This window comes from Spermophilus citellus (assembly GCF_964194105.1).
Source record: "Spermophilus citellus genome assembly, contig: SCAFFOLD_605, whole genome shotgun sequence".
NCBI classification, from domain to species: Eukaryota; Metazoa; Chordata; class Mammalia; order Rodentia; family Sciuridae; genus Spermophilus; species Spermophilus citellus.
Genome location: NW_027673138.1, coordinates 1 through 58,000, shown reverse-complemented (window position 1 = coordinate 58,000; position 58,000 = coordinate 1). Strand labels below are relative to the sequence as shown.

At 51.6% G+C, this 58,000-nt stretch overlaps 1 pseudogene across 1 annotated transcript; it reads left to right on the top strand.

Moving 5' to 3' along the window:
* The first annotated feature begins 5,020 nt into the window (after positions 1 to 5,020).
* Positions 5,021 to 39,400, top strand: LOC308640063 (kelch domain-containing protein 4-like; annotated as a pseudogene). The gene is made up of 11 exons: positions 5,021 to 5,072; positions 5,671 to 5,762; positions 9,799 to 9,897; positions 20,129 to 20,265; positions 27,729 to 27,821; positions 29,128 to 29,287; positions 34,784 to 34,859; positions 36,439 to 36,647; positions 37,861 to 38,260; positions 38,991 to 39,113; positions 39,249 to 39,400. The product of its transcript is annotated as a kelch domain-containing protein 4-like (transcript).
* Positions 39,401 to 58,000: the final 18,600 nt, after the last annotated feature.

The window sequence follows — 58,000 nt, the reverse complement described above, 5'->3', positions numbered from 1 at the left end:
CCTCGCTCTACGCCTCAGCGTCGGGGCCAGGGCCTCCCTCGGGATGCGTTGGGGCCGGGACTGGGGCCTGGCTCGGCTCGGCGGCGTCGGGGCTGAGGCCGGGGCCTCTCTGTGGCGGGTCAGGATCAGGGTCAGGGCCAGGGCCTTGCTTGGTGGCGCTTCAGAGTCGGGTCCGGGGCTGGGGCCTGGCTCCACTCGGCGGCGTCGGGGCTGAGGCCGGGGCCTCTCTCGGCGCGTCAGGGTCAGGGTCAGGGTCAGGGTTAGGGCCGGGGCCAGGGCCTGGCTTGGCGCCTCAGAGTCGGGGCTGGGGCTGGGGCTGGGGCCTGGGCCTCGCTCTGGCGCGTCAGGGTCAAGGTCAGGGCCGGGGCCTGGCTTGGCACCTCAGATTCGGGGCCGGGGCCGGGGCCGGGGCCGGGGCCTCGCTCTCGCTCTGGCGCGTCAGGGTCAGGGTCAAGGTCAGGGCCGGGGCCTGCCTTGGCTCCTCAGACTGGGGCCTGGGGCCTGGGCCTCGCTCGGCGCGTTGGGTCCGGTCCGGGGCTGAGGCCAGGGCCTCTCTCGGGTCAGGGTTAGGGCAGGGGCCTGGCTTGGCTGGGTCGGGTTCCGGGCCGGGGCCTGGCTGGGCGGGTCAGGGCGGGGGCTAGGGCCGGGGCCCAGGCCTGGCTTGGCGTGGGGGGCCGGGCTCATTTGCCGAGCCTGGCTTTGAACCCAGGATTCTCCTCCGTGTTCCACGCCGCTGGGGTACAGGCATGGGCCGGGGCCAGGCTCTTGTTTTCTGGTTTTGGGGTCCCTGTGTCTGGGGTCCCTTTGTAATTGACTTTTCTTGTCCCTTGCCATCGAGGCGGGGGTGCTGGACCACTGTGCAGCGGTCCCTGCTGCTTGGATGAATGAAAGGATTCGTTGGTCTGGGGCCATCCCACCATCCCACCGTTTCCTGTGTACCCATCATCCTGTTTCAAAACTTTTCTCCAGAGTACTGTGCATGGAAGGGTAATTCTTGAGCAGGACACCATGTGTTTACAATATAGATTAAAAGGTCTTTTATTTTTAAAAAATGCACAGAAACTTTTGAAGTTTCCTGAAAATGAGCCTTTTTTAGTGTGTACTTTATTATAGATAGAAGAGGTACAAAGAAAATGACAAGAACGGCTCACGGAAAACATGAGAGCTGTTAGCAGATCCTGGATGGGAAGCCCAAGGTAAATACAGATGACATTTAATCTCAATTCAGTAAGAATTACAAACTTCCTGCTTCATGTAAGCAGGGTTGCATTCCCAGGAAGCTGGACTGTGGTACCTGGACTCTTCTATACCGTCCTGGATGATGTCACCTGCCAGCCCAACCCCAGAAGCAGGTAGGGGAGGCTCCAGGGGACCAGCACAGTCTTGCTGAGGAAGGTTGGGGTGAGAAGGAGACAGGGGAGGGGAGACCATTGGACCCTGGTGCAGGGGTTCTCTGCCGAGCAGAGGAACTGAAGTCTGGGTGTGTGTTGAGGGCAGCAGCCTTGCAGAGGTGATAGCATGCCAATCTTCGGAATAGGGAGGGGTTGGGTGTCTTGGGGCTTTAGGATCTGGGGCTTGGAGTGGGCAGGGGAAGCATACTTGGAGTGGAACAGAGGAGAGATTTCTTTCATTAATAAGTGTCCTGAAGCGATGTCATTTGAAGTCAAGTTTCAGAATGTGAGCTGCTAGTGGTAGTGTTTCCTCTGAAGAAGAACCTGCAGGTTTCCAGTGCAGGTCTGTAGAACAGGTGAGCTGGTCTCAGGAGTGGGTATTTTCTTCTTCACTGGTCATTCATCCCAGTTCAATGAATGGTAGGTATCCACTCTTTTGTATGCTAAAGATTCCCACGTCCATGCACAACTTAATGTTACCAGAAACATTTTGTGTACTTCTTCTTGACTTTTCTTTTAGGTCTTTCCCAATAAGCAGAGTAGCTGTCCAGTGGTGTTCGTCAACACGGTCCCCAGTGTCTATATAGACACTGGGAAAGACCACAGGAGATTCTTTTTGAAGTGCATGATGAGATGACTTTGAGTCCAAATAGAATTCACAGGTGTACAATTAAGTGCTCAAAAGTATTTTGAGGATTTATCCTGGCACCACTATTCTGAGCCTGAGGGGGACCATGACATTCTCAAGTATGAAGGACAAAGGATTCTGCAGTATGATCCTTCAAAGTATCTCTGAACAGAAAAGTGTTATGTGGTGAGAAAAATTTAGCCATATATTGAGATTTGTGTGTATCTTTCCTAGATCGAAGAATCTGGAATTGTTTTAGGTTAGCCTTGATCTGTTAGTACTGTGATAATGGTGAGGACATTGCCGTGCCTTTCCTTATCTGTCTTGCTTCCAGTTTCCTTCTGTATGTAAACTTAAAAAAAAAAGTCATGTGGGAGTGAAGTTCTTATTTTCTCTCACATTCTGTTGTAAATGATGTTTATATTTTGACCAGTAGAAACTTAGATGTGTCAGAGTTGTACACATCCGTGGTAGTTAAATATTAACATGGCTTATTTTAGCTCATTCTGTTCGTGCTCAATGTTGATAAATGTATCCCTGTTATCTGAATGCTTAGTAAAACACTGTGGTTGGTATTAGAAGTGTATGGAAAGAGTAGCACCGTTGCCTATGATCCGTGGCCTGGTAGTTTTCAGGTCTTGATTGCTGAGTTGAAGGTTTCCGAACCTCAGGTCAGTTTCTGATGAAGAGCATTTCCTGATAACTTTGCACTCTCATTTCTTTTCTTTGTATGACAGGTTGTGTTGATGAGATGGGACGCCAAGTAGAATAGGAAGGATGATGCTCCAGTGCCAAGGGAATGACCCCTAGAAACATCAGGTCTCACACTCAAACCTAGTGTGATCTTGCAGGTGCTGGAGAGAGATTCTGAGGCTGGCCGTGAGTCAGTGGATGGAGAGCCTTGGAGGCCCTGCTGCAAGGTAGGAGGCACTGGTTTGCATTTGGGCAGCAAGGCAGTGTGGGCTCTGGTTCAACATCCACTTGGCAGATACCACCAATGCTTGAGGATGGAAGAGAGCCCCCCAGACCTGGGTAGTGCTTGACTCCAGGGGAATGGCACAAACTGGGGGTTAGTTGGGGCCTACATGTGGGGGTTAGAATGTGTGGGGAGGGGAAGTGGTGGGAGGCAGTTCAGGGGCTACTGGCTGAGGAGTAGCAGTTTGAGTCTGGGCATTGGCTGAGTGATTCTTGCAGAGGTTAGAGAATGCCAAGCTTGGGGACACACACCCACTAGGGATATGTGTCCTCGAGGATGTAGGGCCTGCACCTGAGGGTGAGGTAGGGTGGCTGCAGGGTAGGGGAGGTGTTTCATGGTAAATGTATGGGAGTGTTATTTAGAGGGGACCTTCCTTTGCTTATTAAGCATATTGAAACAGTGAGTGTGAAATCCAGGTTCTGAACACCATCTGGCACTGGTTTTTTTCTCCTTATAAGGAGTCTTGTGCAAATGCTCAGTGCAGGGCTTTGCCACACTTGATTCATCTTACTTGTGACTTTTCCCCTGTAGTTGATGGGTTCTTGGTTTCATTTCAAAATTCCCTACACTCCCTGTGTGTACTTCCCTGTGTGCTCTTCTAGTTACCACCCTCCCTGTCTCCACCATAGCCAGGCTCCCAAATAGTAGTGCACAGCGTCTTCCTGTCTTACCATCATTAATCAGCCAGCTCTTAATTGAACTCTTAATTGGTCACACTTTGACCTGCCTGCATCTCTCTAATAATTAGTCCTGGCAAAAAAAGTTTACCTCATCTCAAACCCAGAAGGGTGGCTTTGGTCCTCCTGTTACTTGATTCCTCTTAAATGGTGTGATCAGCTACCCACTTCTTGAAACTTTGGATTTCCTTGGTTTCTGTGACATCTGTTTCCTTTGTTTTACCTTATTCAGTAAACTTCCCTGCTTGGTATTGTGCTAGGTGTCTGGGTTGCAAAGATGTTATAGCCATAGATCGTTCAGGACTAAGAGGTTTAGGCAGATTTCTGAAATTTTCCTACCCTTTTCAGGTTGTTTTGCTGCCTTTTTGATTCTCAGCACTGTGTGGAAATGCTTTAAAGACACTGCTCAGAAAGGTGGAGGTTCAGTAAGACTAGCCTTGGAGGGGCTGGGGATGTGGCTCAAGCGGTAGCGCGCTCGCCTGGCATGCGTGCCGCCCGGGTTTGATCCTCAGCACCACATACCAACAAAGATGTTGTGTCCGCCGAGAACTAAAAAATAAATATTAAAAATTCTCTCTCTCTCTCCCTCCCTCCCTCTCTCTCCTCTCTCACTCTCTCTTTAAAAAAAAAAAAAAAAGACTAGCCTTGGAGACAACAGGGACTGCACAGAAAGGAGCTCCCAGGGAGAACAGAGCTGAGAGACTGAGTGGATTGACAGATGGAGGTGGCAGGAAAGACAGACCCTTGCATCAGAGCAGCCTCAGGGCCATAACTTGGAAAAATCTCTGTGCATTCCTTGACCTCAAGAACTGTCTCTAGTTTGCGCTCTGGGCAGGGCATACCTCTGAGCTACACTCCTGGTCTGAGACTGTTTCTGCTTTCAAAGATTGTGTTTTCCCTGAACAGAGAAAGCCTGCAGGTTAAGAAGGTTGAGTGAGATTGGCTTGGATTTTAAGGGATCTGTGTGACCTTCTTGGGTGCTGGAGATTGAAGACGCTCCCTAAAGTGTGCTGGGCAGGGTGGGCCTCGGCAGTGCTCACTTTCCTGGGCTGTCCCTTAGAAAGAATCTGAGCTGACGTGATCCAGAGAACAAGGCACACTTCGTTAACTAGGTCATTGATCGCTGTCCTGTGTCAGCTTCCTGTGTCCTCCTTGTGCTTAGTGGACTTTTTAAAAGTTGCTGTTTATCTGACCTGTGCTGAGGAAAGGGGTTTGGGTAACTTTTGAGGCCCATGGAGCTGTGTGCAGAGGCCAGCGTTGGGTTGGTAAGAGGGAGGTTGCTCTGAAAGTGTCTTAAGTGCTAGAAGGACATCTGAACTTCCAGCTCTGCAGAATGTGGGAACAAGGTGTGCGAGTGGGAGGAATGAAAGAGTCAGATCCCAGGTCTCAGTGCGAACAAGGTGAGGGAGTGCGTTTGAGAGGAGACTGCAGGCCGCTTTCCAGATGACTGGCCTTGCACCAGCTGTGGGGGTGGGGTGTACTTGGTGCCTACAGGGAGTGAGGGCTGGGCAGGGCGGAAGACTGGCCTCCAGAGCTGCCCAGCTATGCCAGTGCATCAGCACCTCAGCTTTAGGTCTGCGGCCACAGCTGTCAGTAGGGGTCTCTGAGCCTCTATGCAGGCCCTGTCCCAACCTGACTCTAATGCTTCTCTGTTGGAGCTCATATTTTATCATGGGGGTAGGTGGGGGTGTGAACAGGACAGACAAGATCAAGACAAAGACCAGGTACTGTTGTCAAACAGGGGGCAGGCGGGAGCACCCTGGGCCTGGGTGCTGAAGTTAAGGTGGGCAAGTGCTCCACCACTGGGCTGTGTCCCCAGCCCTGTGTTTTCTGAATGTGTTCGGCCCTGTGCATTTCAAACCCAGGGAGAGCAGGTTGTGATTCATAGATGTGACTGGACCAGTCTGATCCAAGTGACCTTGGAGGAAAGCTGGCCAGGCTTTTGGCTCCATGGCAGGTTCTAGAAAGAGTCTCATGTTGGCTGCTTGTGTGCCCTAGGAAGACCTGGAAGCCCTGATAGCCCATTTCCAGACACTGGATGCCAGGAAGACCCAGGTCACCGAGACACCGTGTTCCCCGCCCTCTCCACGGTAAGCGGGCAGGCTTCCCTGCCTTCTAGTTCTGTTTCCCTCTCTTCCCTAAGTTGAAAAGTGACTTGACATGGATACATGTTCTCAGGAATGATTGAACACTCTGAACATTTCCCATGAGCACTTGCTGTGGGTCACTTGCCTCTGCAAAGCTGGGGACAGGCTGTGAGCTCTGCTGTCCTGTAGGGGCCTGGGGGTATGGCTCAACACGGCTGCTCCTCTTAGAGTGGGTTTGAAGGCACTATAGTTGGTGGCACCCATGGGTGAGTATCACCCCCCCAAGCTATTGTTTGGCTCTGAAGGTTTTTAAAAGTGTTTTAAAACATCACAGGTGTTTGTTCTGCTGCCTTTAAGTTCTCACTTGAAGCTTATTAGATATACATTGCCATTTTAAGTGAGCGTATTAATGGTGAAGGAAATCTCAGGTCTCTTGCAGGACTTCAGACACCCATGGATAGAGTTGGTGTGGGCTGAAATGAGCAGGCATTGGTTTCCCTCTGGCTGCTTCCTCCTAATTTCTGAGTGCTGATTATTTTCTGCTTCTGTCTAGGACCCTCTGCTTCTCTGTTGGTTACTCACAGAGCAGAGGCAGGACATTGAGTGCATCAAGCTCTTTAGTTCCTAACCTAGGGAGGCCCAGCATCCTCATGAGAAGATGATGCAGCCTTCAGAGTAGGGAAACGTGTAATTGCCAAACATGTAACCTAGGCTTGTTTTGTTCACTTGAGAAATGTTTGCTTCAGTCCTCAGAATGAGATGCAGCTTGTAGGTCCCGCCTGGTGGCGTGTCAGCCTGGGCCAGCCTTCAGGAAGTTGGCTCTGCTGTGCGGTCTTTGCCTCAGCAAAGTCAGGACTGGCTCTGTGCCTGCATCCCTGGGCCCTTGGGCTGGTGGCAGGGTGCAGTGAGCCCCTGAGCAGAGTGCTGGTGGTGGAGCAGCCCCAGGCACACGTCCTGTTATTGTTTAGTTCATTCTGCTGGGGACTGGGTTTTATTTTTCCTTTAGTTGGTATGTTTTCTTTGGTAGATGGACATTTTCATTTGAGTGGTTGAAGCAGATTGGATATTTTTAAGGCTTCTTTGTGGGTATTGGTGCTCCTGAGGAAAGCTACTTGGAACATGGGTTGTTATTATTATTAGTTTTGATGATGTATTAGAACTTTTTCTAAAGAAAAAGCTTGTCCCAAAAGTCAGATTAAATGCCAAGTATATAAAGTGCTGGCTGTCCCTGTGCCAGCTGGGCTTGCCTGCCAGGCAGAGGGAGCTGGTGTTGGATCATATGGTGAGATGAAGACCTTGTTTGGTAGCCTTCATAACTTCTGACCTCCCTCCTCTCAGCTGTGTATCATTAGGAACCCTTGACAGTTACAGGTTCCTAAGAAGCATGGCCCTGAGTGTGGCCCAGGTGTGGCCTAGGGCCAAGGACGCTGCACTCACTGGTGTCTGTGCCTCTTGCTGCCTGTGCCTAGGTGGTGCCTGGGTACAGTGGGGCCTTGTTGCTACTTTCTGCTTTAGGCCTCTTACAGATTCTTATGTTAGATACTTTGCCACAGAGAACTAAGACATGTTAAAAGAGAAAACTAAACAAAACAAAACTGGGGGTGGGTGGGAAGCATTGTTCTTTTCTAAAAACGTGTCATTGTGGTTGTGTGTGTGACACAGTTTGCCGTTTTAACCTTTTCTTCAGTTCTGTGGCGTAACTCGCATTCACAGTGCTGTGCAGCCATCTGCATGCCCGAGTATCACATCCTGCCCTGTACAATATGGCTCCCTGTCCTGCTGCCCTGCTCGCGTTGTCTCCTGGGATGTGGAGGCTGTTCAGATGCTGGCACCACACCATGTTGGCATTGGGGCTTGGCCTTATCTACCTTGTGCTGGTGGATGCTTGTGAGCAGTGCTGTGGTGGACATGGCTGCAGCTGTCCCCTGGAGTTTCCACCTGGGGGGCTGCCGATTCATGACGTAGCTCTGGATTTAGCTTCTGAGGGATGCCAGACTGTTCCCTTGCAGCTGCACTGTTTTAATGCTGGTCTCTTTACTGGGAAATTTCCCAGACTGTGAAATCTTTCTGTGCATAATAAATCTCCAAGAGAAAAATAGAGGTTTCAGATTTCCCCAGTTGCTTGACTTTGAAATGGCTTTCCCTTTGAGAAGCAGCTTCTGGAATGAGTAGTGTGGACCCACCTGGGGACTCCACTGTCAAGGATGCTGAGAGCAGGGCATTCTGCCACAGCCATGGCCTCTTGTCCTGCTTTCTACTGAAGTAGTCAGAATGTGTGTGCAGCTTCCCCAATGGCTATTATTTTGTCCTGTGTATGCAGGAAATAGAGAGTTATTGACATTTTCTTGGCAGAAGGCCCCTGGGACATACTGGGCTTTAGGAGCAGCTTCGATTATGATTTAAGGGGCTAGACCCCCAACAGGGCAGGTCTGGCAGAGGCAGCGTGGTCAGAGGTCTGAGCTTCTGCCTGCCTGCTCATGTTTTCAGCCAGTTCTGAGTGAGGTGGCCCAGACCAGGGCTCTTCAGGTGCATGAACTTGGTATCTGGCTGATGGCCTCAGGATGGCCCCAGGGCCTGCTGTCTCTGGTAAAGCATGCTCATGGAAAGGAGCCTGGCCTAGCATGGCGTTGTGTGCTCATCTCTGCTTCATGTCTATTGCAGGTTAAATGCCTCCCTGTCCGCTCACCCTGAGAAAGATGAGTTAATCCTTTTTGGAGGTGAATATTTCAATGGCCAAAAAGTAAAGTATACCTTTTTTCTTTTCCTCTCAACTTTTCTTGGGTGTCATTTGAAGCATAGTTAACTGAAAGCAGTGATATGAGCGTCACCTTCACGATCCTCTCTTACATCCTACTTCCTGGGTGTCAGGCCTGGTGCATCCTTGACAGTCACCAGGGCCAGTCGGGGACTGAGTGACTGCAGGCAGAGTTCTGCAGGGTGTTTGTCCCCAGCACTGCCTGCAGAGGTGGGCCTGCTTGGTTCTCTGGTGGTTGCCGGGACTGCTCTTCCTTGTGGTGGCTTTTCACGTTCCTACCCTTCAACTTTGGTTTCCGGTGCTGGGAATGGATCCCACGGGGCTGCGCACGCCAGGCAAGCTCTCTTCCACTGAGCTGTACATTTCCAGCCTTCAAGGTGGTTCCGAATGAAAAATAATGCTAATAAATTGTGGGGCTTTTATTTTTGAGTAGTCTAGAAAGCCCTGTGCATGAAGCAGAAAGCTGTGTTCACTTACCTCTGGCCTGCGAGGAGTTCTGTCAGTTCTTAGCCTTCTCTGCCTTTTCATGCATTCAAAAACTAGATCTGAGCTGGATGCAGTGGCATATGCCTGTAATCCCAGTGACTGGGGAGCTGAGGCAGGAGGATTGTAAGTTCAAGGCCAGCGTCAGCAACTTAGACCCTGTCTCAAAATAAAAAATAAAAAGGATTGGGAATGAAGCTTAGTGGTAGAGCCCTGGATTCAATCCCCAGTGCACCAAATCAGTCAATCTGTCCCCAAAAAGTTAGGCTTGGGTTTGGAGAGTGAGGGTCTGGCTGATCAGCCAAGGCGACTGGTGCCTCAGAGCAGTAAACTGTGAGCATTTGGCTTCTGTCTGCAGGACCTCTGACTTTGTGGGAAAGAGCACCTAAAACAGCCCTTCTGTTTTCTACTTTCAGAGCAGTGTTTAACAGTGGCATGAGATGTCGGTACTCTATTATGAGATGGGCTGTGCTTTAGATGGTTTGCTCAGCTGCGGGCAGATGTCAATATTCTGGGCACGCTTACGGCAGGCTGGCTCAGCTGTGATATGTGGTCGGTTGGGTGTGTCAAATGCCTTTTCACTCAGAGTGGCAAGCAAATTAACCTACAGAAAGTTGTGGGGTGGCTGTCCTGTTGTCCCTGTAGATCTCAGGACCAGCGCCCTACCTGCCTGTGTTGGTTTATAGTCCTTTGTTGGAAGGGACAAGCTTTCTGGGGATTTGTCATAGTGTCCTCCCCACATGCTGTCACTTTCTTGGAGCATGTCATTCATGATACTGAGGTTCCTCTTCCTTCCCACAGACTCTTCTGTATAATGAGCTCTATGTCTACAACATCAAGAAGGACACTTGGACCAAAGTTGACATCCCTGGTCCACCTCCAAGGCGCTGTGCTCACCAGGTAACCAGTACTGACCATCCTCCTTCCTCCCTCTTCCCAGGCTAGAGCCAAGGGTAGACACTTGCAGAGTCTGTGGAGGGCAGGTAACCTTGTGCTGATCTTCTTGGGCTCCGCTGTTTTCTAACCTGAACTCTTTACTAAGGTTCTTTGTGCTTGTAGTTCTTTACATGTGAGAAGGGGAGGTGGGGTGAAGATCATGTGAAATACCCACGTGTGAACAACTCATGTCTGGCCTGGCACATGATAGGCTAGTAAAAGGCTTGCTTCTCTTGTAAGTAAGAGAACCCCATAGGCCCAAGATCTGAACTAGGTGTTGCACAGGAGGAGATGGGATATCCAGGAACAGGGCACTGGAGGAAGGAAAATAATTATTTTAGAATGAAGTGAGTCATGACAAAGTAGTAGTGTGGAGTTAGCATGTAGTTAGCCTGTTTCTGCTCTTTGCCTCTCTAGGAATGAGTTCCTGGGCTCCATGGGTATGTGGGTCTGTCCATGGTCCTCGCTGCAGCTTTGCCCTGAGAGCAGTGGGGCTCGCTCGCTATCTAGGAGGAAGGCAGGGAGTGGGTGTGAGGCACAGCTCTTCTGCCTGGACTGTGTCGGCAGATAGCTGGCTGTAGTGGAGTCCTAGGAGTGAGAGAGAGTTGGTCTCCTGAGTCACTTGATGGTTGGTTCCCCCAAAGAAAACTGACCAAAACACACTGAAATGAAATTTATTTTCCATAAAGAAAGAATTTAAAAATTCCAGATGGGCCTGGCATACGAACGAACATGGTAACTTATGGGGAAGAGTCAACGTGTACACACTTTTATGAAATAAGTACAATTTCACTGTGTCCATTGAGCCACAGAAACTGTTGGCCTCCTGCTAAGCGACAGCTCCTGCCACTCATCTGTGCAGGCCTTGTAGGAGTCCACTGTGTCCTTGCTAAAGAGAGTTACTGAATGGCTTTTATCTGCCAGGCCCTACTGTGGGTGCTGGGTTGTGGCCACAAGCCTTAGCTGTGTTCCTGTTTCTTGCCTCATCTGGTCCTGAGGGTGTGGGGCATGGATGGACTTGGCTGTCCCTCAGCAGAATCCCAGGCTGGTGGTAGAACCCATTCACAGCATGCTATTTTATGTTGGAGTCTATTGGTTGCTGCTTCTGGCCTTTGGGAAGAGGGTTGTGAACTTCAGGTTTTCCATTTATTCCAGTTAAAACCACAAGGAGGTCCAAATGCCTGGGACACAGACTCATGGGATGCGGAGGAAGTGGGTGCTGAAGGGAAGGCCTTGCTCTGTGCTCTGAGTTGTTGAGGCATGTCCCAGGCGCTTGGTTCCGAGGCTGTGTTTGGCCTCCACTGGACCTGGAGAGTGGTGGTGGTTAGTCAGCTTGAGCAGAGCTTCAGGAGAGCTTCAGGACACCTATGTGCTGCGTATACATCCGGAAGGTGGTGTTTAAAAAAGCTGTTTGTTTACTTCTGACCAAGTACATAAATGGTCACACAGATGATAGCTGGGGGAGTAGACTCTTATCAGTAAGCTGGACAATGCCGAGAACAGATAGTGGTCAGGGAGCCAACTGTGGTCAGTTCCAGCCCAGGACACCTGGGTCTCTCCAGAAGGGCCAGGTTTGTCCTGAGGACTGCGTGATAGTTCCAACCAGACCTTCAAGTTATGTCCTCTAAAAGAAAAACACTGATCCTTATTTGGGAGGGATATCAGAGGAAGCAGTTTTAGTGTGCTTTTAAGTCTTTTAATCCTCAGACTTCCTTCTTGACCCTGAACCTCTTATGTTTTAAGATAAATTTCTTCCTCTGGGTATCTCTTAGCAAATGATTGGTTTTTCTCCTACCTCAGCATGATTCAGAGTACTGTGTGCTGGTGGTTAGGTCAGTTTTAACTGGCAGTGAGCTTATTAAGAGGGTCCTTCTGCCAGACAGTGGTCCATTCTGTTTGTTTAATAATTTCAAAATGGAAAGAACATTGACCTTGTCCTCAGTTGAAATTTTGAGGCTGCTTTGTTGTGCTGGTGATCCCAGGGCCTCACACATACTAGGCATGCGTTCTACCATGGAGCCACGTCCCCAGCCTTGAAACCTTTGGGTTTGAATTATAAGCTCCTATTGTTAGTGCCCTAGTTAGCCATTTCGTTCTTCTGTTTTTTTCTTAATCAAAAAGTTTTCCTCCATGTTTTTCCTGTTTAATGACTGACAGGTCTATATAATGGTCTTTACCCTGAGAGAGTTGGTTCAAGATATTTGAACGGGCCAGATTATTTGAAATAACTAGAATTTCAGTGTGTGTCTTGCTGAACTAGAATTAACCGTGTCCACCATGCGGCCTGTGTAATGGTTTTATTAATGAGGTTTTAGGCATAAAGTTAGCTAGATGACATCGAAATAAAACACATAGACTTAGTTACCTTATTTATATTGTCAGGTCTGAGACGGCTCCCCTCTCTGGTTTTTTCTTCTAACCGCCCAGCAGGGCAGCAAGGATTACTCAGGGCTAGCAGGAGAGAGAGAGATTGAACACGCCTGGGAGTAGCCTTTTATTGGGGAACAAGAGATTTAGGGGAGAATTTCATCCAATGAAGGTTGAGGGGGGACCGCACTCCAAGGTCAGGGTCAGTGATTGGGCCCCCGGGGTCAGTGGTCAGGCACACCCCCACACGGATGGGCTCTCTCATCAGGAAAGGGCCGGGAAAGCCCCGACACAGCCAGAGCGCCTCAGACCCTTAACGGGAGCCACCCAATCACGTGTCAGAAATGGCTTCCCACAACCGTGTGTTTTGAAAGCAGCATGGGTTCTCTGGTGTCTTTGACACGCACACAGACTGATTTCTGTGGGAAATCTGGGCAGGTGCTTGGCTCAGGCGTCCTTGGTGCTTTTGGAAGACTCCCCTGGGTGTATGTTTCTTTTGTGAGGGGGGGGGGAGCTCTGTATTCCTCAATTCTTTTGGGATGACAAGTAGAGATTTTGTTTTATCATGCATTTCCTTAATAAGTAAAAAAGTAGTTTGGCAGAAGTACAGATTTAGTTTGTCATGGTTTATTTTTACTGTGCTCGTGGTAAGGGTCTTTCTGCAGGTGTGAGTGGAGAGTGGTCCCTGGGCTTTGCTCTTTAGTGGCCACTTGACAGCAAGCTTGGCTTCTTCAGCTCGACCGTTCTGCTTGTGTGGGTGGCCGTAGGTGACCACAGTCCTTTCTGAACCTTTAGGAGATGGTGCTGAAGTTGTGAAGTTTGGGGGACATAATGACTCTATTGCCTTTTATCTAGCAACTCTGAAAGCATTCTTTTTTTATATTTTTATTAGTTGTTGATGGACTTTTTATTTATTTATTTATTTATATGTGGTGCTGAGAATAGAACCCAGTGCCTCACACATGTGAAGCAAGCGCTCTACCACTGAGCCACAACCCCAGCCCTGAAAGCATTCTTGAAAGAAAGTAGAAAGGTTCCAGGATACTTAAAAATCTCAGCATTACATCCAAACAGAAACAGTGTTTTCTTTAAGAATTTCTTCTTTTTTTTTTTAAATTCTGATTTGTTTTATGTGACAAAGGAATGCATTATAATTCATATTACACATATAGAGCATAATTTTTCATATCTGGTTGTATACAAAGTATATTCAAAGTATATTCACACCATTTGTGTCTTCATACATGTACTTTGGATAATAATGTCCATCTCATTCCACCGTCTTTCCTATCCCTGTGCCCTCTCTCTTCCCCTCCCACCCCTTTGCCCTATCTAGAGTTTTATTTATTTTTATGTGGTGCTGAGGCTCAAACCCAGGGCCTCGCACGTGCTAGACAATTGCTCTACCACTGAACACAACCCCAGCCCCTGATGTTGGTTGTTTTAATCAATCATAGTAATAACCGTTATTTATCAGGTGGCTAGTATGTGCCCAATACTGTTAAAACACTTCATGAACTAGATTTCTTTTTATAGTCATGTTTGTTGAGATATAATTTATATTTGGTACAATTTGTCCTATTTAGTTTTATAGTTATATGAATTTTGACAACACAAATATTAAAAAATGACAACATATATAATGGATATATAGTACTACAGTCAAGATACAGAATATGTTACCTTGTTCTCCTTTCTTTCTTTCTTTTAAATAAATAAATAATAATAAATTATTTAATATTTATTTAAATATATTTAAATAAATAAATAATAAATAAATTAACCCAATGGATTATCAATATAATTTGCAAAGAAAATAATTGTTAGATATGTCATGTTCATTTTGTTTGTCCTAATAATTCTTTGGAATGTAATGTCTATTTAACACATAGCACACCTCAATTCAGATGAGACATTTCAAATACTCAGTGGCCTCATGTAACCAGTGGGTGCCATATTCCCTCTTTTCTCCATCTTTCACTTTTGGTGAGACATATGCTATAGGCTGCATGATAAGTCCCCTGTTATGTGGTGTCTTGTTGAGTTCCTTCAGAAAGGGACACCAAAGAGATGAACTTAGAATATTCAAAAGTGGAATGAGGTGATTTATTCTTCCCTATAAGGCTATTAGACTCTTAAGTTGGTTTCTTCATGCTTCAGTTAGGTCACCTCTACAAGGTTTTCATAATGGCTCTCTCTTCTTTCACCTCCTACCTCTCCAAGTCTACAGAAGGAAAGGTGCTTCACAAAATTTGTTGGTTTCCCTCAACCTTGCCCTTATCTTTATAAATACCTTATTAAACAATTTTTACCCTGATTGATCTCTTTCATCCTTGACTCTTGAATAATGGTTTTTTAATTATAAGAAAGTAAGATATACCTCATCTCATATCACAGGCAATATCTATACACATACCAGATTAATTATATGTTAAAATATCATGCATAGAATGCTAAAACTTTTGAAAGAAAATATTTGGTAACTTTTCGAAGAGAAGTAGAAAATTAAAAAATACAAAATAAACAAAAACCTGAAAAATCAGATGACATTGTAGTTAAAATTTTTATGTGTAAAAATTTATCAAAAAGAGTTGAGAGACACGAATTGTGTTACCGGTCATTTTTGTTTGTTATTCAGCTTGACTTGGTTTCTGCTTTGGTGGCTTTTCCTTTACTGTATTTCTTCCCTTTGCGGATTTTCATTGTTCTCTTCATCTCCTCCTTGTGGAATATTTTGCCAAAAATGTTCTGTACTGCAGGCTTTCTTGCTGTAAATTCTTTTAGCCTTTGTTTATCATGGAAGGTTTTTATTTCATCAAATTTGAAGCTTAATTTTGCTGGATGTAAGATTGTTGGTTGGCATTCATTATCTTTTAGAGCTTGGTGTATGTTGTTCCCGGATCTCCTGGATTTCAGGATCTGCGTTGAAAATTCTGCTGAGATCCGAACTGGTCTTCCCTTATAAATAATCTGATTTTTCTCTCTTGTGGCCTTTAAAATTCTATCCTTAATCTGTATACTGGGCATTTTCATGTGTCTTGGTGTACATCTGTTGTAATTTTGTACACTTGGTGTCCCATAGGCCTCTTGTATTTGATTTTCTAGTTCATTCCTCATGCTTGGGAAATTTTCTGATATATTTCATTGAAGAGATTGTGCATTTCTTTGGTTTGAATCTCTGAGCCTTCCTCTATCCCAATGAATTTAAATCTGGTCTTTTGATGGTATCCCATAATTCTTGGATGTTCTGTTTGTGGTTTCTTACCATCTTCACTGTGAGGTCAACTTTATTTTCAAGATTGTATATTTTATCCTCATTGTCTGAGGTCCTGTCTTCCAGGTGGTCTAGTCTGTTGGTAATACTATCTGTTGAGTTTTTAATTGGCTTATTGTTTCTTTCATTTCAAGGATTTCTGTTTGTTTGTTTTTCCCCCCAGTAATCTTTCTTTCTTCAAGTAATCTCTTGCAGCCTGTGTTTGCTCTCTTATCTCTTTGTTCTCTTATCTCTTTGTTTTTGCCTGTATCTGCTCCCTTAGGTCATTCTTTAACTCCCAGGTCACTTTAGTTATGTGTGTTCTGAACTCCTTCTCTGACATTTCACCTACTGCTCTATCTATGGTGTCTATTGTTGTGGTATCTCGGTTTGTTGGGGACACTTTCCTCCCTTGTTTTTTCATGATGTCTTTGTGTCTTCCTCCCCTGCAGTGTAGATCCGAGGTATCACAGCTTCTGCCCTATTGTCTTATAGTGTCCCCATAGGTTACCAATACCTCACTTTTAAAGGAGAGATCAATATTACAGCACTCAGTGTGCCCAACGTGCAGCCATATATCAGTTAGCTTCTGTTTTTACATTTAGAGTTTTGTCACTATAATCAGAAATGATGAGTTTGGTTCTATCTTCTACCTTATAGTCAATAGGTTTGTGACATGGTTTACAGTTTCTGGTGGTGGAAGGGGGGGGGGCTAGAGGGTTGGCTGAGATGTTCATGAGGTAGGATGTGGAATATGGAGGTATTAGATTATATGACTAGTGAGAGGGTGATCATAAGAAGGTGGCTATTAGTAGGAGAAACAAGAGAGAGGCCACCCCAAGCAAGACTCCCTGTCACCTCAGCAACATGATAACTGTTAGCACCCCTAGTAGAGAAACCTCTGGTGCAGCCAGGCCCACAGGGACCTTGGTGACATCTTACCAGGTCCTCATTGTTGTCCCTTGACAGAAGCGGCGCTATCCCAGTTACATGGCAGTGGCAGCCTGAAGCCTATATAGGCACTTGATATTGGGCTGTGGAGCCATGCTTTGGTGAAAAAGGGACCCCAGCCCTGGTGGCTGGCTCTCGGAATCTCCAGGCTGCAAGGGTGATGGTGGTGGTTGTGGTGGGGGGCAGGCCTTTCCTCTGGATCTTCAGACTGCCATGTCGGATTTGTTGATTTCTGTTTACAATTTTTCTTTTCAATAATTCCTACACTTTGTTGTTTCCTTCCTTTCACTTTGAGTCTGATTTGTTTTTTCTAGGCTTCTAAGGTGGAGGCCTGACTTCTTTCAGATGGTTCCTAACAGCACTTAAAAGCTGTGCATGTCCCTCTGGACATTGCCTCACTGCTCCTTGTACACTGGACCTGCTGCTGTGTTTTGTGTCACTCTGATTGAAGTAAGGTGCTTTAGATGTCTTCTTTGACCCATGGTTACAGAGGTTAGAAGGGTGTTGTTTAATTTATGAATATTTGGGGATTTTTCAAGAGGCCTGTTGTTATTCGTGTCTAATTCTGTTGTGGAGAGCACCTTGTATGATTCAGTCCTTTCATGTTTGAGATTTACTTTTTGGCCTAAATCGTCCTGTCTGGGTGCCTGTCCTGTGCGGGTTGCTGAAGCACTTGTTTTCTCTAGCTGTTGTATACAGCGCCTTGTTAGGTGGGGTGGCTGGTGGTGGTTAGTTCTTCCCTGGTCTTGCTGACTCTGCCTGATGACCTTAGCTGTCCTCAGGTTCCTTTGTCTGCGGTTACAGAGCTGCCTCCTTATCGCTGGGCTGCCTCCTTATCTCAGGCTCAGGATTGCCTGCTACAACTTTTTCCTTCCTCTGACTCTTGACCTTTTTGACCCCTGACTATTTAAAGTGCACTTCTTGTGAACAGTGCTATGATTGTGTTGTGTTTCACATCAGCTCCCAACTCTGTGGTCTTTGCTTTTTAATTGGTGTGTATTCTTCTCATCTTCAGTGTAATTACTGATTCTGTCATCAGGTTCCTGCTGTTTCGTCCCAGCTGTTCTGTATTTCTATACTTTGTGTTTCTTCCTGCCTTCTTTTGCCTTTTAATATCTCATTTTAATTTTCCTCTTGGCTTATCAGCAGTTCCCCATTTGTTTTGTTTTAGTGATTGCTCTGTGGTTTCCAGTGTACTTGCTCATCTTATGGTGGTCTGTTTCAAATACTGTGCCACGTCTCATAAACTGGAAGAACTATGGTGGAGGCCCACATGTTTCCTTCTGTTCTTTGTGCTATTATTGACAAATATCTTCTGTGTATTTTATAAACCTTACAATGCAGTGTTACTCTTTTTGATTTAGACTTGTTTTTAAAAGAAATTTTAAAAGGAGAAAGAATCTTATGTTGACTTATTTACCTTTTCCAGCATCCTTCATTCCTTTGTATAAATCCAGGTTTTCTGTTGGTAATGTCCCCAGTCTGAAGAACGTCTCTGGTCATTTCTTGAACAGGTCTGCTGCAAACAAGTTTTTTTCAGCTTTGCTAGAGAAAAATGTCTTCATTTTGAAGGTTATTTTTGCTGGATATGGAATTCTGTTAACAGTATTCTTTGAGCATTTGAGAGAGGTCCTGTTTTATGATATTTTTTTCTTTTGAGAGGCTCGTGGTTGTTTGTGTGTGTGTGTGTGTGTGTGTGTGTGTGTGTGTGTGTGTATGTGTGCGTGCTGGGTGGGCCCAAGCCTTGAGCCTGCTGTGCAGACCTCTACCTTTGACCCCCCACCCCCACCCCCACCCCCACCCCAGGGCTCCAGCCTTAGCTCTCCTGTACCAGGCTGCCCATTTGGCCGTTCGTTCTTAACTTGCCTGTGTGTTTCATACCTGTCTTTCCTTCCCAAGGATGCTTAAAAGATTTCTCTTCATTATTGCTTTTCCTTCAGTTCAGTTTTGCTCTATCTTTGATTTTCTTTGAGTTGCATATATGTTAGACTGTTTAATGTTATCCAGCCTGATAATCTTTCCCTCTCCCACTCTGGTTTTTTAAAAATTTCTGTTTAATTTGGTGTAGTTTCTGTTTGTCGTCTCCAGGATCAGTCTGTGCTCTGTGAACTAATGAAACGTATTTCATTCTGTAGTCTGTATTGAAAAGCCCTAGCACTTGTGTGGTTCTTGATCACAGCTTCTATTTCTCTTATGTTGTTTTCTTTTAAATCTTTGAACATAGTGTGTGTTTTAAAGTCCTTGTCTGCCAGTTCTCCCATCTTTGCCACTTTGACCACTGTGCCAACTAGCCACTTCTAGGGCAGTTCCGTGGACTGAGCTTTCTCCTTCCTGGGTTCACATTTTCCTACTACTATTCTGTGGTTAGGTGCTGGGCTTTGTAAAAGCTGCCTGTTTCCATCTTTCAGCAGAGGGTGAGTATTGTCTTGAGTGGACTGTGAGAGTGGTGGCCAGATCAGTCCATCCTGGTTTGAGTGGACTGACTGGACTGGGTGGTAACTGTAGGCAAGTAGGCGTGGCTGAGGAGGTGAGTTCTCTGCCCCGTGACCCTTCCCCCTTCTGCTTCCTGATGACCATCATGAACTTGGAGCTGTCCTCTGCTGGGCCCTTCCCCGTGATGTGCTGCCTCACCTTGGGCCCAGAGCAGTGGAATTGGCTTTCTCTGGAGATTCTACTGCCAGAGTCCCCAGAGGAGCAAGTCCTGTGGGCCTCACGCCTAGAGCCCGTGTCCTCCTTTTTGTTAGCAGTGTCTAATGACTGTTGAGGAGTGCCCCTGCTGCAGCTGTTGGAGACCTTGTGGGTTTGCCCCCTGCTATCCTCGGGTCCTTTGCACTGTTCAGCCCAGGGAACGCTTCCCATGGTAGTGGTCCAGAGACCCCAGCTTTCACTCGTCATGATCCATTTTGTGTACTGTAACACAGTATCATAGTCTGGGTAGTTGTATTAAGAACAGAGGTTTATTTCTCACAGTTCTGGGGCTGGGAAGTTCAATGCTGAGTGCCAGTCTCCGGTGAGGACTTAGGTGCTATGTTATAACATGGCAGAGGGCATTGAGCATCAAGAGAGCCCACTGTTTTGACAAAGCCCCCCTGCCATCACTGATCACTGGTGAGGGTGGAGCCCTAGGACCACAGCACCAGAGAGAGCCTGTTTTCAGTCTGTCGTGTGGATGGGAGGGCCTTTCAAAGCATAGCCACTCCTACCTTTCAGTCCTCAGAAGTGAACGTCAGTGACACTCCACAGATGTTTCTGTATTACACGTGCATTTTTTAATTTCTGGGGGTAGTTTTAGGTGTGTAGTGCTAGGAAAGGGTAATGAGGATTGAAACAGCTTTATTGTAGATATTTAATAAAGAGAAAGTAGGGTTGGCTTGTGTTATAACTATTATTATGCTCCATTTTAACAGGCTATGGCATTGTGTGCCTTTAAGTGGAAGCTCATTTTGCAATCTGGGAGGGCATGAAAGTGTAGTGGAGTTCTGACTGAGGACAGTGTGCCTCGCAGAGGATTTCAGGATTCTTTCCCCAGAGGCAGGAGATGTTGGCTGGTTCCCAAGCTCTCTGGCCCTCTGGGACTGGCTAGCTTCTCTTGCCTGGCCTGACTTGTTGCCTTTCTTTTGACAGACTGTGGTGGTACCTCAGGGCGGCGGACAGCTGTGGGTCTTCGGTGGGGAGTTTGCGTCTCCCGATGGAGAGCAGTTCTACCATTACAAGGACCTCTGGGTCCTGCACTTGGCCACCAAGACCTGGGAGCAAGTCAGGTAAGGTCCTGGACAGGAGCCGAGCCCTGGACTTGCCCTTCTGTGCCAAGTTCTGCACAAGGGAGCAGGGCTGGTGGGGCCCTGGTTGTAGGCCCCAGTGGTGACTGAGCTGTGGAGGAAAGGCTCATGCTCTCTGGACCTGCACAGGGAGGCCTGGATGGGGAAGGCTGCTGGCTGCCCAGTGGTGCCCGGGCTGCACTGGCAGTGTGTTCGAGCCTGTTTCTGTGCTCCTCCCACGTCACCTCTGGTGCTCCTTGCGGTGGGCCCTCTGTCTTTTCCCAGGTGTGGGGTGGTAAGGCAATTCTGGGGCTCAAGCATGCCAGAAACAAAGCCGATCCCTTGGGTGTGCTTTCCTCAAAGGAAGTGCTCCTTCTGAGTGGGGTGCGGGTGGGAATGTGGCGCAGGGACAAGGGACCAGCCTGTACGTTCCTCCTCAGGAAGCTAGGCTGGTTCTGTGGTTTGCACAGCCCTGGCAGCTGGGCCTGGCAGCAGCCACTGAGAATGGAGGCTCTACCAGGCTCTTTTGGTAATATATCCTCTGCCTCCCCAGACAGAGAAAGGTGTGCCGCTTCTGCCTGCTTGGTACAGCCCACAGCCGTGTTGGCCAGGCTTCCAACAGGCCGACATTAGCACAGGGCTGAGGAGCCCAGTTGCACTTCCCTTTCTTGGGCGGCACTGGGAAAGGTTACTCGGGAGGCACCACAATCAGGAAATTATTTCATACTAAAAATTGTTTTTGCCACTTATATATTGAACCTTAACTCAAATTTGTGTAGACCCAGACCATGTTTATTCTCTTTTGTTTTGCTTTAATTATTCCTTTCAAAACCCAGTTGTGCTTATTTGCTTGTTGGGTCCTTTTTGAAAAACGTATTCTTGATGTTTAGTAAATTTTATCAGCCTCAGCAGTTTCCATCCATAACTGAGGCGGGCACAGGTAGCAGGTCCTCGAGAGCTTTCGCTTCACCTGGTAGCTCCCCTCAGGCCTACCGTTGAGTGGCACTGCTGTGGGACGTGGCTGCAGTGACACTCTGAGCCGTTTGTGGCATGAACATTTTCTCCTGTCTGCAGGCTTTGCTGTTTCGTTTCTCTTCCAAGGACACAGGAGCACTCTTGAGGTGTGGTCACTCGGGGTGGCCCTGCCACTGTCCTTCTCACCTCAGTGTGTTCCAGCAGTTGGGCTGGATTGCATCTGCAGGATGTGGAGGCAGCTGGCTTAAGCAGGAGGTGGTACTAGCAAGTAGCTCATTACTTAGATGCTTCCTATTGTGAAAACAGGAGAGGTTTAAAGTGTATTGCACAAAGTGGGGAAGGCTTTTTTTTTTTTTTTAAACTCAGGTGAGAGTGCAAACCTTAAATGTAGCTGCCATTTTTTGCTCCTTGGTGGCAGCCTGCAGGACGGTGGCTACTTTATGCGCTTTATTTTTTCTGTATAGATCTCTGTGTGGAGCTAGCTGGTGATGGTTTCTTGTTGAGAGCCACAGCCGAGTCGGAATGGCCCCTGGCATTTTGCCAGTAGTATTGGTTGAGAGGCGAGCCATTAAGATGATGCTGGATTGATTCAATTATATATTAGGCCTTTACTGTCCAGTAATAGGATGGCTCTTGCTGCATCGGACGCCTGCTACGTTGGAGTTCCCGTTGAGTTCTCCCGGGGTTCCAAGAGTGAGTGTGCGCGCAGCCCGGGAGAGGGAGTTCCGGTTGGTGTGTGGTGTGTTCCTGAAGGAGCGGCGTGGGTGGCGTTCGGGAGAGTTCCCGGGGAACGTGTGTGGAGTGTGCTGGTGGAGTTCAGAAATAAAGTTTGTTCCTGCTTGAGTGGCTCGTGATTTGTGCCCAGCCAGACTGCGGCAGTTTCTGACTCTGAGTGGCTTGAGTGTTTGCTGATGAGGGAGACAGGGAAGGTGGACAGATCCAGAGATACTGGCCTTGGTAGCCAGGGTGCGATCCCTGGTCCAGGAGGGGCACATGTGAGCATCTTGGATTGGAGAGAGAGAGCTCATTTTGAGTATTAATTTGGAAGTCAGGAAAATGAGGCTCTCCCGTCTACTTCACTTTTGACTGTGGCCTGCCATGCTGGGTTTGTCTTGCTGGGCTCATGCATCCTCTACATGGGCTCATCAGAATACATTCTCTCACAAATGTGAATCTTGAGAGACTCGTCTCTTGCATGTGGCCGGGGTCCATTCACTTGTTACAGAATAGTCCTGCATTTGACCTGTATGTTCTGAAAGCTACTGCTGCAGTGCTTATAGGTGGTCCTGTCCTTTCCTTGTCTGGTGATAGACAACGGTGTACATTGCCGTGAGTCTGCTGCGGCACAGGGTGAGGCTTTGTGCTGTGGCACCCTTGTGTGATGGGCAAGCATCTTCCAGACTCCGTGCTGACTGATGTGACCAGCACCCATTCCTGTGGCATCTCCAGCCTCTTGCTCTTTCTGTTCCAGTGGGTGTTTATTCATTACCTTGACAGTGAGTGGTCACTTATGCTTGGGAGCGTGATGGGCACTGGTGTCATACCCCTATCAGAGAACCCTAGTGCTAGTGCAGTGTCAGCTCCCGCTTCCTCTGAGGATGTCAGACACATATGACTGCTTTAGCAGCTGTTGGGAGATTTCCTTCAGGCTGTCTGGAGTGAGAAGGGCCCATGGTTGAGTCGGCAGCATAGCTTCTGTGTGCCAGCCATGTTTGTCGTCTCCAGTGAGGGGAGGGAACAGTCATCAGGGTGGGGCTCGGGCTCCTGTTTGGTGGTGGGCTGCAGAGAGAGGGCCGGGAACAAGCATGAGGCTGCGTAGAAGGTCTGTCTGTTCACCAGCAGAGCAGCTGGACCCGCAGCAACAGAAAGCCTGGCCACTGGCCTCTGCAGATGTCTCTCCACAAGATAGGTGGGCCATGGGGCCAGGGCCTGGCCCCTGGGGAGGAGGCAGGGACAGCAGGAGGCGCCTTCCCCTGCTGGCAAGTTGCTGAACAGAGGCTATCACGCAACAACACCTGTTCAGTGGGTTTTGTGGCTGCTTTGCTGTGTGACATGCCATAAGTGACTCCTTAAAAAATGCACAGTTCAGTTGTTTTATCATGTTCGGAGTATGCAGCCAGCACTGTCATTTAGAACATTCCCATCCACCTGAAGAGAAACTCCATGCCTTTCCTCGCAGCCTCCCTCGGTCTTTCAATTCCCCACTGTCTGTCTCCGTGGGTTTGCCTGTTCTGGGAATTGTACATGAATGAGGTCCGGCAGTACACGTCTATTCTCTTGTGCTTGCTGTCACTGGGTGTCACACATCAAGGTCGCTCATATTGTAGCAGGTGTGAGATCTTTGTTCCTCCTTAGGGATGAATGACAGTCCCCTACCTGGGTGTCCATCCGTCTGTTATTGGACCCTTGGGTGGTTTCCACATGTTTATATGCATCAAATTGCTTAGTAGAGGAGCAAGAAAATTTTGTTAATATGTGTGTGTGTGTGTGTGTGCGCACGCGCGTGCTGTTTCTTCCTGATTTGAGGAAGGAGCCAGCATTTGGTCTGCAGCTAAATCCTCTGAGTGTCAACGTGGTAAAGCAGCTTGTTAGTGCCTACAAAAGACTTGTTAGCAAAACGAATCGGAGGTGTTTTTCAGCCCTGTGCGGAGGGCAGCAAGGCGTCGGCTGGAGTCAGTGGTGCCACATTCCAGTGTGGAGCTGCCAGTGGCACCCAGATGCTTCCTCTGCCCAGGTGAGCTGGGTCAGCTCATGGCCTGCACGTCTCTTGGGTGTGGACTGCCTGCTACATGTCTGCAGCTGTTCTGCTGTGTAAGGAGGCTCATTGTGGCTAGAGTGTGACCAGTTTGTAGCAACACTAAGGGGGTAAAGCATGGGATATGTGAAGTTTAAAATGTGTTAGGACCGGTAGCCAGTTTTTGACACATCTGCAGGTGCTGAGGCCTGAGCTTGGTGGTGGTTGACACCACACTGTTATGGTCTAAGTTCTGGCTCTGCCATATACTGCCTGCTGGGCTTCTTAGCTTATAGGTGGGCCTCGATTTTCTCATCTGTGAAATAGGAATAAAGGTAATACGTGCACCATGAGGTATAAATGCACACAGGAGAACCGTGCCCATCCTGAATGAGCACTGTACCAGTGGTGCTTTCACTGTTAATAGTCTTGGTTTGAGCAACACAGGGACATTGTATGTCCAGGCTGCCTGAATCTGAGAGATGGCTACTGATCCTGCCTGCTGGGATTGAATACCCTCGCTTGTTTGGTGGGTGTGGTGCAGGAAAAGTAGGGCCGAGCTGCAGAGGAGTGCTTTGGGGAACAGAAGGGCCTGCTCTTGCACTGTGTCCTGCTTGGGCTGTCCTGGGCCTGTGCTTGCAGGGTGCACTACTGGACCTCGTTCCCTGTTGGATGAGCTGTGTGACCTCGAATCTCAGGGTCATGATAGGAGCTGTTCCTTTGCCCATCAAAGGCCTCGGGGCTGTACTGTGTGTTTATAGCTGTGAGTTTTATCACGTGTGCTGAGTGCTCGGCTGTTTGCTTGCTGAGCCTGTGTAGCTATCTGATGCTCAGACATCTCCTGTGAATGTCATCACAGTGGCCCAGTAGGTGGCCTGGTGACAATGGCTGGCAGTATGCCCCATGGGAATGCCATTCTGTGCACATCCCCCAATGAGCTGAGTGCTCTGGCACCCACAGCATTATATTTGTACTGTATATAGACATCTGCCTGAGTGGGTCACGCTGATTCGTGAGGACTCTACATTTAGGACTGACAGCAATTGAAAAGCCTGGCCTTCTTTTCTTCTCTTGTCTTTTTTGGGAAGGGGTGGCTTTATTTTCCAAAGGGAAATAGATCATTCTTTTAGCTACACAGTGGCACTTGACTGCTGCCCCGAAACATTGGGCTGAGTCCTTCATTCCTGACAAAGCTGGAGGCTGAGACACCCAGGGGCTTTCTGTACAGGAAGCTGGCAGAAATCAGTCCCCAGTCTCATGGGCTCTTGTGGGTCAGAGGTAACCAGCTGGCCAATGGGCCTTGGCTCCCATTACTGGACGGACACTGGAAGCATCCAGGGTCTCCTCTGTGTCTGTTGTGGAGTAGACGTACCTGTGAGCACAGTGGCTTAGAGTTGAATGAAAGTCTCTTCCCTGGATCCTTCTTATAAAGTGACATATCAAAACACTTCTCAGAAAGGAACGTGGCCCTGTGCCCAGTGTGTGGAGGGCATGTGTCTGCACTGTCCTTTGCCTTGGGACAGGGGCAGCTCACTGGGAGCTGGGCCTGTGCTGTGGTGAGAGCCAGATAGTTCCCAGAAAGCCTCCTGTGGTGTTGTCATAGTATGCCCCAGACCCTCTCTTCTGAGCCCTGTCACATTTTATATTTGTGATTGTGAATTGTGGCAAAAAACCTGGTTACTAAATTCGTGGGTGATAGAAAGCCAGGACAGAAAGCAGGTAAATTGGTTAACAACTTCAGCATCCAAATCCATCTTCAAAGAACCAAATCTTTCAACATGGAATTTACATGTAAGACTTATGTAAGTGTAAGATATAGGAGCTGGGCCTGAAAAGCCCCCTTAGAAGAGAAAGAAGGCTCTGCTACACTGTGGTCCCCCCAGGCGTCAGTAGGTGATGAGGCCCCCTGAGGGGCTGAGGCCTGTAGGATGCAGTGTCAGGAGGAGTGCTTGCCTCCGCTGACATTCTGTGGACAGCGAGGCTGTGAGATTCTGTAGGGCACATGCCATTTGTGGAATTTTACATGTCCATTTGGGGGACAGCTGTATAGCGTGCACAAAAATAAATGAGAAATAATGCATTGTAGAAATAGGTGTCAACATGTGTGATTCAGGTTGTGACTACCGCTCTGCAGCCTAGAGTTGAGCCATCTCGAGGTCAGTGGGAGGGCCAGGTGGTTGAAGCTCATCCTTTGCCACGGTCTTGGGATCGTCCCTTGGTGGCCTTGCTGGCTCTTGACAAGACCCTGCCCTGGTGTTAGCTGTTCTAGCTCTCCAGGCAAGACTCCCTGTGCTGTGCTGCAGCCTGCAGCCACGCCCTCTCTTGGTGTGAGCCAGGCTTGTGCTCACTGGAGAAGGCTCAGGAAATGCAAGAAGCTGGAGAGAAATGAAGCCCCTGGAAGCCCATTTAGAGATGTGTTGAGTCACCTGCTTTTCCATTACTGTTTTACAAGCACTTCCTGTGAGGAGAAATATCTTAATCTGAATTTTAAAACTCTTGCTCAGATGGAGGTGCATGGTCTGTCTACTTTGATCTGTCTTTCTTTAATTACAGGTTGATTATGTTTTTGGTTTCTATTATTTGTATATTCTTAAGAATTACTTATTTTTTCTGTTGCTTTTTTATTGCTGTGTATTTTCACGTTTGTTTTATTGAGGTATAGTTACAAAAAAATGCACACCTTCTGGGTATACAGGTAGGTGAGTGTCAGCTGCTGCAACTGAGATGCAGAACATGTCCACCACCCCACCAAGTCCCTTCCCAGCCCCGTCCCCTGCAGCTGCCATCAGCCCCAGGTTAATCTTGTGAAGCTCTCGTGTAAGTGGGGTCATGCATGGTCTGGAGCTCTGTCAGCACTGGCTGTGTCTGGAGATGTGTGTGTGTGTTGCCCAGAGTGTCCACCTTCCACTGCACCCTGCGATTGGGAGAAAGCCTCTGTGAGTGTGTGTTAGCCTTCGTGTGACCCAGTTCTTCCTGGTGTGCAGGAAGCCCTCAGAGTGACTGTAGGGCTCAGGCTCCTCCAGTGCTGATGGACACGTGGCGTTTCTTCTCACATGCTCTCATGGTGGTGGCAGGAAGCTGCGTGGCTTTAGTTTGCATTCCCTGACCACTAATGATATGTTGAGCGTTTTTGTATTTTTATTGACCATTTTTACGTCTTTCTTTTTTTTTCCACTGATACCTTATGAACTTTCTATTCATATTTTTGCCGTTTTTGTTTTATGGATTTTTTTCTCTGCCAGGGATTACACTTGCTGGGCAAGCACTCTGCCACTGAGCCACACTCCCAGCCCTTTAATTTGAGAGAAGGCCTCACTAAGTTGCTCTGGCCCCAGGCTTGGGATCCTTCTGCCTCGACCTGGGAGTTTCTGGGATCGCGGGTGCATGCCCTCTGTCCAGTTGTGCCAGTGTTTTATGGGGTTATTCATTATAGCATTAAGATGGAATTGTGTGTGCGCCTGTTAGTGGTGTCAAAATGCATGCACCTGGCTCAGTGGTGCATGCATTTTGACATTCTTTATTAGATGGAACCTACTTTACTATGTTCTGCCCAATAAATCTTTATCTACTTCAAGGCCACAGAGATTTTCTTCTGTTTTATACTAGAAGTTTTATAATAGCTAGCTAGACTGTCAGGATGGTTTTAGTAGCTTGTGATCAAATTAAATGGTACTCATCAAGTACTTAGAACAAAAAAATGTAAAAATGTCATTTTTTAAAAAGCAACTGGAATAACTCCCCCTCCCCTTTATTTTAGATCAGCTGGGGGTCCTTCTGGCCGGAGTGGACATCGGATGGTGGTGTGGAAAAGACAGTTAATCCTTTTTGGTGGATTCCATGAGAGCACAAGGTTGGTACCAACAGCAGAAGTCTTTCCTGGAGCATTTAGGGGCAGACCTTTTACCATTCTGAGTAAACATGGAAAATACTGCCCTCTGAAAGCAGGGCCAGCTCTCTGGGCACATATAGCTTGGCAACCATGCAGGGCAGCTGGGGAATGAGTTGGCAGTGCACTGATTACCTGCTGTGTGCAGGGCAAGATTAGCCAGCCCTTCCTTTTTGTTTCCAGGTTCTAAATCAAGTTTTGCAGAGGTTTTAACTTGTATCCATTTTAAAATCAGAACATTTTTTAAAAACTATATGTTATCTTGTTTGAAATGATCTAAGATGTATTTCAGACCTACAGAAAGGCAGTGATGCTCTAGGAGATGTGGTTTGACTTCCAAATGCCAACCCTCTGCGTTTGCTTGGGAGCATTGCTCTTAGCTGACCTGCAGCATAGAATTCCATTACTGACAGCGCCCAGCATGAGTAGGGTAGTCTGTCCTCTGTGGGAGGCGTAAGTCTGAGTGGCAGCCAGCAGGCCGAGGCCCATCCTCACAGCTGCGGTGTGCATGGGGAGTGACCCGCCTGGCACCTGCATTCTCATGCAGGATTTGTCACTTTGCACGTGTTGTCGAGCCACCTTGCTCTTTGCATTCCAAGGAACAATGGTTACTTCTGACCAGGGTAGATCCTCTCCTTTGCCTCTTGTTGAATGCTGTGTCACGCAGAGCTGGAGAGCAATGTCCTGTTCTGTGACAGTTACCTGGTGACAGCAAGTCTCCTCATTCCCCTTCCAAGTTCTGTCTATGGGCTGTCTTTTTGTGCAATGTCCCTGGGCATTGAGCCAGGTGGGGCCCCAGGCTGCTCCTCGTGCCGTGCCTAGGTTGTGGACACGGACTCTGCTTCTGTCCTTCAGTTCTGGGGATGCTGTGCCCCCTCTTCACACCCCTCCCTTTCAGTCCAGGGTCTCGCCCCAGTTCTTGCCAAGCTGTGGATAGCTCCACCCTCGTGATTCAGTCAGACACCACAACTCAGTGTTGGTGTTATAGTCGCACAGAATAACCTAGTGTAATTATCTGGGAGATTGCCATTTTGTCAGTGGGTAGAGGAAATGTGGTATGACTTTCAGGTTAAGTTAATCTGCTTCTGTGGGCTGGCATCATTTCTAGTTTCCAAATGCAAACTCACAAGTTTGCAGTCCTTCATATGAGTTCACGTGTGGAGCAGACAGATAACTTAGTTCAGCTTTAATTTAAATCAAGTGCACTTCTCAGTGACCTGTGTCCTCCGTGGTCCCAATGTGATGGCCTGTGTTCCTCTGTTCCACCCAGGGATTACATCTACTACAATGACGTGCATTCCTTCAACCTGGATACCTTTGTGTGGAGCAAGCTGTCCCCGTCAGGAACCGGGCCCATGCCCAGGTCAGGCTGCCAGATGTCCATCACTCCCCAGGGCAGCATAGTCATCTATGGGGGCTACTCGAAGCAGGTGAGACCTGGTGTGCAGGAAGTAGAGGAATTTCGGTCTGCTGTGTGTCAATGTCATCAGTAATGGAAGCTTCCAAATGAGAGGACGATATTTGTTTAATATAAACAACTCTGTTGAATTTGAAATGGATAGACATAACGTCAGTCTCTTTGTCTTACCTACATTGAGATTTGTAAGTCCTTTTGATGGTCTAGTCTGAATCGTCCTAGAACACTGCAGTGTGACTAATTCTGTTTTGAGGTCTTTCTCCCTAAGGCCTAGAGACTGACAACCATGTGGTATTCTGTCGTAGAACAGGCGGGGCTCGTTGATCTTCCTGGGGATCCCTGCTGACAGACTTTTATTCTTATATCTGTAAGCGGCACCAGCAACATGTTCCTAGGCATGTGCACTGGAGTCCTGGTCTGGGGCTGTGGGCTGCCCTCTGCCGGCCGCAGTTTCTCCTGCCCTGCTGCTTGTCTGCATGTGGCCAGCCTCAACAGGTTGTGAATCACATGGCGGTTTTAAGTCCTTTGCTTTTGGAGATTCTGAAATGCACAGTGAACTTGCAGACTGCACAGCAACTACGTGCATGCCCACACAGGCCCTGGGCTGTCTGTTCTACTCAGCTGGTTTGGCCAGGGGTCTGTTCACACTCTGTACCTACCTATCAGTCATCTTCTACATCGTTCACAGGAAAGTGCAAACTCTGATGAGTGCACACCATCAAGTAGAGATCGTTGGTGCTTTGTGACTGCAAGGCCACCTGCGTGTGTGATAGATGTGTATGTGGTATGGCCCACCCTCATCCTGCCAGGCTCTCCTGTACCTCTTGCCTCCCCCAGAGGCACGTGCTGAGCTTCTTCTCATCGCTAGATGTGCCTGTTGTGCAGTGTTCAGGTCATTGCCTCCACGCCTCTGTTTCCATTGTGTCGATGGACTCCTGTGCTGTTCTCAGTCAACTGTGTGTGACATTGCATGAGCACTTTGATGCAATCTTTGTTTTTGTTTTTGTTTGTACCAGGGATTGAACCCAGGCGTGTATAAATACTGAGCCACATCACATTCCCTAGCCCTTTTTAAAAATATTTTGTGACAGGGTCTTGCTAAGTTGCTCAGTGCTGAGGCTGGCCTGAACTGGCGATCCTCCTGCTTCAGCCTCCCAAGCTGCTGGATTATAAGTGTGCGCCACCACGCCTGGCAATGTTTTAGTTTCTCTTAAGAAGTACCAGGGAGGGAACCTTCTGGGTCCCTGAGTGGAGCTGGGCTTGCAGGTTATACCCAAACCGCCTGACGGTTCTGTTGCTCTGCCTTCCTGGCACCACTTGCCTATGGGTCCTGCAGCGTCCTCTGCACTCATGGCTCTCTGTTTTGGCCGCATTCCTCTGACCCTGCTGCTGTGTGCCTCTCGTGAGCTTGTTGGTGTCCCTAAGTCTTCCCTGCAACCGGCTCCCCACCAGGGCTTCCTCTGCCCATGAAGCTTCACTGTGGTTTAAGAGGCAGGCCCTGTTCTGCCAAGGAGCAGAAGCTCTGCCTTGATAAAGTCTGGTTTGTTGTGCTTTAAGGTCTTTGCTCTCCATACCTCAGAAGACCTGTCTACCTTCAGTGAGGGAGAGCCTCTCGTGTTTCGTGAACTTGGTAGTTCAGCTGTTGTGTTTTGTTCTGCCATCGACTTGCCCCGTCTATGGAGTGTGAAGGTGCTGAGTCCGCATGTGTCCTGTGGGGGTCAGCTCTTCCAGCACCGACTGTCCAGAGGGCTTTCCCTTGGGGTGCCTGGGGACCCCTGCCGTGGGCTCACCCCCTTCTCCTCCTCCATTGTTTGGTCAGCCCTGTGGGACCACCCATGCCTCCTGACTGTTCCTGCCTAGCACATCTTAGGGTGGGCAGCTGAGGTGTCTAGCCCTTGTCCTTTCAAACACGTTTTGGCTGTTCTAGGTTCTTTGTGTGTCCGCATGAATTTTAGCATCAGCTTGTCAGTTTTTTCTACTTAAAAAGCAAGAAGGCACCCTCCTGCCCGCCTGTTAGGAATGGTGACAAGGGTCGCTCTAGTCCGGAGGCTAACATCCGGGATGCTGACATCTCGGAGTCTGCAGCTGTTGCATGTGGATGGTCTCCACGCTTATTTTGGTTTTCTTTAATTTCAGCAGCGTTTGTGGTTCTCAGTCACACATGTCTTTTGTTACTTTATCGATGCTGTTGTGATGGGGGATCTTGAAATCAGACTTCCCAATTGTTCTCTGTTAGTGCCTGAAAACATCTTATCCTCTGTGTGCTTGTTCCGTGATGTGAGAACTCACCAGACTCGCGATTTTCAGTAGTTCCAGATGCACTGAGATCATGTGAACAGTCACATAATGTGCAGGGGACAGCTGTCCTGCTCTTCCTGACTGCTAACCCGTTCTCTTGTGTCTGAAGCAGGGCCTCCGGTGGCATTAGGTGAGGTGTGTGTGGTGGCCCTCCTAGCACTGTCCTCATCTGGCAGGGACAGCACCAGAGGTCTTCACAGATGTCCTTCAGGGTCCAGCTTCTGGCCTCCTGTCTGCTGGGGCCCTTCATCGTGGTGGGTGTCTGGTTTTGTTAAGTGCACTTCCTGTGTTTTAATGGTCATGTACCTGTTCTTCTTCGTTCATTTGTCCACGGGCCACCTTGATTGACTTCCTGTTGTTAAACTAGCCTCATATTTCTGTCATAGCCCAGTCTGGTACAAGCGTGTCTGTCCTCCCCATGTGCCTGAATTTGCTACTATCTTGTGAAGGACTTTTGTGTCTGTGTTCATGAGGGTGCGTCTCTGTCACTCTGTCTTTGTGGTGCTTTTGACAGGTGTTGGAGTCCTCTTCTTGCTGTGCAGTGAGTTAGTCAGTTGGGGTCCAGCTAATGCCTTCCTAACACGGCGGGGTCTGTCTTGACGAGAGATAAAACTTCTAAGATGATAAAGACCCAGCAGGCAGACACGTGTGCAAGCAGCAGCCATCCCACAGTGTGCCTTTGGGGTCGAGGGTCCAGAGGAGGTCTTCCTGTTAGAGACTGGGAGGGCTTCCTAAGGCTCTGCAGCCTTTGAGCCAGCCTGAAAGAAAAGGTGCCAGGGGACCCTGGGCAGGGAGAGTAGCGGTGGTACCCGGAAACAGCTTTGGTACTTCGTGATCTGCCTCCATGGACACATGGACAGCCAAGGACAGGCCTGCTGAAGGCAGTGCCCTTCTTCTTGTCTAATATGGACCTCAGGTGTGTCTGCCTGGGGTTTGGGAGAAAAGGTCTCCCTCGAGAGAGCAGCAGGATACCAAAATGTCACTGGTACTGGAGCTTCTGGATGGCCGGGGGCATAAGCAGGCATTGGGGTCGTGTGACCCTAGAGGATGCCTGTGACCTCAGCCAAGAAAAGTCCTGACCTCCTGAGGCCTGTGACCCCCAGCTCTGGGTGACGGGGCTCTGCCACTCTCCCAGGAGATGCTGGCTCCCGTGCTACAGGGGACACAGGCGATCCCAATCACCTCCTGGCACACCCAGCTGCACGGCCCTGACCTGTCTGCCCTGTTCTTAGCAGCAAAGCAGGGAGTGCTTGCTGAGAAAGAGGTGGGAAGAGCATCTCTGCCTTCTGGCTCCATTGCTCATGTGGTCTCAGGTGCACTAAGGACACCGTCCTGTGGGAAGGAAAGAGGACAAGGCCTTGTCTAGTGTGGACAGCGGGGCAGTGGGGTTCCTCAGCTGCAAGGGTTGGGACTGAGTTGCCAGGCAGGAGGCGTGGGTGCATGCTGGCTCCAGGAGTCACCCTAATGTGGTGTCCCCTGAGAGCCTGTTTGCTGGATGGGAGGACAGGTCTTTGCTCAAGCAGTATTTAAAATGGAACTGGGAGACGTAGTTCTTGGATGTTCTTTCAGTCCTGCTGACTAGACATGGAACTGTGCTTTCCAGGTTTGGGAAGAAGAAGCTGTTCATTAGCAGCAGCCTTTTCAAACAGTGCACCTGCATGGCAGTTGTCCACATGGCAGGCCACTGCTTATCATCACCCTCATCATGTGCTCCTCAGTCCCAGTCCTGTAGAGTGACCGCTCACCCACCAGCTGGGTGTCTCCCCTTGGCCCCGCTCACCCACCTCTCATTGATAAGGGGCCTCAGCCGCCTGCACATGTGTGACACTATGAGAGAGACGTGGGGACTGGCCTGAACTGCCTAGCCTGGTGAAGGTGATTGAGCAGCCACCTTGGGTGCCCTGACAAGCAGGCCACAGTTGCAAGGGTAGCTGGGGCCCTTAGAAGGAATGGCCTCCTGTGGTTCTGTATCCATAGACATCTGTGCAGGCCGCCCAGGTTGAGGTCAAACTCGTGTCCCAGGAAACTCTGCTGTCATTGTGCCTGGTTTTTAAAAATTTCCACGGATTTTGAAAGTCCAGGGGTCAGGATAAGGTTCTGATGAGTGTCGTAGAATGGCAGTGGTGTGCAGGCCGGGGTCTGGAAGGCAGCTGCATCTCTGCCTTCAGAAAGAGCTGGGTGTTTGTGGAGTAGCTGCCCATGATGGTTGGGGTGGTTGGATGGTGGGCAAGTCGTCAGCAGTGCCACACAGCAGCCTCTGGTCCAGGCACTGGTGCCCGCTGTACTTCCCAGCTCCGCCTGTAGGTCCCGTGCTCGGCTCTTCTCCCATTGGGCCCTGAACCCTAGTGCTTTCTCAGTCTTGGACCTTGTCCTTTTCTGCTGTGGCCCGCTGGTTCTGATGTGCCTGTTGGGACTGGCTGAAGTGGCCTGTGGAAAGCAGGTTCCTCCAGGGAGCATGTCCCTTTGCCCTCCTCACATTGCTTTGCACCTCACATTTGGTGGTGGCTGCCTCTGTGGAGCCCAGGAAGCCTGCGTCACTCTGGTCCCTGGGAACGGTGTTCTGCCTGCTGTGTTGTGGCTCTTCTCCCCCTAGCAACACCCATGGTGTGATGCTCTTAATGGCTCTCCAGGGACCTGGTCCAAGGGCCCTGGGGTAGCCAGCTGAGTGAGCTGAGGCTGCAGACAAAGGTGGACAGTGGGCAGTGGAACCCTGTTAGGGAAGTGTCATGTGTAGCTACTCCTTTCCCCGACTTCCTGGTTCGGCTGATCTGAACTCTGCTGTCTTGGCCAGACTAGATGATGACAGAGATAGTGGAACTGTGTAAACTAGTATTATGGCCTCTCCCTCAGGTGCCACTGCGTCCCCTGATGCTGAGTGCACAGGGTAGGTGGCCTGTGAAACTCACTCAGGTTCCTGTTCCCTGGCTTTAGCGCCATTTCTTCCCCAGCTGCTGTGAAGGGCTGGTCTTCAAGAAAAGCAGGCCCTGCCAGAGGCTCTGTGTTTCCTGGATGGCGGTCTAGTACTTCACATGTTCCTGCAGAGCTTGGTTACTTGCTAGTACTGTGAGACTACCCTCGTGGAACTAGCCACACAACTGACAGCTGCTGTGGCCAGCGTGATGGGACTGTGTGAGGTGTGCCCAGCTTGAGGGCTGTGGTGGCTGCACTCGATGCCGTAGGTGGCCTCACCCAATTCCTTTTCCTTTTACAGAGAGTCAAGAAAGATGTGGACAGAGGCACCCAGCACTCGGACATGTTCCTGCTGAAGCCCGAGGATGGGGGAGAAGGTACTGCTCTGCTTGCAGGAGCTGGCTTGGCTTCACTGTGGTTTGAGAGTCAGGCCCTGTTGGGCTACGGGCAGAGGCAAAGGCCACCTCCCTCTTGTGGATGTAGGGGTGGCAGTGAGCTCCTCGCACACAGCTCAGAGCTGGGCTGGGCCACCCTGCCCCAGGAATGCTGTGGTGCCTGGTCTGACGGGGTGGGAGAGCACCTGTCAAGGGCCCAGTGCCGTTTAGTCACCCATGTCCCTTCCACACCTGACACGTGAGGTGCTTTGAGGTAACTATGGATGGACCTTCCGGGCAGTTTTGTGTGCATACATTCTTGGGATCCCGAAGGTGCAGAGCCAGGTGTGTAGGAGGTGTGGGGTGAGAGGCCAGGGCAAAGGTGTTGTTGCTTTGCAACCGTTTCTTGGCATTTTAAGGAACTTTTGTTCTTGTTCAAGATCAAGTGAATGACAACAGGAGGTGGAGTTCTGGAATGCTCCTGAAGTATTCCCCTCCTGAGAGGCGGGGAATCCCGTATCTTCCAGAAGAGATGGAGTGACCACCTTCCAGGCCGTAGCCCTGCGTCTTGGGAGAGAGCTAGGTGGGGTCTGAGGCCTGGGTTCTGGTGCCAGGGCTGCCTCCATGTGACAGTATCCTCTGACCTCCTTGGAGGAAAAAAATGAGGGGATTGCCATGCACAGTAGCTTTACTTGTTCCTGCCCTAGAATTCTTCAGTCTCAGGACTGTCCTGCACCACATACTTCTCAGGTGGCCACAGTGTCCTGCACTTGCAGGTGAGGGTGTTTGCTCCTCCTGTGAGCTCCTTATATACCAGGGCACTTGGACCTGAAGGCTGGACTCTGTTCACTGCTCAACCCCAGCGAGAGAGACTAGAGAGTCCTGCCTGCCTGTGCGTGTGCACTGGTGGTGTAGCTCTGTACCTTCTGGTTTCTGATGAGTTGGTCGTGGCCCACGAGTAGTGGGCCCAGAATCCCACTTGTGGGGTGTGTCCACAGCCATGTCCAGCACTACCCAGTGGAATGTCTGCTGTTACTTTTTAGTTCATTAGGGGAAAGTGTCTACCCTTTTTTCTGGAAGTGGTGGACTTTGCCTCACACTTTACACAGACCAGGTTTTGAGAGCTCACACCCATGAGGCACCTGCCAAGGCAATGCAAGGCAGACGTCGCCAACAGGAAGAGGCACCAACCTGCGGTCTAGTGTGCGCCAGGCAGAGGTTCAGTGTTGTCTGGCCCCTTGTGGGACTGTGCCCCCCCAGCCGCCCATGGGGACCTGCTGGATGTGGACTTTCTGGAGACCCTCCTAGGACCCGGGCAGCCCTCCTGAGGTCCGCTTCTGTGCCCCTACACTTCCCGCACTGGCCACTAGGTGGCAATGTGAGGAGGGCACGTGAAGAGTCACACAGCTGGGCCTGAGGAAGGACAGAGCCCCAGGGTGGAACCGCGTCCTCTTCTGCTTCTGCAAAGGGAGCCTCACAGTGAGGCACGGCCATTTGCCTGCACCGACCATCACTGGGCGCCAGGGCTCCCCAGCCTCCTGTGTCTCTTGCCTTTCTTACCTTCTTTGTTCACTATTGACAGGCAAATGGACATGGACCCGGATCAGCCCTTCAGGGGTCAAGCCCACTCCAAGGTCTGGCTTTTCGGTGGCCATGACCCCGAATCATCAGGTGCTACTCTTCGGGGGCGTCTGTGACAAGGAAGAGGAAGAGAGCCTGGAAGGCATGTTCTTCAACGACCTGTACTTCTACGATGCTGCCAGGAACCGCTGGTTCCTGGGATAGCTGAAGGTGTGAGCTCTGGCATGGAGCGCCCAGGCAGGCAGGCAGGCAGGCAGGCAGGCTGCAGCTGTGGTGGCCAGAGCCCACCCTCACACCTCAGTGCCTCTTCCAACCCACAGAGCATCTGTGTACCCTCCCAATGGGAGTGTCCTGCTTCCACACGCATCCCAGCTGACCAGGCTTGGGGCTCTGGCCTGGTGCCCACTGGCACAACCTTGCTGTCCTTTAGAGCCAGAAGCTGCCCAGGCCACCGTCTGATGATGGCACTTGTGGTCCTCTGCAACAGCCTGTGTGTCTGCTGCCCAGGCTTGTCCCTGGTTTCCCATCACCCTCTCTGCTGTCCTTATCAGAGCACCTGCTTCCCAGGGCTGCCCGAGACTGGCAGAACAGTGGTGGCAGTCCCAGAAGGGGACTTGCAGGCAGCCCCACGGTCTGCGTAAGCACATCAGCATTTCACCCCACATGCCCACTGCAGTGCACCCGCCTGCCACAGAGGCACACTGCTGTCACAGGTCTGACGGAGTGAGTGGCACACGCTGTTCTGCACGTGGGGCCTCTGCTGGGTGGAGAGCTTCCTCCCCAGACCCCAGGGCTGGTTAGTCTTGTCCTCACCGTTTGGTCTTAGGCCCCCTGGTGCTCCTCGAGGTGAGACTCTCAGCAGTGTCCCTATGGTGAGCTGAGTACCTGGAGCGTGGCTTTGCCCTGGGTTGGCCTGTGGAGAGTGGTGCTGGAACTTCTGAACACGACATGGCAGCAGACATCATCTCAGGAGGATGCGTTCTCTGAGAAAATGACCACCACCCCTTAGCAAAAGGGTCCAGGCAGGCTGCAGTGAGGTCTAAGGGGCCAGCGGCAGGGCAGATGGTCGTCCTGCGGAAGGGGGCCCAAAGCAAAGCTGCATGGGAGTGTTGGGACTGCAGGTTCTGCTTCCCACATGGCACCTGTTGGTCAGCAGGTTTTGTTGACCCACTCATCACTCTGCTGGCCCTGGTGGGCTTTCCCAAGGCTACCTTCAGGGCTCTAGGAGCCAGGGCACTGCTGGGGTTCTGCCTGGCGGCCTTCTGTGAAGATACCACTCTTGCCTGCCCACTGTCTCTGCTGCCTGAGAATACAGGGATGTCTGTGGGACTTTGTCACTATAAGTCCTTTGTGGTGTGTTGGGGGGCAGGGCCACCCTGCTCTGCTGCTCAGGTCAGGCACTCTGCTCTCATTCCCTTGTCAGGGCCCCAAGTCGGAGAAGAGGAAGCGGAGGCGGGCCAGAGCAGAGGACCACGAAGGTGCCAGGGAATTGGAGCGTGGGGCAGCCAGTGCCCCCGAGCCCCTGGAGGTGGTCAAAGAGGTGGTGGCCGAGGATGGGACCGTGGTCACCATTAAACAAGTGCTCACAGCCCCAGGCTCAGCAGGCTGCCAGCCCCCAGAGGAGGAGGATGGGGCTGTGGAGGCTGGCCCCAGGGTGGAGCCCTGTCCACGCTCTAGTGCCATGCTGGCCATTAAGCGTGGGCTGCTGTATGTCTACGGGGGTATGTTTGAAGCCGGTGACCTCCAGGTGACTCTAAATGACCTGTATTGCCTCGACTTCCATAAGATGGAAGAGTGGAAAGTCTTGGTGGAGATGGATGCAGGTAAGCCAGAGTGGGGGGGCAGGGGTCTTTACCTGGAGTGCACACGCCAGCTGTTGGGCCGGCTGTCTCCAGTGCGCCTGCCCCTGTCACCATATCTGCCCTGAGCCAGGAGCCTCATGGGGACTTGGGCTCTCGCCCCTGGCCAAGGTACCCTGAGAGCCTGCCTGGGTGTGGGCCGCAGAGGGCACTGGACACCAGCCCTGGACAAAACTTCTGTGGGTGCACCTAGTGGTTCTGCTGGAACTCAGCCGAACAGACCCTCCTGTGTCCCGGAGCTCCCAAGCATTCAGTCTGTGGCCCTGTCTCTGTTACCCAAACTGCCTTGGCCCCTTGAGTCCTCAGGTCCCCGTTTTCCCTCAGACTGCCATGGGACCCAAGTCAGTTTTATGAAGACTCGAGACAGGATGTGGGACTCCGTGTCTGGGGAGCACCAGATCACAAAGTTCAGGCCCTGCTGCTGTCTCCTGAGGACCATCTGTCACTCAGCAGGCCACGTCCGTGGAGGCAGTGGTGTCTGCTCGTCCTCTGTGTTCCCTGATCTCTCTGCTCTTGAAGTCCAGGGAGATGCTGTCTCTTCTCTGCTGGCCCTGGGTGTCCAGGACAGGGGAGTTGGGTTTCATGTCACAGTTGTGGATAAGAAAATGGAGTCCTGTGAGTTGGCCAGCTCCTGCGTGCAGTTTTTCCTGACACCCCAGGCTTCAGTGAGTCTCTGTTCTTTTTGTTTTTGAAGAAACTCAGGAATGGCTGGAAGATACGGACTCAGAGGAGGATAGCAGCTCGGCTGAGGGTGCTGAAGGGGGAGAAGAGGACCAGGACGAGGACAGCGGGGAGGAGACCGGCGAGGAGGAGGAAGGTGAGGTTCTCCCTGGGATCGGCCTTTGTTCTGTGCTCTTGAGGAAGCCTCAGGTAAACCAGCGCCCGTTGAGGGCGGTACTGCTGCAGCCTCTGCAGCCGCACGTGACGGCTGTCTTCTGCATTGCTTGCCCAGGCTCCCACAGCTGAGTGTTTCCCACCCCTTCTCCTGGATGGAGCAGTGGCATGGACCATCTACCTGGGACTGAGCAGTACTGGCTGGAACTCACCTGGGACAACCTGGTGCGTGACACTCTGGAGAAGAAAGTACTGGAGGTTAACTGAGGGTAGCTGAGGCCCTTTAGCATCACCAGGCGTCATTTAAAATAAATTGAGTGTGAACTAGGCCTACAGTCCTGTTCTTCAGCCTGGAGCGTCCCCGCAGTCTGGCCAGGCCTCTGCCTTCCTGTGGGTTCTACCAGGTGGGTGGAGTGGCTGCCTGCGTTCGGGGTGAGGCCACACAGAAAGGACCCCAGCCAGCCTGTTTCTGTTCCAATAAACCCGGACTAGGTGTTCTTTGAGGGGTTTTTCCTTCTGCACAAGGGGACACCAATGTTCTATGACCCCATGTCGTCACACTGGAGTCTTCAGTACCTGGCAGTGGATGAAGCAGCCGTGGTGTTCATGTGGTCGTAGTGCCTTCAGCATGGAGGGCCTGCTGCCAGGCCAGTCCTTCCTGCTGCGCAGCCTCTTCGTGGGTCTTGGGAGGGAGCTCCAGGTGCCGGCGGGCCCACCATCAGCCTTCTCGCAAAGGCCCCCCCCCCCCCCCCCCCCCCCCCCCGGTGCCTTTCCTCCCTGGGCGCAGGCTATTTGCAGAGTGACAGCAAGGAAGGGAAGCCAAGAGCAAGGACTCCACGCCTCTGTGGCCTGCCTGCCCAGCACCACTGCCCTGGAGCAGGTGAAGCCTCCTGGCCCGGAAGCCTGTGGGCCAGCATGGTGGCCAGTGCCTGCTCTGGGGCTGGAGACCAGGCTTCCTGTGTCTGGTTGAGTTGTGAGTTGGGCTTTGACTTCACGCTGGTGCAGTTTTTCCCTTTCATCCAAATGTCTTCACAGTGACGTGCTGGCCTGGTAGTTTCTGTGGTGCAGTGTAAACCTGTCACCCGTTTGTCACCCTAGAGTTAACCAAGAGGTAGGCTCAAGCACAGAGTTCTGATGGGAAAGGGTGGGGCCCCACTTGGCTAGAAACAGCCCCCTTTTCCATCGTCTTCTCGTGCTGAGTGTGCACCACGGAGATCAGGGTGGTCTTGGCGGGGGGCACCTCCACCCGTAGGGGGAGCTCCAGCCAGCACGTCCACAGCAGGGTCACTGCAGCGGGTCTGTGGGGCTCCTTGTTCTCTTCTGAGGGCAGCTGAGCTGGCCACATAGGTCACGCTGTTAAGATGAGCTTGAGGGGTTGGTTGGGCTGAGTTGAATAAAACGGAAGGGAACCACCAGCTAAGCTTGGAAATCTGATCATTGAAAGTTTGGTTTGGTTTTGGCTTTTTAGATGTGACAGTAGTGTTTATTCAGTTTGACATGTTTTTTTCTCTCTGAATCAGTACAAGCAAGAACTTTGGGTAGTTGATCCTTAGAAATACTTCAAGGGAGCTGAGTGTGGTGGCCACATCTGTAATCCCAACCACTTGGGAGACCGAGACAGGAGGTTTGCAAGTTTGAGGTCAGCCTCAATAATAGAAGGCCCTGTTTCAAAATAAAAGGGGATGAGGGTGCAGCTCATTGGTGGAGTGCCCAGTTCAATCCTAGTACTACAAACATTGATGAGAAAACCTTTAAGGGACCAAAGGCTGGAAGCCCCCCCTGAGGTTAATAGCTAGCTCCTGTCAGTTTCAGGTGACTAAATGAGAGCCACACGGAAAGCCTTCTCAAGTCTGCTGTCATGGGGTGTTGGGACCAGGTGATGGCTTGATGAGAGGAATTTGCCTGAGGAGGGGATGTCTCTTCTCTCCCATGGAAGGAGAGGTCAGGCGCCAGCCCCCACTGCAGTCTGCACCTGTCTGTGCCGCAGGACCTTTCCAGTCACCGCTGCTTTCCCAGGCAGCGGGAGTTGGAGGCAGAGCTGTGGGGCCCTAGCACAGCTCCACCCTGGCTCCACCCTAACTCGGCTTCACCCTAGCTCGGCTCCCGGTGCCATAGGCACTTCTGCCTCAGGTCCTCGTCCAGCTGCACCTGGTCACTGAGGTCTGACTATGTCATCCTCAAAGACACAGCAGTCACTGGGGAAAGTGGAAGCACCAGCAGTACAACAGGTGGCATGGTTGGTGCAGGGACCAGGGTGGTGGCCTCCCAAGTCCAGCTGAGCCCATCGGTCCTCTTGTCTTCACCTGAGGGCCCCTCTAAGCCCCCAAGGCTGCAGACCCCCCAGGGGCTGGCAGAGCCACAGGGGCAGGAAGCAGAAAGACCAGCTCCTGAGCTGGGAGCGCCAGGCCTCTAACTGAAGAGACACGCATGGAGGTTTGGTAATGTTAAAATAAGGTTTCAAGATACTGCCTGCCCTGGTTGGCTTTGTCCTCTGCTTACAGAGGTGGCCCATGCTGTGGCCATGTCACCTATTGGTGCTTCAGAGACCAGGGCATCCTGCATCTTGTCAGCCCACGGAGAGGTGAGCTGGGCTCGCTGCCTGGAGGACCCAGAAAATGTTAGGGTGGGCCGGTTGGTGTTCACAGCCCCAGCCCCTCCCCAGGCTTTTCCTCTCATCAAGGGCTCCTCCAAGCCACAAGGAGCATGGCTGTTGGGTAACAGAAGCACAGTCCTTGAACGGGCATTGGTGTTTGTCCAGCCTTTGGCAATAGAAGGACCTTCAGTAAAGACACCAGTTTATAAAGAGGTGAAACAAGTTTTCCACAGTTTCAAATGACATTTATTTCTAAAAGGAGCAAACTTTTCCTTTAATTTTGATAGTGCTCCTTGATTTCAGTGGTAAAATACATAGCAGTGGTATGATTTAAACAGTACATTCATTAGAGAAGGTTTGTTTCCATTTTGTAATTAACCAGGCCGTTTCCAGCTAAGAAACAAGAGGCCACTCTAACTAGCTGCTCCATGGAGAACCCAGTGCCCAGCAGACGTTACCTTTGGCTATGTGTGTGGGGGTGCAGTAAGCAAGGGGTTTACCTGCACCAGGGAAAGAACTGAATAAAAGAAAATGCAGATTAAGACGGTTCTAGGTCAGAGTTCACAAAGAGGCATCTACACTGCGGCCAGCAGTTTCACGTCTGCAGCAAGGGTCACTGGCCGTGCAAGGCTCACCACGCCATGTGGGTCAGGGGCAGCTCATTAGAAAGGTGGGATAGCCTTTCAGGGTCAGGCACTCCCAGCCCCCAGGGAGCTTCTGTCTGCAGGCTGGGTGGACAGCACCTGGCCCCGATGGCTGCCCACAGCCTGTGGCATGCAGGCTGCATCTGCTGGGGTGTGGCATGCTCCGGAGGGTGGGTCTTACACAGGGACCTGCGTGCAAATAACTGGGGACTCCTGGGCACTTGGCCTCAGATGGAGGGACTGACAGAGGGTGCCCTGCACACCACCCCACCCTACTGTGCCTTCACACCTGTCTCCTCCCTCCAGCCTAAGTCCACATCTGAGGAGCCACCCTGGGCAGTGGAGATCGGCCCTCCTTGCTGACCAGCAGCCGCTAAATGGACTCAGCTGTGGAAGGGTCATTTGTGAATGAGGGGTGGCTGGACAGTATGAAGTGGATGGCATTCTAGAGAGGGAGACAACCCGTTGGTGTGAGTGACATTGGCGGGTGAGGTTGAGCACAGTGCTCTGTGGAAAGCCTCGCCTGTTACATCCCGCCACACGGAGGGCTGCAGGGCGTGCCTCCGGCCTCCGTGTGATCTGACCTTCATCCCAGGTGAGGCAAGGTCACCAGAGCAGGCAGAACGTGGTGTGCTTCCTGCAGGGAAGATGAGCAGCATCCAGCGGAGACCCTGCCTTAGCCACCATGGGTCTAGGAGGCTTTCCTGGTTTGGGCTGCAACTGTCACCAAGCAGTGGTGGCAGCTGGAGGCGCATGTCCCCATGTGGCGGTGGGTGCAGACCTGAGGGAGCCCACTGGAGCCCGCAGCCAAGGTGGGATGTTGGTTCCTGAGCCAGGGCAGGGCAAGGGCGTGCGGGCCGGGCATGGCCAGAGTGAGGTAATGTGACGGTACCGCCTGCCCTGCCCTCCCAGAACCCAGCACCCAGGCTCCACACGCAGCTTACCGCCCCAGTGGGCTGCTTACTCTCTGCATCTTAGGGCTCCTCTGGGCTTTCACAGAGCAGCACAGCAAGCCTTTGTACCTGGCCGGGCTGAGGTTCCCGTGTTCCAGCCTTCCTCCAGGGGCCGTACCCGTCCTGCCACACACTGCCCCCTCCTACCTGCATCTCTTCAGGTGCCATTGTCCTGCAGCTCCCCAGGAAGGGCCAGCACAGGGGCTTGGGGCTGCAGGCTGTTTTCCTGCCTTTCAGACATCTCTGTCCCCGAGTTGTACCTCAGGCATGCTGCTACACTGGGAAAATGCAGATCAGCTTTTTTCTCCGAAACAAAGGCAACTTTACTGTTTCTTGCTTCTTTTAAGGCTGAGTTGGCGACACGTCTTGGCACTTGGGGACAGATTGTTTTCTCAGTCTGCACGACCTGCCTGGCAGGCCTGGGCAAGGGGACAGAGCTGGGTGCACACCTGAGTTCCTGGGCAGCAGAGCTCAGACTCACTCCATCCTCTGCCTGGAGTCCAGGAGGCGGTCCTCGTCCTGCGCAAGGTGGAGGGGGACCTCCTGAGAACAGTCTGTTCACTCTGCTTTGTGAGGCGCAGGTGCGTCAGCTGTGCCTTCCGGTCGGCAGGGAAGCCAGGAGCCACATAGCACGACAAGCTGTGGAGATGTAGGAGGGTCTCGTAGGCACCTTTATGCTGATTTTCTGAGACCAAAGGCAAGAAGGGTGGAAGACGAGACCTGTGAAGAGTTAAAGAAACTGAGCTTTATCTAGAAGAGAGAGGTGCACCTGGCGCTGTTGTCGTGAAGTGTTTTATTGCACAGGTGAAGTGACATGAGTAACCATCCCGTGATGTTTTGGAGCAGATCAGAGGTCCTGGCCTGTGGTGCTGTTAGCCCTGGAGGGCAGCCCTGGCTGCTGCAGCCCGCAGGTCCACGTGGGTACAGGCCTGCCAGAGAAGTAATACTGGTGCTGACTCAAAAGTGTTGGACAGCCCCAAACCCAAACTAAACAAGCACCCAAAGCCGAAATGTTTCTTGTGTCTCCCAGATGCTCTTCTCGGCACCCAGGTACCTCAGGCTTGGCACCTGCAGGCTCGGGACCACGTCCTTCCGTCTTCATGTGGGGTGCCCTGTAGTCTGTCTAAACTGGAGCCATTTTGCAGGTGAAGAGGAGCAGGGAGGTTGGGGCCAGGGTGTGTGGCCACCCTGTCCAAGTGCCACAGCCTGAGGGAGGTGTGGTGGGGGGAGCCAGCGCAGCCTGGCCTGAGACTTCACTGAGGAATCCTGGGCTTAGTGCATCCAGGGAGGAGTGTCTGCTCACACCTCGTGCAGCAGGGTTTCAAAAAAGAGCAGTTTATTGGCTGGGCGATGGACTGGGCTGTGCAGAAGGAGCATCAGGCTGTGTCCCTGTGGGCCCCACCCCCGAAGAGTCTGGGCAGCGAGCACTGCCCTGGGGCACCATGCAGAACTTCCTGTGCCACTGTCTTCCCCTTCAGTTACATCGGGCTCTGTGCTGCAGGCTTCATCTTTATCTTTGGGGAACCTGTGTGCTAGCAGTTACAAAACCTAGAATCCAAAAGAATGGATGAGCGTTTTTCTGGAATGACCCATGCGTGTTACATGACTGACAGAAGTCCAGTGTGCAGGGAGTCCTCAAAGTCTCCATGAAGGACACTGTTCAGCTGTGGGAACACAGCGTCATTCTCACTCCTGGCAGCCCAGTAGCAGGGTCTCAGGAAAGACACGAGGTTCCTCTCTGCATCTGGTTTCCCCTCCTGGAGCAGGCAAGAAGCTGACAGGAAGAAAATGGTTCTTAGGATGTGGCTCTGTGCACTGGGAGTCAGAGTGGGACCTGGTGCTTGGCCCTGCCTGCTGCCGTGCTCAACTGGCCCCACAGTGGCCCACCAGGACCCTGTGGGGGAAGTGGGGGTTCTGGACAGGTGCAGCCACCGGTGCATGCACCAGCTGGAAACCAGCTGTCTAGACACCAGACCCAGTGGATCTTGGCCTTGCTCAGATCCTCGGACTGCACCAGGAACAGGGGAGATGGCTTCCCCTCTGCAGTTGCTGCAGACTGCAGACAAAGCTCTGGGCAGGGTCTGGTCTTGTCGGTGGTGTCATTGGCAGCAGAGAGTGCTGTGCTGGCCAAGCATCTGCGAGCATGGGTGTGGAGGCACATGTGCCCCTGCCCAGCCTCAGGTTTGTGCTCTGCTTCTCACATACCTGTGGCATGGCCTGAAGGAACCACCTACGTTTGTAGGTCCCCTTTGTGTCATGCAGTTACTGGAATGTACAAAAGAAGTCTCATTGTTTTTACAAAGAGTTGCAAACAATTACAAAACACATCCCCACATGGATGATTCTTAGAGCTGCAAAGAGCAGGAATCTTTATTTGGTTCACTTCAGGTCTGCAGCAACCACTTGATATTAAAAAAGAGGAACGGAAAGATGTACAAAAGATGTAATATCCCTTTAGAAAGGAACATTGTCAGAAATGGATCATCTGCTGAGCATCCCTCCCTCTCCTGTGCCCCCCCAAACCAAACTGTGAGAAGGAACAGGGAGTGAATGGATAACGGAAAACAATAGAAACTGAATGTGACTGCAACATGCTCTAATCTTTAGTTTATTTCTGGTTAAAAATATAGCAATCCAGTGCAGTGTAGTAAAGAAGCTCTGCTCGAAAGGCAGCAGAGACGGCTAACGTAAGCAAAGCAAGGCAGGGTCCATGAGACGGACGAGCGCCGGCCTCCCAGGCATGCGCGCAGGCTCCTGCCTACGGACACGCCTGGGCTGCCCTTGGCCACCAGGCGGTCTGGCATCCCTCGTTTGTTTGGATAATGGAACGACCCTGATAGAGAAGGCAGAAACGTAAGGAACCTGTTTTTGTTTGACCGAAACGAGTTGAACATTGCACATTGGGGAGGTGTCAGGTATGCAACAACATCTAGGAAAGTCAAGCCACTGGGTTTCAATGACATTCCTGTCCCGGGGCCAGAACTGCGCTGGAGTAGCACTGAGGCATCTGGAAGGAATATGCATATCTGTTGGGGAAGTGGAGGCAGGCACAGTACAGAGATGTGAGAACCGTGGAGGTAACAGCAAGAGGTGACAGCTTCTGGGGCGTCACTGCCAGGGACGGAAGCCTGAATATACATCCTGCATACTAAGTGCAAAAGTGCCACATGCTCAGAGCCCAGGCATGATGTCAGACTGTCCATGGCACAGTGGGCCCCAGCCCTCACGCCTGGGGCACAGCCCCGCAGCACTTGGCCGTGCCAGCCAGATCTGGGTCACCCCGGACGCCTGCAGCACAGCCTCCCTGTGTGTGCTGAGCGGACGGCCGGCGGTGACGGTGAGTGAGTGGGGTGGGGCAGGGAGGACTCTGTGTTAAGACTCGGTGTGGGGAGGTGGCCTCACAAGGAGGCCATGGGGCAGTGCCAAGAGGAGGGAGGCCGTGGTCTGGTGTGTGGGAGAAGAGAAGCGTGGTTCTCCTTCCCCTTGAGGATGCAGCACAGATTTGAAGTAGAAAAAGGCCTGGGCTGCTCCCAGCAGGACAGGACACCCTACTCCCCATGCTTGGCGCCCATGCTCAAGGCCAGCTGTTCAGACAGAGGAAAGCAAAGTCACTCGGCCTTCCGTGTTAGCCTGGCTAGCTGGGTACCCTGTGAGCGCTTCCTCGACCGCCACCTCTGTCCACACCCAGCGGGAAGGGCGAGGACCACGACTTCTCTGCCGCTGGTGTGCCGGATCCCTTCTCTTTCCACATCAAGCGGGAGGGTCGGCATGCTGGCCTCCTTCTGCCATGCCACACAGCATAGTGTTACACAAGCAAAAAATCTGGCTAAAATCCAAAAAACATTACCCAGAAAAAAAGGCAAACTGTGAGTAATACCCAACCGTGGTGTTCTTCTGTGAAAAGACTGGAAGTCCTGGGGCTGTCCGAGCGGGCTTTCCCTTTCCAGTTCCCCTTTGCATACCGTTGCTTCTGTGAGCGGGACAGTCTCTCAGATGAAGAAGTTGATGAACAGGATGGCGACTCCAATGTTGAGCAGGATCACCATGGCCACCAGGATGGGAGCTGAGCCCTGGAAGAGAGCACAGGTGGGTCACCATGTGTGCCGGCATGGAGGGCCAGGACACTGAGAGCCCTTTTCAAAAGCCCGGGCTCCCCAAACACCCTGTGTCACAGTGGTTAGTCAACAGATGCCTCCAGCTGCTAGGACATCGAAGCATGGTTTCACAGCACCCGCCCGTCCGCGGTGGCCAGCCAGCACCAGCTGTGTTTCCATGCCGAGTGGCCCTCAAGTTCAGAGCCCTTCAGCAGTCCTCCGCGAAGTCACCTTCCCATTAATTCACTCACAATCACAAGCCACCACCCCTGAGCAACTGCAGCAGCTGACTTCAAAGCCACCGGACTCTTCTAGGAGCGCAGATGTTATGGGGGCTCCCTGCTGAGTTTGTATCTTTTTCCTAATGGTTGTGGGGTGACATAATGAAACCTGATTTCTAGGAATTACCTGAACTTTGTCACAGAGGAGATGATCAACCCCTACAGGTACGTGGAGGGGTGAAGGAGACATCACAGGGACAAGTCACAGGGACAAGCTGGTTCCTTCCAAAACCCTTTGGTGGGCTCGGCTCGGCCTCTGGGGAGCTGTGCCAGGTGCTCACAATTAGGGTGATGGGCGGGGCTGGCTTCTGGGCCCCTGTCCACCTGTGTGAACTGGAATAAGCCGTGCCCTGGGAGTGGACCACATGTGCCCCTGTGACACCTGTCCTGCATTAGATGCCCTCGGCAGCCCCAGGTACACAAAGGGTGGCCCTCTGTCCTCTGGACCACTCCAGCGTGTGTATGAAGGTCCCCCGCCCCCGGAGGTGGCTCTCAGCCATGGCCCCCAGGGTGTCCTGGGTGGGGACTGGTCAGGGCTGTGGGCCTTCAGACAGGACCCCATCAGGGGCAACGAGGCAGGCAGATGGAGCCACCAGCCAGGTGGCCCGGCTCCCCAGGCCCAGGCAGCTGGCCCCTGCCCGAGAAGCCAGCTGAGACGTGGGGACACGCAGGGCTGTGCTCCAACAACCAGCCCCTCCCTGTTGTAGGAACCTGCCCCTGGCCATCATCATCTCCCTCCCTCTTTTGAGAGTTTGGTGTTTCCAACCTTTGACCTTCAACCAGGAAGTTGATCAAAACAAGTCCCAGAGAACCTGAAACTGGGGGGAGGGGGCTGGTGGGGACACTACTGTTTCTGTTGGATCTGCCCCCAGCCCGAGGCACCCTGACCTTGCCTGCCCTGTCTCCGCAGTGCTGCTCACGGCCGTGAACTGCTACAGCGTGAAAGCTGCCACCCGCGTGCAGGACGCCTTCGCGGCAGCCAAGCTCCTGGCCCTGGCCCTGATCATCCTGCTTGGCTTCATCCAGATCGGGAAGGGTGAGTGGCAGCTGGCCCGATGCGGTGCTGGGCACCTGCTGTGTGGCCCCAGCCAGGTGGGCCCTGCCCTGGCACCATGCTCCCACATGGGGTGAGTCCTCTGGGAAGGTTGATGCCCTTCCAGGTGGGCAGGGAGCCCCTCCTGCATACACCCCAGGAAGTGTGTGCGCAGACTGGCCCCCCGCGCCCCGGGATCAGGGCGGGAGTTCAGTTCTCTGCTGTGGGTGCTCACCATCAGGGCACCTTCAGGACACTGTGTCCTGTGAGTGGCCTGCTGCCCTGTGACTGAGCTGGGTTCCTGTCACACCGCAGGCTGTCATTGGCAGCTGTGGACAGGGCCTCCAGGGAGCTCTTGTTGGTGTTCCTTGGCAAATGCAGTGGCCTTGTCCCTGGGCCTGCAGCTGTGTGGCTTTGGATTAAGCGCACACCTTAATCCCAGCTGCTCAGGAGGATCTTGAGTTCCCAGCCAGCCTCAGCAACTCAGTGAGGTCCTGTCTCTAAATAGAATCCAAAACAGGGCTGGGATGTGGCTCAGTGGTCAGGGCCCCTGAGTTCCGTCCTCAGTACTCCCTGTTCCCTCCCCTCAAAAAAAACCCTGGAGGATTATTGAGCCCCTTGAGAGGGAGTGTCACCCAGGGGGATAGCATAAACCCTAGTGCCTGTCCTCGGTGGGGAACCACCTGGGGGCATATTCTGAGTGGTGTGGAGACCGGGCCTGCAGGTGAGGAGCACAGTCCTCCTATGTTTAATGGAAATAAAAGACCAGATGAACAGACAGGGGCCAAGTCAGCAGCGCTGGGAGCACCTGTGTTGAAGTACAGACCCAGGTTTGGTGGTGACCTTATGGCTCTAGGCGAGTCACTGGGTGTCGGAGTCTTTCCCTGGCCACCTTCTCCGGAGGCTGGGGGGAGTGAAGGGGAGTCCTGTGCAGGTGTGCTCTGGAGGTGTTGACGGACGGGCCACCTTGCTGGGCCTCTTCCTGGGTGCTCTGACACACAGACGCGCCTGCCACCTCCTGCACCTTTGCTGCGGGCCCGCCACCTTCCTTTCCAGGCTGTGGAATGTTCCGTAGCTAAGAACCTGCAAGGTCTTATCAGACAGTCCTCCTTCGGTTGGTCACAGGCCCTGGACACACACTGAGTGCTGAGGTTGGCCTCTGTGGGTTCTTGGCGGCAGAGGGTCCTGACTGTTCCTGGCTCTGGGGGAAGGTCACGAACCCAGGAAGGCCTGGCCACCCGTCCTCCCCACTGGCCCTGCCCCCCTGGGCTGGGGTTCCCATGACCTGTGAGCAGGAGAGCTCTGGACGCAGGTGGGGCGCCCAGAAACACCCTTTGGAATGTCCCTTCTCCCCAGGTGACCGGCTGCATGGCTCTGTCGTCCTAACCAGTGCTGATCTGTGGCTGTTAGGACCAGGGTGCCCCTGGGCGGGGGCCGGGGCCAGGGTGCTGCCTCTGGGTCTAGTCCAGTGCTTTCGGGATGCACGCGGCTCAGATGGGCATTTCAGATGTAGGCAGTCAGCATGGGGTCCGAGCTTGGGGCAGGTTAGCCCAGGGCACCACGTCAGGGAGGGGGTGGCCGACGAGTGTGTGGGGCATGGGCGCCACCTGCCTTCGGCCATCTTGTCAGATGGCCCTCACTCGTGACACAGCCCGATGGCCTTGGCCCAGGGTCAGGCTGTTCCCAAACACGAGCGGGCGGCCAGGGTGGGAGTGGGAAGGAGGGCCGCTCCCCGCACTGCTGCTGGGGAGGCACAAGGGGCCATTGTTGCTGACACCCAGGGCGGGACCTGCTTATCTTTCTCCAGCAGTTAGGCTGGGTGGACGGTGGTGAGAGAGGCATTCCTAGAGCCCTTCTCCTCCTCCACGCGCCTCCCGGGAGCAGTCTGGGTTAGACCCCCTCGCTGCCAGGTGTCCTGGAGGTTGAGTGCTGCCCACCCAGGGCCCGACTCCCACTGCGTCACCTGCCAGGGGCTGGGACGCGGGTCTGTGTGGCACTCCTGGTCTGTGGAGTGAGTGTTCTACAGCGCTCTTAGGTGGCAAGGTCCCCCAGGCTCCGAGAAGTGCAGTGTCCCAGTCCGGTGGCATGCAGGGTCACGAGCCCTGTCCTTGAGTACCGCTGGGGACAGTGCAGGGGCCTCGGCCTTACTGGGAGAGTCCAGCTCCAGGTCTGTTCCCAAAGGGCCTGAGAGGTTGCCAGAAGCCACCACCGCCCTTCTACCTGACGCTGAGGCTCCTGCTGGCTTCCCACTGGGGCCAGAGCACCTGGGAGTCCGGCTGGGGTGGCCAGGGTGGGACCCTACGTCCTGGATGCTGAGAGCAGCTTCTTGCAGGGCGGGTTCCAGCCAGGGGCCACCTGAGCTTTGTAGAAGGCACCTGCCCACGGTCACTTCACCTGGTGGAGAGAGCGAGCCTCCTGGGGTCTCCACAGATAAGGACACTTCCCTTTGTCCTCTCTGCCTTCAGTCACTTCTCCCAAGCCCACTTCCAACCGCAGCTGCAGGAGTCTCAGGGCTCTATCGTCTGAGCTGGGGACACCACTCGGTCCTCCTCAGACCTGCGCTCGGGGCCACCCCTGCCAGCAGGGGGTGGGATCCTCAAAGTGAATCCTAAATAGTCCAGGGGCTTCACGGAGAAGAAGCCAGCCACTGCTCAGCCTCAGGCTGCCAAAGCAAAACTTAGAGGGACCCCCCCCCCGGCCAGCCCCCCCTTACAGGGGTCCAGGGAGCCGGTCTGACAGGGGGGCTCTGGCGGACTTGGGTTACTCTAGAATGGGGTTGGCCTGCCCAGGGCCTCCAGGCACCCTCTGGATTCATGCCAGACTCAGGGTCAGACCTCCACAGCGGGTGACCCAGGCCCTGGAGACAGGAGTGCCAGGCCATGTGGCATCCTCATGGGGCCTCTGTGGCCACTTTAAGCTCTGTGGTTAAGGAAGCTACTGCCCAGGGAGCCGCTCTCCCGCTGGTGCTCCTCGAGAGCTCTGAAGTGCGTCCTTGCACCACAGGAATGACAGATGTGGAAGTCACATGTACCACTTGTGCCAGCAGGGTGGGATCAGAGGGCAGGAAGATGGGCTTCCAGTGCCCCGGGCCAGTCAGCACAGGATGGAGGCTGGGGAGCCCGAGCAGGACGAGGGGCGGTCACTGCCATGGCCCTGACAGGGGCCCTCTACTGCCCTTGGCTGTGGATTGGGAAGGCCTTCCTACTCAGGGTTGCTGGGCAGAGCTGCTCTCCAGGCGAAGGGGCTGGTTCCACCTACGTGTGGTGCTGGGAGTCAAAGCCAGGGCCGCGGATGCCAAGTCTAGGATGCCCGCTCCTAGACTTCCAGAAGCCAATGCCACTCACCGTGGTGGACAGATGCCATCTGGTCCCAGCCGTAATCCCCAGAACCAGGTTTCTGCCGTGTCCACATTCCCAGACTTAAGGCGAAGGCAGAGCAATATGGGCCTGCACTCAGGCCAGGGGACAGGCAGAGGGAGCCCTGGGGTGGCCAGCACTGCGCCTTCTCCTGAGCCCGCTGAGCCAGCAGCCACACAGAGCAATGGAGGCCCTGAGTCTGAGGCCCCACCAGTGTCCACCCAGCACCAGCCAAGGGTCAGCCCATCTTCCAGATAGGGAATTGCCCAGAACTAGGGTGGCATGTCCGAGACACAGTGGGGGCACCTTGGCCTGTTGGCTCATAGGATCCCCCAGCACTGGGTGGCTGCGACAGCCGATGTTCATCTTAAGGCAAAAGGGCTGCTTCTATGGACTTCAGATGCCCATCTGCTATAGTCCTGGAGGTCTCAAGTCCAAAGTCAAGGTGTTGTCAGGACCGTCCTTCCCAAGTCTCCAGGGGAGGACATAGAAGAAAAGAAAAAAAAAATTGAAACCAGAGTCCTTGGGGAGGGTTAGGGTTAGGGTTCCAGCTTGGGGGGCTCCAGGCGTCCCTGAGCCCATGGCTGCTTTGCCCCAGATCTGCCTCCGTCTCTCTGCCAGACATGGTGGGGACACCTGTCTAATTCCTGAGGGGCCCACTGCAGCCCTCACTGGCCCGCTCAGACCATCTCTTCAGATAGGGCTCCCCCTGCCCTCCGGCGGCAAGCCTCGCGCTTCAGCGCCTTCCTCTGTCTGACCGCTGTGCTGGAGCCCAGAGGCAGAGTGAGGGACAGGATGGCAGCTGTCCCCAGTGGAAGCGTGGCCTTCCTGCTGCCAGGGATGGAGGTCCCCTCCCTGCAGCAAGTGTGCCTGGGCTGTGCCTGGCTGTGGGGTTCTGAGGCTCCCCCCACCTCCGAGCACAGGAGTGAGCTCAGAGCTGGCCATCTCCAGATCACGGGTTTCCCAGGCCTGGGCCCTGGCAAGCTGTAGCCAGGGCTTTCCTCAACACGAGGGCCAAGCAGATCTCGGGGGACACAGTGGCCATGGGGAACCTCTGTCCTGAGTCAGGGCCACAGGGCTGGCCACGTCCCCGGTGGGAAGAGTTTGACTCTCAGTCCCATTCCCTTATGCACTTGGCCATCAAGGGAACCCTCCCTCCCCGGCATCTGTCAGGGAGGAATCTGAGGGCAGGGGCAGTTCCCTGTCCCCCGGGGTGGGTGGTTCCCATGGCTGCACTGGTGTGACAGGGACTTGGACTCTTTCCTTGAAACCTCTCTCCTGGGTCTCTGCACACGCCCACCCTCCCCCAGTTCTCAGGCCCCACCAGCTCCCAGGGCCACGCGGCCTCTGGTTTGCTGGGCTCTCAGCGCTGCTTGTGCCTCGGCTTCCTCCAGCCCCTCAGGAAGGCGCGCTTTATGGGTGGGGATGGGGACACCCAGGGGAGGGACTTCAGGGGCTGCTACAGGCTGCCAGCCAGGAACTGCCTGGGACGGAGTCTCTGAAATATTCATCCACCTGAAATACATTTGTTTCCTAGTGCTGAAAACTAACTTCAGAGAATGGTGCATAGAGATCCTAATATTTCTACAGGAACTGACCCAGTTTAACATCAATGCAAGTAGATTCCTATGGGACATGATGTGTATTTTGACGTCCATTTTTATTCAACACTGGTACATTACTATTTCTTCAGTTGATGCACATCATAGGATATGTATTTCATCCTCAAGTTCACAAATTTCTAGGCATTTGGTTCACTTTCAATCACTTCCTGCTTCAGAACACATGTATTCCTCCACGTTTCTTGACTGGTCTTTTCATGAGACTTCTTTCCAAACACATTCTTTTCCAAATCCATAATCCCTTTTGAAGCCAAACTCACACCCCCTTCATGGTAAACCATAACCCTAATATCACCATTAGATGTATAACTGGTTGGAATGAATGGTTGTGTATCAATATTAGATTTCCTATATATTTTCAGATATCAATTCAATCCATTATTTAAATTGGAACCAGTTATAATATTTATTCACAGTAGGGTCTATTCATGAATTATCTCTACATTCAAAGACCCAGGGTACACCTATTTGTACCCCCAAAGGCTAATTTATATGTCTTCAACATATTACTCCCAGAAATGGTGGAAGAAATACTCATGTCACCTGATCTCCATATACGTTTTATCACAGTGATATTCTGGACCCAAAATGCAAAGGTCACACTTATGATTGTACCAAAGCCTCATTGGAAAGTGAGCATGGATTACTCAAAACATCCTTTTCCACGTTGCCTAATGCTCTCAAATATCAATCCTATTGGTGACTACACATTTGTTTCTTCCTAAGATGATATATTCAACCGCAACCCTGTTGAAAATGTCTAATCCTCTCACTCACTTTATACTTTGCCTGATTTCCTAATGTCTCTATTGATATCTGCTTTCCTACATATGTTCCCCAGTTCATCATTGTGACTGACTCTTCACATGTGCTGACATTTACATTCACTCTCTAACCGACACCCTATTGCTAAAGAACTTTTGGTCCAAATTTTATACTCACTCTTCTTCCTAAACCTACCAACTATCTTCCTAATCCTACCTACTATCCCTTTTTGACTGGATGTTCTCTTCTACATTCAATCATCCAAGGTACAAGGTCCTATGCCATTGTATATCGATTTATCTGAGACATCTGTGCAGAAAGTCATTCAAAGCTAAGTATCCCAATCAAGGGCCCAATGCCCTTCTGGCCTTCAAATCTTACTTGGATTTCTGTTTTCCTACATATATTTCACCTATATATTATTATAAATATCACAGGTTCCCAATACCATTCATCATCCAGCAGAGTGATTCCTAACCCAAACCGAACAGGTTCTTAACCCTAACCATACACTGTTCCCTCAATCTAACTTTACAGAAGAGCAGGGACAGAGTTGGGCTTACAATACAGGAATGTAGGGGATCTTCCACCTGCTGAGAACCTCAAAGGTCCATGCAGAAATGATCCCTGGAGAAGATGTAGGCCGCTGTGAAGGACCTGAGAGAGCAGAAGTCATCTCCCATGGCAAACAACCTGGTCAGGATGAAGGGATGTGTCTGAATGAGCCTCTCTCTTCTTAATGTAGACAAGATGGACCAAAGCAGGCCTGTGTGGAGAGCTGTTCCTTGGTGCCTATGGTTGATATTCCATTGTGACTTGTGAAAGTGTCACAGGAAGGAGGGACAGCCTCCATCTCATGGGAGCCCTGGAAGCAACTGTTAGGACACAGTGGTTGCCAAGGCATTGACTTCATTCAGTTTCTGAAGGAAGTGACCTCACCTCACTTCCTTGGTGATGGAACTCTCTGAACTTGGGATCCAGGAAGCCAGGCACCCAGAGCCAGTCCCAGTCCCAGTCCCAGTGGGCTCACTTGTTTGGATTTACCAAGGACAGAGTCAGTCTTTCTTGGTAACTACTGATGTGAGGATGGCCAAATGCCAGGAAAGCTCTGCAGAGGGGCCTTTCCTGAGAAAGCAGGTAGTGGCTCACCGCTGGCTCCTGACAACTTCACAGAGTTGGCCAAGGAGGCCAGATGTGAGACAGGACAGGCCCTTTTGGGGGAACATAGTATGGCCCACCAGTCAGACGGCACTCCGGGTAGTCACAGACCAACTTGGAAGAAGGAGGTGCCTCTATGGGTGTGGGTGTGAGTTTGTGGTTTTGTCTCATGTTCTGAGAATAGGTAGGAAAGGCGGTTTGTTTGGTTTGGAGTGGACTGTTTCTAGTAAGTCTTTTGACGAGGCGAGTGTTTCTGTTTGTGTATCCCACTGTGTCCCTGGTTGTAGACATTTGAAAAGAGAATGCATCAATGGATGTGTCCTGTCTAGTAGAAAGCTTCCCAGCATTCATCCTGCCCAATTTATGAATGGACTGCGGCTTGCCTTATGGATGGGCAACACCTACTATCTTCCTAAGTTCCTGTTTTCTTCCTGAATTCTGGCCACTCTCCAGAATAGGCTCATGGTTTTGTGTCCAAGATATGTACCACCTCCAAGCTCGGTGACATGGCCATGTACTGGAGAGCTGAAAGGAATGGTGAGCATCTCAGAAAACTCAGATATCAGTGTGATTAGTAAAGTATCCCTGGAGAAAGCCTGCTTTGGGCCTTTTGCTTACCTATTGTTCTGTTGCCCTGAATGTCAGGAAGGCCTTTGCCTCAGGGCACCCCTTTGTGAAGCCTGAAGAAAACAGTTTTCAAATGGAAATGAATGGGCATCACCTGTGGCTCTTTGCTTAATGGCTTTGCAAAGGGATGTGTCTGAATCAGCCTCTTGGCCCTGTGTGAGGCTGTGGCTTAGATTGTCAGCACCTGACGGATCCAAAGAGAGATCCCATGTGTACATCCAAAGCCAAATTGGCACAAAAGCAGTCACTGTGGATGAAGTCTCTCGCCTTCCTCTGTAAGGTTCCTGACCTCCATCAAGTGAGAATAGGGATTCTTCGGGTCAAACGACTTCCTCAAAGCCCTGCAGAGGCTAGCCCATAGGTGCTTGGGTTTTCTCCTGACTCCAATTCACACAAAGAATCTATACGCGGCAGTCAGTAGGCCTCCAATGTGAGAAGCTGAGCCAGTATTAACGGCAGGCCTATTGGATCACTCCAGGTTCACAGGAAGGGTGTCCAGGCCACCCTGACATTAGGCAAATGAGGGGCAAGGGAGCTTATTGTGGACACTGTCTTGGGCTGTGCCCCTCATGGAAACCTCCAGCCAGAGGTTATGATGAGTGTGTATATGGAAGAAGATGAGGGCCATGTGGCAGTGTTTTGGTTTGAATTGTGGTCATTGGTGTGGCAGTGGGAAGAGATGACTGGGTCCACCTGGGCTTGAACTCTGGTGTGATTCCCCTTGGAGACTGACTTCTGGAACTGACATCAGAGAAGTATTGCCGTGAATTGTTTTGGGATTTGAGGAGGCCATGCATGAGAGTCGCCCTTGGAAACTGAGATCTAGGCTCAGGCTGACTTTCCACAGAGCACTGGGAATCTCAGCCCGGATATCACATGATTTTATTTTTAAAGACCTGGCAGCCATAGTTGAGAGTCCAAACACACATGGACCTCACATTTGTAGACCTCAATGGGCCTGGGTTCGTGTGACCTTTTGGCCACTCTTTGGGAAGCCTTGTTTGTGAGAGTTCTCCAGAGCTTTCGTTGAAATGAGCTTCCTCACCATTTAATGGTTCCTGAAGGAATGGAAACCCACAGTGCCTCCAACTTCATCCTTTCAAAATGGCTAGCTAGATAAATACCATGAGATTTTTGAAATTCCCATGACCAGGTGGCACTGGAGAACCTTTGGATGTCCTGTTGCTGATCATGAGTGTACCAGACAGTGCCTTGATTGACTGGGTTTCATGAAAATGGTGTAAAACAGAGATGCCAGTAAGTTGGGGCCTGCTGAGTAGCGGGCCTAGAGCAGCAGTGTGCAGGTGTGTGATAAAACATCTGTGGTGGGGCCATGTGGATCTGCCACTGGCTTCCAAATGGCTTGTGACTGACATGGTGCAGTGAGCAGACCCTTCTATGTAAACGCATCTTGTTATATGGAGAGGTTTCAGGGCAGTGTTCAGAATCAGGTTGCTATGGTCAAGGGGGCAAGCTCTGTGGGATAGAAGCCTGGCTGGTGCATTCTCCTAGGACCATGCCCCACCACACGTGACAGAACTCCCTCCAGCATGGTGTCCCAGTTGAACTCCTTGTATTTCCTGAAGCAAATTGCAAACTCCCAGTGCAGCAGCAAGCAACACCATGAAAAGTGTAGGATGACCAAATGGCTTCAGAGTCCACACAGGGAGACACTTAGACCCCAGTGGCCACAGTTTACCTGCAAAGAGAGAATTCAGCACTTCTGCCTCATGTTCATTGGAAA